This window comes from Bos javanicus, chromosome 15, assembly GCF_032452875.1.
Source record: "Bos javanicus breed banteng chromosome 15, ARS-OSU_banteng_1.0, whole genome shotgun sequence".
NCBI classification, from domain to species: domain Eukaryota; kingdom Metazoa; phylum Chordata; class Mammalia; order Artiodactyla; family Bovidae; genus Bos; species Bos javanicus.
The window spans coordinates 78,348,448-78,420,536 of record NC_083882.1 but is presented as its reverse complement, the minus strand read 5'-3'; the positions used below and the strand labels follow the sequence as shown (position 1 = coordinate 78,420,536).

Below are 72,089 nucleotides of genomic sequence, written 5' to 3'. Positions count from 1 at the left end.
GTGGAATGGCCTTTTGAAAATAATTACATGACCAGATAGGTGACAGTTTATAGTAACACCTGGGACAAAGTGCTCCTGAAGGCTGACATGCTCTATATCATCAACAAATATATGCCAAGGTTTCTCCTATAGCAAAGACATACTTAATGGTGAAAGGCTGAAAGCTTACCTCATAAAATCAGAACATGTTCACTTTCATCACTTCTATTTCATATTTTCCTGAAGAGTAATGTCAGAAAATTTAGACTAGAAATAGAAATAAAAGGTATACAAATTGGAAAGGACGAAGTAAAATTATACTACCAAATGACATTATCTTATGTAGAAAAAATCTAAATAATCCACACACACAATAAAACTATTAGAATCAATACAAAACTAGCTATATTTCAATATAGTAGGAATTAACAATTAAAAATTAAAATTTTAATTAAAAAATTAAATTAAAAAATAATTATGTAGGCAGTACTATCAGAAAGAATAAAATACTTATGAATAAATTTTACCAAAGTGGTGGATAAATTGTACACTAAAAACAGAAACATCAGTAAAAGAAATTAAAGAAGACCCAGGTAAATAGAAGGGCTTCCCACATGGCTCAGTGGTAAATAACCTGATGGGTTCCATCCTTGAGTTGGGAAGATTCCCCAGAAGGAGGGCATGACAACCCACTCCAGTATTCTTGCCTGGGAAATCCCATGGACAGAGGAGACTGGAGGATACAGTCCATGGGGTCTCAGAAGAGTCAGACACGAATTAGGGACTAAACAGCAACAACACAAAAGCATACTTACTGAGATATGAAAACTCAGAGTTAAAAGTTTAAATAACAAAGATGTTTAAATCTGTTCTACAATACCACCTCCAAGTGATTGTTCATCTCTGCCTGTGCTCTTCAGTGAAGGATTAATGAGGTATCAGAGCATAAGTAATACTGAAATTATACGAAATTATCAAAATTCAGTTATACAGAATCTTTCAACAAATTAGATGCTTGCTTATTTTTTGGTTTTACAATAAAAAAAAAATATTGCAGTCACTTATTACCAACAAAAAAAGGGAAGTCTTACTTCAGGCTGTTTAATAAGCAAAAAGTATATAGGATAAAGTGGAGAAGGCAATGGCACCCCACTCCAGTACTCCTGCCTGGAAAATCCCATGGACGGAGGAGCCTGGTAGGCTGCAGTCCATGGGGTCGCTAAGAATGGACACAACTGAGTGACTTTACTTTCACTTTTCACTTTCATGCATTGGAGAAGGAAATGGCAACCCACTCCAGTGTTCTTGCCTGGAGAATCCCAGGGACGGGAGAGCCTGGTGGGCTGCTGTCTATGGGGTCACACAGAGTCGGACACGACTGAAGTGACTTAGCAGCAGCATGTAGGATAAAGAGTCATATCTCAGTATATATCTCAGTTCTGACTTTAACTTAAGACTCTGTCATATTACACTATATATTTGAGCCTCAATGTATAGAAAATGGGTTCAAAGAATTAAGGATAAAATTCTTATGCCAGTTATCAATTAATTGCCTCTCAGCTACAAATAAACGCATTATTGCCCACTCCATATTAATGAAAATGGATCCTGTAAGCATTTCTCCCTGTCCTTGACCTGACATGATGATAAGCTTGATCAGGAGAAGTGTTCAAAGACACATCTCTCTCTGGATTAAATATGTTCCTTTTTCATCTTGTTCTGGCTCTGTAGCTTTCAACACTGCGTGTGTTATAATCGCGGGAGGCGGGAGGGATGGCTTCCACTGGGCTCCCTTTTGCTTTTACTGACACTTCCTTCCGCTTTTACTGACACTTCCATGGACACTTTCCCATTGAGTTTCAGTGGCCCACCTACAGGAAGATTCCAACAAATTTCACAAGCACCCCAGTAATCAATTTTCCAACTCAGTCTAAATGTACCGTGTGTATGTGTGTTGGTCACTTAGTCATGTCCAGCTCTTTGTGACCCCATGGACTGTAGCCCGCCAGGCTCCTCTGTCCATAGAATTCTCCAGGTAATACTGGAGTGGGTTACCATTTCCTTCTCCAGGGGATCTTCCCCACCCAGGAATCAAACCTGGGTCTCCTGCATTATAGACAGATTCTTTACCATCTGTGCTATCAGAGGGGTGTTCTCTGCCAGCCTTTCTCCACCTGCACCCAAAATGGGTTTTTCCTGCTTGCCCCTCAAGGCCTTAATTCCTTGTTCATGACTTTCAGTCAACCACCGCTGCAGTGGAAGGCTCCTGTCTTGAAACTTCCAGAGACATTTCATGCCTGTCAACCTCTTCAGAGATCATGAAGTAGTTGTGGACCAAGGCAACTCAGTCAAACTTTTCCACCATTCAATGGACAGCAGCTACACCTTCTCCATAAGACTGGAATCCCAAGTTTGGGGAGATGCTCACATTCTAAATGTTCCTTCTTTGGATGCTCATCTCTCAGTGGAAGTCACTCTTTACAGAGCTCACTACCTCCCTCCTTTTTAAAAAAGATTTATTTACTTATTTGGGCTGTGCTGAGTCTTTGGTGCTGCACATGGGCTTTCTCTAGTTGCAGTCAGCTGGGGCTGCTCTCTGTTGCAGCACATGAGCTTCTCATTGCAGTGGCTTCTCTTGTTGTGGAGCAAGGCTCTAGGGCACACAGGCTTCAGTGGTTGCAGTGCGTGGGCTCAGTAGTCGTGGTTCCCAGGCTCAGGAGCACAGGTTCAGTAACTGTGGTACATGGGTTTAGTTGGTCTGAGGCATGTGGGATCTTCTTGCACCAGAGATCAATCAATGTCCCCTGCATTACAGATTTTTAACCATCAAACCACCAGGGAAGCCCTTATTATCCTTTTATAGATAATACCCATGATAATTAATAATTGCATATGAACTTTTTCTATCCAAATTGCACTGTGGACTGTCTCCTGGCTGGACCCTGACTGATACAGTATGTAAAATACCAAAGATTGCCAGCCTTAGGGGCAATGAGAAATAACATTACTTTTCATTGTACAACCAAGATGCAATAATCAGGAAAATTCCATAAAAGAATCTATATTGAGTCCAAAATAAATAAATACTAAACATGCTATTTTCAATAATAAGCAGTAACCAAGATCTCAGTGTTACATAATAAGACAATTTAATAGCAATTTTATATTCTAGATTCTTACCTTTTTGCTTCTGATGACATTTGAGATAAACAGATTATGTAGTTAGTTATAGTTCAGTCACTCAGTCATGTCCGACTCTTTGCGACCCCATGGACTGCAGCACACCAGGCTTCCCAGTCCATCACCAACTCCCCCAGTTTACTCAAACTCATGTCCATTGAGTCAGTGATGCCATCCAACATTCTCATCCTCTGTTGTCCCCTTCTCCTCCCACCTTCAATCTTTCCCAGCATCATGGTCTTTTCAAATGAATCAGTTCTTCACATCAGGTGGCCAAAGTTTGGAGTTTCAGCTTCAACATCAGTCCTTCCAATGAACACCCAGGACTAATCTCCTTTAGGATGGACTGGTTGGATCACCTTGCTGTCCAAGGGACTCTCAAGAGTCTTCTCCAACACCACAGTTCAAAAGCATCAATTCTTCGGTGCTCAGCTTTCTTTATAGTCCAACTCTCACATCCATACATGACTACTGGAAAAACCGTAGCTTTGACTAGACCGACCTTTGTTGGGAAAGTAATGTCTATGCTTCTTAATATGCTCTTTAGGTTGGTCACAACTTTCCTTCCAAGGAGCAAGCGTCTTTTAATTTCATGGCTGCAGTCACTATCTGCATTGACTTTGGAGCCCCCAAAAATAAAGTCTGTCACTGTTTCTTTATCTATTTGCCATGAAGTGATGGGACCAGATACCATGATCTTAGTTTTCTGAATGTTGAGCTTTAAGCGAGCTTTTTCATTCTCCTCTTTCACTTTCCTCAAGAGGCTCTTTAGTTCTTCTTCACTTTCTGCCATAAGGGTGGTGTCATCTGCATATCTGAGGTTATTGATATTTCTCCCAGCAATCTTGATTCCAGCTTGTGCTTCATCCAGTCCAGGTTTTTGCATGATGTACTCTGCATATATGTTAAATAAGCAGGGTGACAATATGCAGCCTTGATGTACTCCTTTTCCTATTTGGAACCAGTCTGTTGTTTCATGTCCAGTTCTAACTGTTGCTTCTTGACCTGCATACAGATTTCTCAGGAAACTGGTCAGGTGGTCTGGTATTCTTGTCTTTTTAAGAATTTTCCACAATTTGTTGTGATCCACACAGTCAAAGGCTTTGGCATAGTCAGTAAACATCAGAAGCAGATGTTTTTCTGGAACTCTTGTGCTTTTTCAATGATCCAACAGATACTGGCATTTTCATCTCTGATACCTGTGCCTTTTCTAAATCCAGAAACCTTGAACATCTGGAAGTTCAAGGTTCATGTACAGTTGAAGCCTGGCTTGGAGAATTTTGAGCATCACTTTGCGAGCATGTGAGATGCGTGCAACTGTACGGTAGTCTGAGCATTCTTTGGCATTGCCTTTTTTGGGGATTGGCATGAAAACTGACCTTTTCCAGTCCTGAACATATCTAGAAGGTTTGACCCATAATTAAGACTCATACTTAATGGTGAAAAGCTGAAAGCTTACCTCATAAAATCAGAATATTCTCCCTTTCACCACTTCTATTTAATATTTTCCTGAAGGTTAATGTCAGAAAAAATAGACTAGAAATAGAAATAAAAGGCATACAAATTGGAAAGGAAGAAGTAAAATTATACTAACAAATGACATGCTCTTATGTAGAAAAAAAATCTAAGGAATCCTCACACACACGAAGAAACTATTAGCATTAATACAAAATAACCTATATTTTGATATACTAGGAATTAATAGTCTCCAAACAAAATTAAGAAAATAAGTATGTTGACAGTACCATCAGAAACAATAAAATACTTATGAATAAATTTACCAAAATGGTGGATGAATTGTACACTAAAAACTAAAAAAAAATCACTAAAAGAAATTAAAGAAGACATAGGGTGACTCAGTGGGTAAAGAATCGCCTACAATGCAGGAGACACAGGAGACACAGATTCGATACCTGGGTCAGGAAAATTCTCTGGAGAAGGAAATGGCAGCTCAGTCCATTATTCTTGCCTGGAGAATCCCTTGGACAAAGGAGCCTGGTGTGCTACAGTCTATGGGGTTGCATAGAGTCAGACATGAATGAAGCGACTGAGCACAGGTAAATATAAACGTATCCTGTATTCATAGCCTTGTAGACTTAATATAATTAAGATAACAATATCCCCTAGAGTGCATATTTAATACAATCTTTACCAAAAGCCATTTTATGCAAAAATGGAAATGCAAATACTAAAATTTGTGTGAAATTGTAGAGAAGTTTCATATGGAATTGTAAGAAATCCCAAATAATCAAAAAAAAAAAAAAATCTGAAAAGTGAAGAATAAAGTTTGAGGATTTATACTTTCAATCTCAAAACTTAATGCAAAGGTATAGTTATTATGAGAACTAAAAGGATTTGTAGAAATGTGTGCCTCCAAGTTAGGTTAATGAAAAAATAAATATTATACATGTATCCTCACATATAAAAAATTATTTTCATTTTAAAATGCTAGAAGAAAATTTTGATTAAATTGTTATATAATATAATGTTTATATTTAGAGTACCAGTGTTTGTGACTTTTATCTTCATAAATCCAAACTGTTCATAAAAATCATAAACATGAATGACATTATCTCTGTTGATGACAATGATTAGCAATATGACAAAGTACAAAAAACATGCAGAAATGAGTTGATGATGGAAACAGGATGGCCTAAGGAACGTGGATGCTTAGATGCTGAGAGAGATGAGATATATCTGATAAAATAACAGCTTTTTATATTTTTAATGACAATTAAAATTTCCCTGTGAAATAAGAAACTGAATTACAAGGGGAAAATATTTAACATAGGCAATGAAGTGTTATAAACCAAAGCAATGAAGTGTAATGTGATTGTTGTTATTGTTGTTGTTTGGCCACTAAGTTGTGTCCAACTCTCTGCCATCCCATGGCCTGCAGCACACCAGTCTCCTCGGTCCTCCACTACCTCCTGGAGTTTGCTCACAGTCGTGTCCATTTAGTCAACTGAGTAGAGACACCATTTATCAAGGCTGCTTAACTAATCTCTGGGACCATCTGATCATGCTCAGTGAGAATCTACATGAAGGTTTATAACCAATAACACCAGTTTCACTGACCTTGTCCCTGTACCAACTGGGCATTATTATTAATTCCTTACAATTATAGAATGAGTTGGAAAACACCACAGAGTTCTGCCCTATAAAATTCTCCAAGTTCTACTTTTTTCCTACTGCTCTGAAGTGTCTTGTGTGGCTTGGTGTCTGTTATCTATCTTGTTGACTTCTGTATGATTTTGCCTTTCTGCTGTGTTAAATTTCATTCACCTTTGGATATCATTTGTCCCTGGATGCTATTTATTTCAAATTTTTCCAAAGCTTCGCCTTCTCTAGATATCTTGTCCCCATCCTGGTGCCAAACTCTGACTCTATAAGTTCTTTGACAATAGAGAAAAGACTAGACCCTTCATTTATACTTTGAAGAGTGTTCCACTTCTTCCCAGGTGGCACTACCTTCCCAGGTAAAGAACCCACCTGCAATGCAGGAGATATGAGAGACATGGGTTTGATCCCTGGGTCAGGAAAATCCCCTGGGGAAGGAAATGGCAACTCCGTTCAGCTTTCTTGCCTAGAAAATTTGATGGACAGAAGAGCCTGATGGGCTACCGCCCATAGGGTAGCAAAGAGTCAGACATAACTGAAGCAACTTAGCACACACACATATTTACTGATCCATGATAATTCAGAGTTAAAAGTTTTTTGTGCCTGTATCAATTTTCATTTTATGTATACATTGAAGCAATGTATAATTAGTATAATATAATGTGAATCAGTTAATTCACATCCTCAACAACATCTGGTAGAGTTAGTCTTTACCTTTTTTTTTTATTATGAAAGTATGATAGCACATGCACAAGAGACTTAGAAAATACACAACAAAGTTACATATAGTTCCACTATATATTACAATTATTTTTAAACAGATATATTTAGATTTTTATTTGGAGTTTCAACATCAAACTCTCAAAGCATAATAAAATTAATAGGTAGAAAAGTAGAAGGACAAAGTATACCTGAAAAACACTATTAACCACTTCAGTATAATAAAGATTTATACAATTTTCACACAACAATGAAATACAAATTCTATTCAAGTTCCCATAGACTATAAACCAGAAGACATTGGAACATATCCAGGGGCATAAAACAAGGTTCAAAAATTTCATACTACACAAGAATTGAAATCATACAGTCTGTTCTCTTATCAGTGTTGAATTATGCTGCTGCTACTGCTAAGTCATTTCAGTCGTGTCTGACTCTGTGCAACCCCATAGATGGCAGCCCACCAGGCTCCCCCATCCCTGGGATTCTCCAGGCAAGAACACTGGAGTGGGTTGCCATTTCCTTCTCCAATGCATGAAAGTGAAAAAATTAAGTGAAGTCGCTCAGTCATGTCTGACTCCTAGCAACCCCATGGACTGCAGCCCACCAGGCTCCTCCGTCCATGGGACTTTCCAGGCAAGAGTACTGGAGTGGGTTGCCATTGCCTTCTCTGTGAATTATGCTAGAAATCAATATTAAAAGGTATTTGACAATAACCCACATAATTTCAAGGGCAATGTGACATTCACCAAGAGATCTTTGACTTAACCACTGAAAGCCTCAGAAAAGTTAAAAAACTGAGAAAGCACAGAGGGTGATTGCAGAGAAGAAAGCATTTACATGAGAAATTAATATCAAAGATTATTTGAAACCCCATGTTTCTGGAAATTGAATGCTCACCTTTAAATGATGGGAGGATCGAAGGAGTCGTTGATGATATTTAGTCTCTAAGCCATGTCCGAGTCTTTTGTGACCCCATGGACTATAGCCCACCAGGCTTTTCTGTTCATGGGATTTCCTAGGCAAGAATACTGAAGTGAGTTGCCATTTACTTCTCCAGGACATCTTCCTGACCCAAGGATCGACCCAGGGATCGAACCTGGATCTCCTGCATTGCAGATGGATGATTTACTGATGAGCCATCTGGGAAGCCCATCTAAGAATCCATAACAAGGAAAATTAGAAAATATTTCCAACAGAATAATTCACTTAAAATTTTGATAATAGTTCCATTTATTCTGCCATCTAGTATTACTACTAAAAGTCTAGAAATTGCATTATCTTCAGTTCAGTTGAGTCGCTCGGTCGTGTCTGACTCTTTGCGACCCCATGAATCGCAGCACGCCAGGCCTCCCTGTCCATCACCAACTCCCAGAGTTCACTCAGACTCACGTCCATCGAGTCAGTGATGCCATCCAGCCATCTCATCCTCTGTCGTCCCCTTCTCCTCCTGCCCACAATCCCTCCCAGCATCAGAGTCTTTTCCAATGAGTCAACTCTTTGCATCAGGTAGCCAAAGTACTGGAGTTTCAGCTTTAGCATCATTCCTTCCAAAGAAATCCCAGGTCTGATCTCCTTCAGAATGGACTGGTTCGATCTCCTTGTGGTCCAAGGGACTCTCAAGAGTCTTCTCCAACACCACACTTCAAAAGCATCAACTCTTCGGCCCTCAGCCTTCTTCACAGTCCAACTCTCAATTCCATACATGACCACAGGAAAAACCATAGCCTTGACTAGATGGAACTTTGTTGGCAAAGTAATGTCTCTGCTTTTGAATATGCTATCTAGGTTGGTCATAACTTTCCTTCCAAGGAGTAAGCGTCTTTTAATTTCATGGCTGCAGTCACCATCTGTAGTGATTTTGGAGCCCAAAAAAATAAAGTCTGACACTGTTTCCTCTGTTTCCCCATCTATTTCCCATGAAGTGATGGGACCAGATGCCATGATCTTTGTCTTCTGAATGTTGAGCTTTAAGCCAACTTTTTCAGTCTCCTCTTTCACTTTCATCAAGAGGCTTTTGAGTTCCTCTTCACTTTCTGCCATAAGGGTGGTGTCATCTGCATATCTGAGGTTATTGATATTTCTCCCGGCAATCTTGATTCCAGCTTGTGTTTCTTCCAGCCCAGCATTTATCATGATGTACCCTGCATATAAGTTCAATAAGCAGGGTGACAATATACAGCCTTGACGTACTCCTTTTCCTATTTGGAACCAGTCTATTGTTCCATGTCCAGTTCTAACTGTTGCTTCCTGACCTGCATACAGATTTCTCAAGAGGCAGGTCAGGTGGTCTAGTATTCCCATCTCTTTCAGAATTTTCCACAGTTTATTGTATCCACACAGTCAAAGGCTTTGGCATAGTCAATAAAGCAGAAATAGATGTTTTTCTGGAACTCTCTTGCTTTTTCGATGATCAAGCTGATGTTGGCAATTTGGGCTCTGGTTCCTCTGCCTTTTCTAAAACCAGCTTGAACATCTGGAAGTTCACAGTTCATGTATTGCTGAAGCCTGTCTTGGAGAATTTTGAGCATTACTTTACTAGCATGTAAGATGAGTGCAATTGTGCGGTAGTTTGACCATTCTTTGGCATTGCTTTTCTTTGAGATTGGAATGAAAACTGACCTTTTCCAGTCCTGTGGCCACTGCGGAGTTTTCCAAATTTGCTGGCATATTGAGTGCAGCACTTTCATAGCATCATCTTTCAGGATTTGAAATAGCTCAACTGGAATTCCATCACCTCCACTAGCTTTGTTCATAGTGATGCTTTCTAAGGCCCACTTGACTTCACATACCAGGATGTCTGGCTCTAGGTCAGTGATCACACCATCTGGTGTGACCCAGTGATTATCTAGGTAGTGAAGATCTTTTTTGTACAGTTCTTCTGTATATTCTTGCCACCTCTTCTTAATATCTTCTGCTTCTGTTAGGTCCATAACATTTCTGTCCTTTATCGAGCCCATCTTTGCATGAAATGTTCCCTTGATATCTCTAATTTTCTTGAAGAGATCTCTAGTCTTTCCCATTCTGTTGTTTTCCTCTATTTCTTTACATTGATCACTGAGGAAGGCTTTCTTATCTCTTCTTGCTATTCTTTGAAACTCTGCATTCAGATGCTTATATCTTTCCTTTTCTCCCTTGCTTTTCACTTCTCTTCTGTTCACAGCCATTTGTAAGGCCTTCTCAGACAGCCATTTTGCTTTTTTGCATTTATTTTCCATGGGGATGGTCTTGATCCCTGTCTCCTGTACAATGTCACGAGCCTCCATCCATAGTTCATCAGGTACTATATCTATCAGATCTAGGCCCTTAAATCTATTTCTCACTTCCACTGTATAATCATAAGGGATTTGATTAAGGTCATACCTGAATGGTCTAGTGGTTTTCCCTACTTTCTTCAATTTCAGTCTGAATTTGGCAATAAGGAGTTCATGGTCTGAGCCACAGTCAGCTCCTGGTCTTGTTTTTGCTGACTGTATAGAGCTTCTCCATCTTTGGCTGCAAAGAATATAATCAATCTTCTTTCGGTGTTGACCATCTGGTGATGTCCATGTGTAGAGTCTTCTCTTGTGTTGTTGGAAGAGGGTGTTTGTTATGACCAGTGCATTTTCTTGGCAAAACTCTATTTGTCTTTGCCCTGCTTCATTCCATATTCGAAGGCCAAATTTGCCTGTTACTCCAGGTGTTTCTTGACTTCCTACTTTTGCATTCCAGTCCCCTATAATGAAAAGGACATGTTTTTTGGGTGTTAGTTCTAAAAGGTCTTGTAGGTCTTCATAGAACCATTCAACTTCAGCTTCTTCAGCATTACTGGTTGAGGCATAGACTTGGATTACTGTGATATTGAATGGTTTGCCTTAGAAACAAACAGAGATCATTCTGTCATTTTTGAGATCGCATCCAAGTACTGCATTTCTGAATCTTTTGTTGACCATGATGACTACTCCATTTCTTCTGAGGGATTCCTGCCTGCAGTAGTAGATATAACAGTCTGAGTTAAATTCACCCATTCCAGTCCATTTTAGTTTGCTGATTCTTAGAATGTCGACATTCACTCTTGCCATCTCTTGTTTGACCACTTCCAATTTGCCTTGATTCATGGACCTGACATTCCAGGTTCCTATGAAATATTGCTCTTTACAGCATCAGACCTTGCTTCTATCACCAGTCACATCCACAGCTGGGTATTCCTTTTGCTTTGGCTCCATCCCTTCATTCTTTCTGGAGTTATTTCTCCACTGATCTCCAGTAGCCTATCGGGCACCTACTGACCTGGGGAGTTTCTCTTTCAGTAGTCTATCATTTTGCCTTCTCATACTGTTCATGGGGTTCTCAAGGCAAGAATACTGACGTGGTTTGCCATTCCCTTCTCCAGTGGGCCACATTCTGTCAGATCTCTCCACCATGACCCGCCCATCTTGGGTTGCCCCACTGGCATGGCTTAGTTTCATTGAGTTAGACAAGGCTGTGGTCCTAGTGTGATTAGATTGACTAGTTTTCTGTGAGTATGGTTTCAGTGTGTCTGCCCTCTGATGCCCTCTTGCAACATCTACCATCTTACTTGGGTTTTTTCTTACCTTGGGCGTGGGGTATCTCTTCACAGCTGCTCCAGCAAAGCGCAGCCATTGGTCCTTATCTTGGACGAGGGGTATTTCCTCACCACCGCCCTTCCTGACCTTCAATGTGGGATAGCTCCTCTAGGCCCTCCTGTGCCCACGCAGCCACCTCTAAACAGCCACCACTAATAAGTATTATCTTAGTGGTTTAAAAAAAAATTTTTGATGAGGCTTGAAACTTTTGACCCAATTCTGAGAAATACTATGTTGTAAAGAAAAAAAACACAAAACCCACAGGAAATTAACATGTGATACAGTATTATTAATTAAAGTACAGATTTTGTTCAAGTTCCCAAAATTTTATGCTAGCACCCATTAGTTGTTTTCATACCTTTTAAAAATTTCACATTCTATTTAGTTGCATTGAGAAGCTTCAGCTGCATGCAACAGATTCTAATAAATTCTCTTTTCGTTTTTTTTATTCCATTACAGAGCTAAAAGTTTAAATAACAAAGATGCTTAAATCTGTTCTACAATAACCACCTGCAAGTGATTGTTCATCTCTGTTTGTTCATCTTTACTGAAAAGATTAATGAGATCAGTGATCACTCAGTTAGTTGGTCAGTGTTATCTGACTTTTTTGCAACCCCATGGGCTGTAGCCCACAAACTCCTCTCTCTATGGAATTTTCCAGGCAAGAATACTGGAGTGGGTTGTGTTTTCTGCCAACCTTGCTCCACCTACACCCAAAATAGTTTTTTCTGCTTGCCACTCAAGGTCATATTTCCTTGCTCATGAGCCTCAGCCAACCAGCACTGCAGTGAAAGGCTCCATCTCGCCAGTCCCAGAAACATTTCATGCCTGCCAGCCTCTGTTCAGCCATCGTGAATTATTTCTTGCTCAAGGCAATCCAGTTAAAATTTCCCACCATTCAATGGGCAACAACTACACCTTCTCCATAAGACTAGAATCCCAACATTCTAAATATGTTACTTCCTTGTAAATTCATCTCTCAGCCCCAGGTCCTTCTTTAGAGAGCTCATTCAGTTCAATTTAGTTCAGTCGCTCAGTCGTGTCCGACTCTTTGTGACCCCATGAGTTGCAGCACGCCAGGCCTCCCCGTCCATCACCAACTCCCGGAGTTCACCCAAACCCACGTCCATCAAGTCGGTGATGCCGTGTAGCCATCTCATCCTCTGTCACCCCCTTTTCCTCCTGCCCCCAATCTATCCCAGCATCAGAGTCTTTTCCAATGAGTCAACTCTTCTCATGAGGTGGCCAAAGTACTGGAGTTTCAGCTTTAGCATCATTCCTTCCAAAGAAATGGTGGACTACAATCCATGGAGTTGCAAGAGAGTCAGACACGACTTGGTGACTAAATGAAAACAGCTATTAATTGGTCACCAAGTCGTGTCTGACTCTCTTGCAACTCCATGGATTGTAATCCACCAGGCTGCTCTGTCAATGGGGTTTCCCATCAAGTGCACTGGAGTGGGTTGTCATTTCCTTCTCCAGGGGATCTTCCCAACCCAGGGGTCAAATCCATGTCTCTTGCATTGGGAAGAGAATTTTTACCACCCAGCCACCAGGGAAGCCCTTTGTAGTTAATACCCTGATACAATTATTTATTGTATGTGAACTCTTTCTATTCAAACTGCACTGTGGTCTGTCTCCTGGCTGGACCTCAACTGATACCATATGTAAAATAACAAACACAATGCCAGCCTTATAAGCATTTGAGAAACACTATTTCTTTTCACTGTACAACAAAGATTCAATGAACAAGAAAATTCCACAAAAGAATTTATATTGAGTTCAAAAAAAATGAATATTTTTAACATTTTATTTTCAATAATCAGTAGTAACCAACAACTCCATGTTACATAATAAGACAATTTGAATACCAATCCAATATTCTAGGTTCTTAGCTTGTAGCTTCTGAAGACATTTGAGATCATCAGATAATAGATAAATATTGAATAAAAAGCATTAAGTTGTGATGAGGAGAGTGTGGGATGGGAGAAAGTAAACCTGGATTCCAGTCTAAACTTAAGGTCTGTGCTTAAGTTGTTGTTCAGTCCCTAAGTCCAATACTTTGCAACCTCATGGACTGCAGCATGCCAGGCACTTCTGTCATTCAGTGGATATCTGCAGTTATTATTCAGTCCCTTTTAGAGTCAACGTATTCATCTATAGATCAAGAGGATTGGAGGAAATTATCTGTTTTACTTCTACCTATAAAGTTCAGTGAATCTCTTTAATCACTATCTGCAGTCACTTTCTTTCTCCAGTGCTTCTTCATAGCAGTTTTTACCTCAGCATTTCTGAGGGTATAGATTAAAGGATTTAACATAGGGGCCACCATAGTGTAAAAGACAGCAACAGCTTTATCAATGGGCAGAGTGGTGACTGGGCGAAGATACACAAAGATACAGGGCACGAAAGACAAAACAACTACTGTGATGTGAGAGATACACGTAGAGAGGGCTCTGTGCCTCCCCTCCAAACTGTATGCCCTTAGGGAATGCAAGATGACTACATAGGAGACCAACAGGAGAAGGAAGTTTAACAGGCAGATGAACCCACTGTTGGCAGCAACAAAGAGACCAAGGATGTGGGTGTCCACACAGACAAGTTTCAACAAAGGGTACAAGTCACACATGAAGTGGTCTATGACATTGGGGCCACAGAAGGGCAGCCGGACTGTAAAGAGGACCTGAATGGTTGCATGGAGAAATCCTCCAGTCCAGGCCACCCCCAGCAGGAGGACGCACAGCCTGTGGCTCATGATGGCCGTGTAGTGCAGAGGTTTGCAGATGGCCACGTAGCGGTCATAGGCCATCTCTGTGAGCAGGATGATCTCAGTAGCACCAAAAATGTGTTCTGCATAGACTTGAGCCATACACCCATTAAACGAGATTGTCTTGATCTCCTGAAGGGAGTCCACAATCAACTTAGGAGCTGAAGAAGAAGAGTAAATTGTGTCTATCAAGGAAAGATGGGTCAGGAAGAAGTACATGGGGGAGTTCAGAGCCTGGCTGGTGGTAATGGTAACCACAATGAGCAGGTTGCCTGAGAGGGTTACCATGTATAAGACCAAAAACACCACAAACACTATTTTTTGCATTTGGGGGTTCTGTGTAAGACCTACTAGAATGAACACAGTCACATTCCTTTCATTCACCATCTATATGGTGTGGGTAATAAAAACTCTGGCAAGGAACACTTTACCTTTAAAAAAGAAAGAAAGAAAAAGGGAATATAAAAGAATGAATTACTACAAAACACTACCTTTTAACAGTACTCTGACAATATCACAATGATTCCTTCTTTTCCCCAAACTGCCTAGGAACACATGGACCAAAATTTCTCTTAGTTGACTCTCTTAGATTTTTTTTTTACATTTTTTTAATAGTTTTCAAAATTCTGGAGCTTGCCTTACTAATTTTAATCAGAAAATACATGTTTTTTTCTTGGAGCCTTAGGTTGAAACAGTGGATTCTTTAATTGAATGGTATATGTATGGGAAAAGAAACATAGGAAGCTGTGTACTGGCACATTGTGGGACCCCAAAATATATTATCTGAATATAGTAATATTTGAAGAAATCACTTTAATGTACTCATAAAGTTATTGTTATAAGTTCACTAAATGAACATAGAATGAGGGTCTCGCTGGACTCTAACAGCTTTTAGAGGATCAGGGAAGGGGGTAAGTCTGCCCTAGTTGCCCCATGGACCACTTTTAATCATCCTAGATACTGTCTTTAGTCTACCATCTAAAAATTATTGATCACTAGTTTTAACATATGCCATTAATACTAACAGGTAATAAGCCAAGTCTCAGTAATCAACCAGATCACTTTAATGCAAAGTCTATTTCCATTTACTTGATGAGGAATATATATATTAGTCAAGCCCACTTTAAGGTAATATATACAGCTAAGTGGGTTTCCCAGATGGCACTAGTGGTAAAGAACCTGTGTGCCAATGCAGAAGACATAAAAGACATCAAGACCCAGGTTTGATCCCTAGCTTGGGAAGATCCCCTGGAGAAGGGCGTGCCAGTCCACTCCAGAATGCTTGTCTGGAGAATCCCATGGACATAAGAGCCTGGTTGGCAACAGTCCATAGGTTCGCAAAGAGTTGGACATGCCTGAAGTAACTTAGCAATATACATACAACTAAGTATTGTCATTATTAATCTTTGCATTTTACAATAACTAAGATTTCATTATTCTCTTTATATTTATGTATTTTTAAAGAAAAAAGGCAATGAAAGGTAAAATGAATTGTCTATGTTACAACTGGGCAAGGTACATAATGAGGTAACTCTTCCAACGAAGTTACTCAGTCTTGTCCGACTCCTTGTGATCCAATGGACTGTAGCCTACCAGGCACCTCTGTCCATGGGATTTTCCAGGCAAGAGTACTGGAGTGGGTTGCCATTTCCTTCTCCAGGGGATCTTCCAGGCCCAGGGATCGAACCCAGGACTCCCACATCGCAGGCAAATGCTTTGCCATCTGAGCCACCAGGGAAGCCCCAGATTCTCTGCACCAGGGAACTCTTCCAGATGATCCCACAAACTCTTCATTGAGAGGATAGCTTTAGAGTCCCAAGCCCCAGGATAGTGGGCTCTCTTCTGGATAGCCCAGGGCATCAGAGAATCCTTCCAGGGACAAGGACACTTGAGAAGAAAGTCTGCGTACACTTCTAATTGCCAACTCTTCTCTAGACAAGATGACACCTGGGAGAACCAAGAACCAACTGATATATTTTTATGCTTTCCCAATGGTCTGTACCAAAGGTTGGATTTCATGATCAAAATCAGACAGAAAATCCCAAACTTAACTCATTCATTCTCATTATTTCACTTTTTACCTCAGCTTCTTGCAAACTTTGAAGAAGTTGGCTTTAAAATAGTTCTCTTTTACCAATTTATGTCAGCTCCCTTCATCCCACACAACACAATAGCCAACTCACAAACAAAACAACCTGGCCTATGTCAAACTCAGTGGACATTTTTGATGTCCTCTGTTAATTGACAGACACAAACACAGGATAATTTTCGGTTTTGTTCATTTTTTGTCTTAATCCAAAGACCAATTCTGTTCCTATTTCCATTCATATTCTCTAATATTCATAATTTTGGAAAAATAAGAAATGGACAAAAGTTACAGACAGCAAAATAATCTTGACCTTCCATAAAATGGCAAGCAGACTGCAACTGAGAGGTAAGAACTTCAGCAAACAAACTACTTAAGCAGGGAAATCTTTGTTTACTTGCTTAAATTCAATATACTCAAACATTGGTTACTGCACTTTTACTATGTCTGCTTTTTCTCAATCTTTATAGAATGCAGAGATTTATTTTTACACCATGGCATTCCTATAACTGTTAGCTTTGTTGAGTTTCACAATGTACTAGGCATTACACTAAATATTTACATGTACGTGGTCTTCAAAATGATCCTTGTGAGGTTGATGTACTGTTGACTGACTTTAAAGAAAAAGAAACTGTGGTTACGAGAAGATAAATGACTTACCCAAAGCAATAATGATGAAAACCCTAATAGAGAAGACTGGATTCAAATTCAGGTTGCCTGCATCCAGCTCTCTACCACTCAGTGCCTCTCCAGGAGGAACCCAGTTTACTTCTGGGAATCAGCAATGCCAGAGTTTAGACATGGCCACCGGTGACCACATGAAATCCATGGCAGTTCTTTTGCTAACCTGTGAAATATAGTGAAAGATGTTAATGGGATCCAGGGTCGATTGGACAAGACCTAGAATTCTGTAAACAAAAAATCTCCCAGTACTTTGCATTTCATCATCTCATCAGTTTGGTTAAGTTCAGACACTCAGTCGTGTCCGACTCTTTGAGACCCCATGGACTGCATGTAGCATGCCAGGCCTCCCTGTCCATCACCAACTCCGCAGCTTGCTCAAATTCATGTTCATCGAGTCAGTGATTCCATCCAACCATCTCATCCTCTGTCGTCCCCTTCTCCTCCTGCCTTCAATCTTTCCCAGCATCAGGGTCTTTTCAAATGAGTCAGTTCTTTGTATCAGGTGGCCAAACTATTGGAGTTTAAGCTTCAGCATCAAATCTTCCAATGAATATTCAGGACTGATTTCCTTTAGGATTGACCGGTTTGATCTCCTTGCAGTCCAAGGGACTCTCAAGAGTCTTCTGCAATACCACAGTTTAAAAGCATCAATCTTTGGCACTCAGCTTTCTTTATGTCCCAACTCTCTCTTTTTTTTTTTTTTTTGGACTTTATGCATATTTTTTTTCAGGCAATAATTAAAATTTTATTGGACCACAGCTATGCTTATACAGTTACATATTGTCTCTGGCTGTTTCTTTTTCTTTTTTTTTTTTTTTTTAATTTTAATTGGAGGCTAATCACTTTACAATATTGTGGTGGTTTTTGCCATACATTCACATGAATCAGCCATGGGTGTACATCCTGAACCCCCTCCCACCTCCCTCCCCATCCCATCCCTCAGGGTCATCCCAGTGCACCAGCCCTGAGCACCCTGTTTCATGCATCGAACCTGGACTGGTGATCTAGTTCACATATGATAATATATATGTTTCAATGCTATTCTCTCAAATCATCCCACCCTTGCCTTCTCCCACAGAGTCCAAAAGTCTGGTCTTTACATCTGTGTCTCTTTTGCCGTCTCGCATATAGGGCCATCATTACCATCTTTCTAAATTCCATATATATGTGTTAGTATACTGTATTGGTGTTTGTTTTTTCTGTTTTACTTCCCTCTGTATAATAGGCTCCAGTTTCATCCACCTCATTAGAATTGATTCGAATGTATTCTTTTTAATGGCTGAGTAATATTCCACTGTGTATATGTACCACAGCTTTCTTATCCATTCATCTGCCAATGGACATCTAGGTTGCTTCCATGTCCTGTCTATTGTAAACAGTGCTGCAATATGTTCCAACTCTCACATCCATACATGACCACTGTAAAAATCATAGCTTGACTAGACAGACCTATGTTTGCAAAGTAGTGTCTCTGCTTTTTAATATGCTCTCTAGGTTGGTCATAGCTTTTCTTCCAAGGAGGAAGCATCTTTTAATTTCATGGATATAGTCACCATCTTCAGTGATTTGGAACCCAAAAAAATTAAATCTGTCACTATTTCCATTGCTTCCCCATCTATTTGCCATGAAGTGATGGGACCAAATGTCATGATCCTCTTTAAAGATGAGGAAACTGAGACCCAGAGAAAAACACAGCTAACTGATCAGTAGTACACAAGAATCCAAGTCTTCTAAAGCCCAAAACAGTATTTTTTTTTCCACAGCACCACTTCTGTTAAGACACCTTAATGTGACTGCATACAAGGGGGGAAAAATCACCATAGGGTGACAAAGAGAATTAGCTTTCATCTCTCATATTTAGCAAGACCTGTTTTGACTCTCTAAGAAAAAGATGTAAGTCTAAGGTCGTGTGTGTGTGTGTGTGTGTGTGTGTGTGTTCAGCTATGTCCAGGTCTTTGTGACCCCATGGACTCCAGTCCGCCAGGCTCCTCTGTCCATTGAATTTTCCAGGCAAGAACACTGGAGTGGGTTGCCATTTCCTACTCCAGAGGATCTTCCCAACCCAGGGATCAAACCTGCATCTCTTGCATATCTTGTATTGGCAAGTGGATTCTTTACCACTGAGCCACCAGGGAAGTCCAGTTCAGGGATACAGAAATTCAATCATGCTACTGGGACCACATCTGCTGAAACAAAAATAAGATCTAACAAGAGCCACCAAAGTTTGAATAGAATTAGAATAAAATAGCCTTTGAGCTTGGAGTTTAATAAAGACTCCCAATCACAGCAGAGAGCACATTTTTAATGCCATATTTTAATTCATTTTCTCTTAGGATCTCGGTTTTGAAACTGGGCTTTTTCTTAAAAAAAAAAAAAAAAGAATCCAAATGCTGTCCTTCTCTCTCCCATGATGCTCCATGGGAATCCATAAATCATAAACCTATCCCTTAATAATTATAGTTAAACCCATAAACAGTGAGCAAAATGAATATTTCTGCAAAATATCCTTAAACATCTAAAACCATCAGTATTAGAAAGGAAAACTTTAATGATTTTAACTCTAAACCTCTTAGAATAAAATGAAAATGTAAAAACAAGATTAAAGATCAACAGTGCTAGTTAACTTACTGTGGTGGGCTCTGTCCTTAAGAAGAATGATCAATGTACTCAGGAATAAGAAATAATCATTATTTGTAGCTGCTCAAACACCATATCATGTAATGGAAGTTTCTCAAGTGTTCCCACTGACTGGACAATTCTACAGGAACCAGAGAATGTCAAGATGGCACAGATTTATTCAAACAGATTCAGCACACATTTGCAAAGCTCCAGTGCCTTGGAGATTCACATCAAAGGAAAATAAAATGCTATGATAAATTTGAAACCCAAACTTCTTAGATACTAAAGAGAATCCTCTGATCTTTAGAACTTTGAGTCATGATTCCACAACAAGAAATACAAATATTTCATTACTTAATAAACTCCTCTTATTCTGCTCTTAAAATAAGAAAACAGCTTCTTCTTGAATCTTAGTATTTAGAGAGGATACTGAGAATGTTAAAGGACTGATTTTTCTATTAATATCTAAGGCTTTGTCCCCCTAGGAATTAATTAACTCTGTTTTTTTCCCCTAACTTTTGCCTTAGAAACAGATATTGAGGAGAATTTGTCCACAAACAATACATCTTCACCTGATTGGTTCTTTTCCGTGAACTGCAAACTAATATAGCAACAGTTTTCATTCCTGATTGGAAATTTGGGTGAGAAAGCAACTCTCATATAAGCCCTTGGGTATCATGAACTGAGACATAGAAGATAGTAAACGCTATGTGAACAACTCCATGGGGTTTCATTGAGGTTGCATACCTCTGAAAACATTTCCTCACTAACTGAGGTCACCAAAAGTGGGTAAGATTCTGAATCAATGTCTCACTTGTACTATAAACACATCAGGACAAGTGCTATATATAGGAACCTTGTGAGTAGACATATTTTCTGGCAGTGTGACATCTAGAGTTGGAGAACAAATGGAGGTTAAAATTCTACCAACACTTCTGGTGTAGAAATACAGAAAGATATCATCTTATGCCATCTTGCTGACTATTTTAGACTTTTGGGAATTCTATTGGTCATTCAATAAAAGAAATCTACCTAGGCAAACAGATTTTTTCAAATTTTGTTCACATGTATTATCCTCAGGAGTGCTACACATATTTTTAGCAAATACTCTGAAGCCTAGAGGAGAGGGTTTAAGTCATGTTATATGACTTGATACAGCTATTATATTTAAGTGTATGGCTAGGCAGTGGATGGAGAACTGAGGAAAATAGTAATAATAGTATAATCATGTCAATAAATTTTTCTGGCCACAGGATTATGAAGCTAGAAATCAACTATAGGGGGGGAAAAAAAGCCTGAAAAAGCAAGTGGAGGCTAAACAAGACAATACCAAACAACCAATGAATCACTGAAAGAAGAAGTTTTAAAATGCCTGAAGACAAATTAAGACAAAAGTGAAATGACCTAGAATCTATGCATGCATGCTAAGTCACTTCAGTCATGTCTGACTCTGTGTGACCCTATGGACCATAGCCACCATCCTCTGTTCATGGGGGTTCTCCAGGCAAGAATACTGGAGCAGGTTGCCATGCCCTCTTCCAGGTATCTACAGAATGTAGAAGTAGATCTAAGAGGGAAGTTTAGAGCAATAGAAGCCTACTTCAGGAAAGAGGAGAAATTTCAAATAACAATCTAACTATTCACCTAAATGAAATAGAAAAAGAAAATAGACAAATTCTGAAGTTAGTAGAAGGAAAGAAGTCATAAAGATCAGAGTAGAAATATATGGGAAAAGAGACTAAAAATTAAAAAATAATAATAATGAAACGAAGACCTGGTTCTTTGAAAAAATAAGCAAAATTGGCAAAACTTTAGCCAGACTCATCAAGGTCCAAATCAATAAAAACAAAAAATTTAAAATGAGAAGTTACAAATAACCCCACAGAAACCAAAAAAGATGATAAGAGGTTACTACAAACAATTATACGCCAATAAAATAAACAACTTAGAAGAAATGGATAAATTTCTAGACATGCATAATCCTACAAGACTGAACCAGTAAAAAACAGGAAATATGATCATATAAATTAAAAGTAATTAAATTAAATCCATAATTTAAAAAAAATTAAAGCTATGGTGACTCAGATGGTAAAGAATCTGCCTGCAGTACAGGACACTGGGGTTCAATTACTGGGTTGGAAAGATCACCTGGAGGAGAAAATGGCAACCCACTCCAGTATTCTTGCCTGGAGAATTCCACGGACAGAGGAGCCTGGCAGTCTACAGTTCATAGGGTCACAAAGAGTCAGGCATGACTGAGCAACTAACACACACTTTCAATTTTGAAAAAAATAAAAGTCCAGGACCAGATTTCTTCACAGGTAAGTTCTACCAAACATTTAGTGAAGAGTTAACACCTGTCTTTCTGAAACTATTTCAAAAAATTTACAGAGAAAGGGATGGTTCTGAACTCATTCTCTGAGGCCTGCATCACCCAAAATCAGGCAAAGATATCACAAAAGAAGAGAAAATTATAGGCCAATATACTGATGAACCTAGATGCAAAATTCTTCAACAAAATATTAGCAACTAAATTCAATATAAGTTGAAAGGATCATATACCATGATCAAATATCATTTATCCCAGAGATACAAGGATACTTCAATATCAATAAAGCAATCAATGTGATATACCATGTTAACAAACAGGAATAAAAATTATTTAATCATCTTAGTATAGGCAAAGAAAGCTTTTGACAAAACTTTCACCCATTTGTGACAAAAACTCTTCAGAAGGTAGGCAGAGAGGAAACATATCTCAATGTAATAAAGGCCGTTCATGATAATACCACAGCTAACATTATACTTAGTGTATAATGCTATACACTGTGTATACTCAGAAAGTATTTCCTCTAAGATACGGAAAAGAGACAAGGATGTTCACTCTTGCCACATTTATTATTTGTTGGAAGTTCTAGCCATAGAAATAGGAGAAAAGAAATAAAAGAAATCCAATTTAGAAAGTAAGAAGTAAAACTCTCACTGAAGTTGAAAATACAAAATATATAAGAAATCTTTGAAAAGCTACTAGAGCTCATCATTGAATTTGTAAAGTTTCAGAATACAAAATTAATATACAGAAATCTGTTGCATTTCTTCAACACACTAGCAACAAACCATCAGAAACAGAAATTAAGAGAACAATCCAATTTATAATCACATGATAAAGAATAAAATACTGAGGAATAAATCTATCTAAGGAGGTAAAATATCTGGACTTGGTAAGCTATAATAAACTGATGAAAGAAATTGACTCTACAAACACATGGAAATATATATCATGTTCATGAATTGGAAGAATTAATATTATTAAAATCACAATATTATTCAAGGCTCGATGAAATCTCGGCCAAAATACCAATGCTATTTTTAACAGAACTAGAACAAATAGTCCTAAAATTTATATAAAATTTATATGACAACACCCTGAATAGTCAGAGCAGTCTTGAGAAAGAACCAAGTGGAAGTAGCACACTCCTGATTTCAAACTATACTACAAAGCTATAGCAATCAAGCAGTATGACACAAACATAAAAACAAATAGCATGATATTAGAAGATACAAACTACTATATATAAAATAGATGAAAACAAGGTCCTACTGTATTGCACAGGAAAATATATTTAAAATCCCAAAGAAAGGCAATGCCAAAGAATGCTCAAACTACCGCACAATTGCACTCATCTCACACGCTAGTAAAGTAATGCTCAAAATTCTCCAAGCCAGGCTTCAGCAATATATGAACCGTGAACTTCCAGATATTCAAGCTGGATTTAGAAAAGGCAGAGGAACCAGAGATCAAATTGCCAACACCCACTGCATCATGGAAAAAGGAAGAGAGTTCCAGAAAAACATCTATTTCTGCTTTATTGACTATGCCAAAGTCTTTGACTATGTGGATCACAATAAACTGTGGAAAGTACTGAAAGAGATGGGAATACCAGACCACCTGACTTGCCTCTTGAGAAACCTATATGCAGGTCAGGAAGCAACAGTTAGAACTGAACATGGAACAACAGACTGGTTCCAAATAGGAAAAGGAGTATGCCAAGGCTGTACATTGTCACCCTGTTTATTGAACTTATATGCAGAGTACATCATGAGAAGCGCTGGGCTGGAAGAAGTACAAGCTGGAATCAAGATTGCCGGGAGAAATATCAATAACCTCAGATATGCAGATGACACCACCCTTATGGCAGAAAGTGAAGAGGGACTAAAAAACCTCTTGATAAAAGTGAAAGAGGAGAGTGAAAAAGTTGGCTTCAAGCTCAACATTCAGAAAACGAAGATCATGGCATCTGGTCCCATCACTTCATGGGAAATAGATGGGGAAACAGTGGAACCATGTCAGACTTTATTTTGGGGGGCTCCAAAATCACTGCAGATGGTGACTGCAGCCAGGAAATTAAAAGACACTCCTTGGAAGAAAAGTTATGACCAACCTAGATAGCATATTCAAAAGCAGAGACATTACTTTGCCAACAAAGGTCCATTTAGTCAAGGCTATGGTTTTTCCAGTGGTCACGTATGGATGTGAGAGTTGGACTGTGAAGAAAGCTGAGTGCCAACGAATTGATGCTTTTGAACTGTGGTGTTGGAGAAGACTCTTGCGAGTCCCTTGGACTGCAAGGAGATCCAACAAGTCCATTCTAAAGGAGATCAGCCCTAGGATTTCTTTGGAAGGAATGATGCTAAAGCTGAAACTCCAGTACTTTGGCCACTTCATGCGAAGAGTTGACTCATTGGAAAAGACTCTGATGCTGGGAGGGATTGGGGGCAGGAGGAGAAGGGAACAACAGAGGATGAGATGGCTGGATGGCATCACTGACTCGATGGACGTGAGTCTGAGTGAACTCCGGGAGTTGGTGATGGACAGTGAGGCCTGGCGTGCCGCGATTCATGGGGTTGCAAAGAGTCGGACATCACTGAGCGACTGAACTGAACTGAACTGAATAAGTCATAATGGAAAATAATACGATATAACTGAATCACTTTGCTGTACATCAGAAATTAACAGGACATCATAAATCAACTATACATCTACTTTAAAACAGAAAAATGTTGTGTATATATATATATGTGTGTGTATGTGTGTGTGTGAATTAGTCACTCAGTTGTATCTGACTCTGTGACCCCATGAACTATAGCCCACTGGGCTTCTCTGTCCATGGAATTCTCCAGGCAAGAATACTGGAGTGGGTAGCCATTTCCTTCTCCAGGGCATCTTCCCAACCTCGGAATCACACCCAGGTCTTCTGCATTGGCAGGCAGATCCTTTTACCATCTGAGTTAATATATAGTGAGGAGAACAAATATTTCTGTAAAATATCCTAAACCATGTAAAAAGTAATCTCCCATAAATTGTCAGAAAATAAAGCTTTACTGATTTTAATTGCAAACTCTTGAAGAACATGGAAATGTGAAAACTGGTTTATAAATCAATGTCTAGTTCACCTTCTGTGGTTGCTTCCATAGTTAAGGAGAATACCCAAGGTATTCAGGAATAAGAAATAACCAATGCATGTAATGTCATATCATGTATATTTCTCAAGTTCCCACTGATTGGACAATTCTACAGGATGCAGAGAATGTCAAGATGACACAAATTTATTCAAATAGATTCAGTAAGCATTTCAAAACTCCAATGCCTTGGAAAGTCAAGTCAAAGGAAAAGAAAATACTATGTTGAATTTGAAGCCCAAAGTCTTATGATCTAAGAGAAATCTGATATTGAGCTCCTAGTCTATGGCTACAGAACAAGAAACACAAATATTTCTGATACTTAATAAGCTCCTCTTATTGTGTTCTTAAAATGAGAAAACAGCTTCTTCCTCAGTTTTAATATTTAGAGAGGGTTCCCTGGTGGCTCAGACGGTAAAGCGTCTGCCTACAATGCAGGAGATCTGGGTTCAATCCCTGGGTCAGGAAGATCTCCTGGAGAAGGAATGGCAACCCACTCCAGTATTCTTGCCTGGAAAATCCCATGGATGGAGAAGCCTGGTAGGCTACAGTCCATGGGGTTGCAAAGAGTCAGACACGACTGAGCTACTTCACTTTCTTCATGAGAATATCAAAGGACATATCTTTCCATTTAAGGTTTTATCCTCCCAGGAATTAATTATCTTAATTATTTTTAAAACATTTTATCCTAGAAGCAAATACTTGGAAGAAGCCATCCATGAATAACATATCTTCACCCAATTGTTTCTTTCTCTTGCACTTTAAAATGTTAGCAGACTACATCCCTGATGAGAAAATAGGAACTCTTTCATGACTTGATTCCATGGTGAAACCACATCACAGGTCCACATACTGGAATTATGCCACCTTACAAGTCACATGATATTCAGTTTTCTTAACAATCCAGGTTCATGTAAAGAGGCCTCCCACATGCTAAGTTTCCAAGTGCAAATAATTTAATTGCCCACTCAAGAATGGATGATTCGTAAACATGTTTCTCCAGAATGTCTGCTTCTAGGACAAAGTCTTTCCATTAAACAGGGATAATGAACTCCTGGGAGAGAAACAGCAGCTGCAAGACAAGGTCCCTGGACTCGATGGAAACCTCTTAAATAGTAATAAAGAACAAGGTGGAAATGGTCGGTCTTGTAATTCACTTCTCCAAAGCAAGATTCATCATGAGCAGAGTGAACCACTGGAATACACTTCCTCCACACTCTCTGCCTCTTGTTCTGTGGAATCAGGGACATTTATTTAAGATAATTTCTCTTTTGTGCTGCAAGTGAACCCACTCTAAATTCAAACAAGAATAGAGGTTACAAACAGGTTTTCTGTGAAGAATTTTGAGACTTCATATTAGGTGGAAAGATTTTGATTTCTAAGAAGGCTTTCTTTATTAACAGGTTTTTTGAGATGTAGTCAATTTACCCAAACAAGTGCACGTGTTCGATGTAAAAATTTCGTTAACAACTCTTCATTTGACAACTAGCTATATGAATAGGCTCTAACCAAGTGTGAAATTTTTCATACTGAAAGTTGCTTATAATAAGAATTAGTCATTTTGAATACGAGATTGTGTTTTGAACATGTTTGGAGAGATGTTTCTCCCCAAACATCACTAAGATCATTTAACAGAGCTAAGGTACATTTAACAATAGTGCTGATGCTTATTATAGATTCTCACTTTCCATATATAGTACTCATATTTTCAACACTTTTCAGATATAATATTAATAATAAAATATCTCATCTTCATTCTAATTTTCCAAAAAATAATATGATCCACTCAACTTGAAAGTTGACAATTTTGAGGCTTAAGGAGTTTAAGCAAACTTTAAGAGCTCACTTCTCTGATACTAATAACAATGCTTTGCCATAGACACCTCCTTTAGTAATCAAAACTATCAATGACAATTAAAGCAAAATTTAAATATACTTCCAATACACAAAATGGGAAATTACAAACATTAATGACATAAATCATCAGTCTTTCCATCAAGCACAAACATGAGGACCCTATCTGGGAAAAACTGCTATGGATAAAATGGGTCTCTCTTGCTTCTTTGAGAGTAAAATTAGTGATGATTCTTCTGGAGCTTATTGCATGATTAAATAGTTCTCTGTATTACTGCTCCAACTGTTAATTCTTCCTATCCCACAGTGTATACAGTCACAAAAACAATTGGAAGTTATTTTTGTGTAGTACATATTTCCTCTATCAATTATCAATTATCATAGTGATCTATGAAGTGGATATTATTATTATTATTATTTTATAACTGAGAAAAAAAAAAGGATATAAGATGCCAAACAAGGATATAAGTTGCCAGAAAATTTGGAAAACTCAGCAGTGGCCACAGGACTGGAATAGGTCAGTTTTCATTCCAATCCCAACAAAAGGCAATGCCAAAGAATGTTCAAGCTACCACACAATTGCACTCATCTCACATGCTAGCACAGTAATGCTCAAAATTCTCCAAGCTAGGTTTCAACAGCATGTGAACTTCCAGATGTTCAAGCTGGATTTAGAAAAGGCAGAGGAACCAGAGATCAAATTGCCAACATCTGCCAGATCATCAAAAAAGCAAGAGAGTTCCAAAAAAAAATCTGCTTCTTTGACTATGCTAAAACTTTTCACTTTGTGGATCACAACAAACTGGAAAATTCTTCAAATGATGGGAATACCAGAGCACCTTACCTGCCTCTTGAGAAATCTGTATGCAGATCATGAAGCAACAGTTAGAACTGGACATAGAACAATGGACTGGTTCCAAATTGGGAAAGGAGTATGTCAAGGTTGTATATTGTCACCCTGCTTACTTAAATTATATATAGAGTACATCACATCATGCAAAATGCCGGACTGGATGAAGCACGAGCTGGAATCAAGATTGCCAGGAGAAATATCAATAACCTCAGATATGCAGATGACACCACCCTTATGGCAGAAAGTGAAGAACTAAAGAGCCTCTTGATGAAAGTGAAAGAGGACAGTCAAAAAGCTGGCTTAAGACTCAACATTCGAAAAACGAAGATCGTGGCATCTGGTCCCATCACTTCATTACAAAAAGATTGAGAACCAATGGAAACAGTGACAGACTTTATTTTGGGGGGCTCCAAAATCACTGTAGATGTTGACTGCAGCCATGAAATTAAAAGATGCTTACTCCTTGGAAGAAAAGTTATGACCAACCTAGACAGCATATTAAAAAACAGAGACATTACTTGGCCAACAAAGGTCCATCTAGTCAAGGCTATGGTTTTTCCAGTAGTTCATGTATGGATGTGAGAGTTGGACTATAAAGAAAGCTGAACACAGAAGAATTGATGCTTTCGAACTGTGGTGTTGGAGAAGACTTTTGAGAGTCCTTTGGGCTGCAAGGAGATCAAACCAGTCCACACTAAAGGAAATCAGTCCTGAATATTCACTGAAAGGACTGATGTTGAAGCCTAAACTCCTAATACTTTGGTCATCTGATGCAAAGAACTTACTTGTTTGAAAAGACCCTGACAGTGGGAAAGATTGAAGGTGGGAGGAGAAGGGGATGACAGAGGATGAGATAGTTGGATGGCATCACCTACTCGATGCACATGAGTTTGAGTAAACTCTGGGAGTTGGTGATGGACAGGGAGGACTAGCATGCTGCAATCCGTGGGGTCACAAAAAGTTGGACACCGCTGAGCAACTGAACTGAGCTGAACTGAATTTATAACTATGATGGCTAATGGGCTCATGACAGCCATTAAGGCCAGCCCATCTGGGGTCCCCAATGTACTTTTTCCTGGCCCATCTCTCCTTTGCTGATGCCTGCTACTCTTCTGTAGGTACCCCCCAAATTGATTGTAGACTCACTGTATGAAAAGAAGATTATCCTATTCAATGGATGTATGACTCAAATTTCTTCAGAGGTGCTGAGATAATCCTGCTCATTGTGATGGCTTTCAACCGCTATGTGGCCATCTGCAAGCCCTTGCACTATACAACCATCATGAACTGGTGGCTGTGTTGACTGCTAGTGGGATTGTCATGGGTGGGAGGCTTTCTTCATGGATTCATACAGATCCTTTTGATCTTCTGATTACCCTCTTGTGGCTCTAACATCATAGATCACTTTATGTGTGACCTGAACCCTTTGCTCAATCTTGTCTGCCCTGAGAACTGAGTCAGTAGATTGAGTAAAGCAGGTTATCCTTCCTATCTAATGTGGATGGATCTCATGAAGTGCCTAAATAAAACAAGAAGACCAATAAAGATCGAATTCTCTGTTTGTCTGATTTCCTTTGAATTGAGACATTGAGATTTTTCCCTGCCTTTAGATTTGAACTGAAATGTTAGCTCTTCTTGAGTCTCACCCTGCCAGTATTCATATGAGAATTGTACCATCAGGTCTCCTGGGTCTCTAGTTTGCCAGTTGCCGGTCTTGCAATGTGTTAGATTTCATAATCACATGAGCCATTTTCTTATACTAAACTGCACGTGTGCACGCGTGTGTGTGTGTGTGTGTGCATGAGTGTATTCTACTGGTTCTGTTTCTCTGAAGACCACTGACTAACACAGGACCTTAAGAACATGGCAGATTTTCTTTCTTTAAGGTAGAAAAGCAAATCCAGTTATCAAGATAGCAGTTGATTAAATGTTCCCTGCATGAGAAACCTTCCAAAGCCAATTCTTCCAAGCTTTTATTCAGAGCATCTATGCTCAGAGCAGAGCTGTATGTTTTGGTCTGTGGGACTTCTCTTGCTCTCCACTCATTTCACTAGAACCCCAAGTCTAGCCACAGAGGGTGCTAAGGAGAAGTCCTGCCTTTGCAATTTGCTCCACCAAAAAATCCTCACAGTCTTGCCTTCTCAGCTCCTTTAGTTCACACAACATAGATGAGTTTTTTCCAAGTGCATTAACCAGCACTGTTTATTTCCTCAAGGGAAAAGTTATCTTAGTAGCCCTTCCCAAAATGGCAATTAAATGTTTCTACCTTTTTTCTACTATCCCTGTGATCAGAGAATGGGAAGGATTAGAATTCATGTATGTGACATGGATAATCTTGAAGCTATAGTCAGAACCTCTATTCTTTTTTAACAATGTTCATTGAAGGCCTAAAAGTACCAGGCCACTTGGAAACTCAGTGTTATTTTGTGTGTGTGTGTGTATGTAACTGTGTGTGTGTGTGAGCTGATGAAATTTTTTCAATAAAGCTTGTCTCTGAAGTGGTATTAAGTAGAATTATTATGATCATTTCAAAAGGAGCTTACTAGGTCAACATTATTTATCATAACATAACAATGTTGGGTATAGGTTAAGAATTTGGAGGGAAAGTATTTAAATAAGAATAACCTGAGACCTAACTGGAGAAGGCAATGGCAACCCACTCCAGTACTCTTGCCTGGAGAATCCCATGGATGCAGGAGCCTGGTAGGGTGCAGTCCGTGGGGTTGCTAAGAGTTGGACAAGATTGAGCGACTGCACTTTCACTTTTCACTTTCATGCACTGGAGAAGGAAATGGCAACCCACTCCAGTGTTCTTGCCTGGAGAATCCCAGGGATGGCGGAGCTTGGTGGGCTGCCGTCTGTGGGGTCGCACAGAGTCGGACACAACTGAAGCGACTTAGCAGAAGCAGGAGCAGAGACCTAACTTGGCCTTGCTCTTTATTAGCTGCTCAGTCTTGGACAGAATTCTGAACTTCTCCATGTTTCTGTTTCCTAATGTATAAAATAAGTATGAAAATAATAGCAGCAGCCATTTAGTAGATTTGCTGAGGATTAAATACCAACTGTCTGCACAAACACTAAACACATTACGTGTTCAGTTTTAGCTAATATTATCATTGTTATTATAACTATTACCTGTTTCCTGAAGATGTGAGGCAACAGCAACTCATATACTGCTAATGGAAATGTAACAACCACTTTGGAAGACAGTTTGCTAACTTATGCCTTTATTATATCATCTATAATACAATATCCAAACTGTTTTTAAAAATGAAATATGAGGATTAACTTGTGAAATATTCAACACCTGTTTATGAAGGCCAAAAAAAACATTGTTGAGAGAAATTAAATGCACAAATCATTGAGATAAATCATGGATTAGAAACTCATTATTTTTACCATACCAATGCTAAAAATTTCATGAAATTCCAATCTAAATTTCAACAGAACTTTTGGAGAAACTGACAAGCTTATTGTAAAATATGTATAAAGATATAGAAATTTAAAAGAATCTAGTAAAACAAATCACTTGCAAAAAATGAGTTGAAGTAATTACTTAATATCAAAACTTATATAAAGCTCCAGAAATCAAGAGTGTGTTGCACAAGCACAAGAATAAACATGCAAACCTGTAAAATAAGAGAATGTACAGATATAGGACCAAATATATACATTTTTACAAAGATATCAAAGTAATTCAATAGGGAAAACAAGGACTTTTCAACAAACTATGTTGAACATAATTTCAACAAATTATGTTGAATCATTTGGACATTTATAAGGAATAAAATAAACCTCACCATTACTTCACATCATACACAAAAATTAACACATAATGAATGAGAGGTCAATGCATCAAAGGTAATGAAAATAATAAAAATTTTAATTTGACCTTGGGGTAAACTAACATTTCTTAGGTATGACACAATAAGCCTGAACCATAAGACAAATGAAAAGTTAAACTTTGTCAAAATTTTAAATTTTTGACTCATCAGATGACACCATTCTTAAAAGTGAAAATGCAAATCACGGATTTGGAGAAAATTTTGTTACATATATAATTATGTAATTTATATATATATATGATCACATATATATGACATATATATGTGATTAAGGATCTGTGTCTACAATATATAAAGAACAATTACAATTCAGCAATAAAAAAACCCAGAGCTCCTATTTGTAGAATTTACAAAGACCTTGGAAAGAAACTTCACAAAATAAGATATATTAATACAAAAGGCCAATAAAAAAGTGAAAAAGGGTTCAACATCATAAATGATCCTGGAGATAATAATTAAAACTATATTAATTGGTGTCTACATATCCTCAAATAAGGGCTAAAAGGAAAGCAACACTACCAAATAATGTGGATACAGAAACACTGGTCATGTCTCATTTTCTGAGAGATGGGAGGGACAGGGAGGGCTGGCATGCTGCAGTCCAGGGGGTCGCAGGGAGTCAGACATGACTTGGTGGCTGAATAACAACAAATAGTTGCTTTACAATGTTGTGCTGTTTTTTTTTTTTAATTAATTTTATTTTATTTTTAAACTTTACATAATTGTATTAGTTTTGCCAAATATCAAAATGAATCCACCACAGGTATACATGTGTTCCCCATCCTGAACCCTCCTCCCTCCTCCCTCCCCATATCAGCTGTACGTATACATATATCCCCTCCTTTTTAGATTTCTTCCCTATTTGGGTCATCACAGAGCACTGAGTAGAGCTCCCTCGGCTATATAGTCGGTTTTCATGCTAGTTATGTGGGGCTAGTGGTAAAGAACCTGCCTGTCAGTGCAGGAGATGCAAAACACAGATTTGATCCTTGGGTTGGGAAGATCCCCTGGAGTAGGAAATGGAAACCCACACCATTATTCTTGCCTGGAAAATTCCATGGACAGAGGAGACTGGCAGGCTGCAGTTTATGATGTTGCAAAGAGTCAGATATAACTGGGTGCATACACACACAAGCACACGCACACACACACACATGCACACGCACACACACATGCACACATTCCCCAGTAGAGTATATGTCAATCCCAACCTCCCAATTCATCCCACTCCCCATTCCCTTGTTTGGCAATTTCTTCTTATGTTTCACATATTTCACCACATTTGTAACGCTGCCTAGTGTTTCATAATGACCACAAATGAATCCCAGAGGTAATTGTGATCTGAGTTTCTGACCCAGAAATAGATAAATGTCCGCCATTAATTTTATGCCCTGCTGATCTACCTTTCAAGCATTCAATAGTGGTTTTCCAGAAAAGTTTTAATATTGATAGGAAAATAGAAGCTCTTTTTGTGATACAAGTCAGTGAGGAAACTACATCACACTTCCATATACTGGAGATTTGCCACCTTGATATTCACATCACATTCAATTTTCTTAACAGTCCAGATAGAGAAAGGGGATTCCCACATGTTTAGGTTCCAAGTGTAGGAAATAATTTCCCCATTCAAGAATGGGTAATTCTCAAACATATCTCACCAGAAAACCTGCTTGGAAGACAAAGCCTTTTCCTCAAGAGAGATAATTAATTCCTGGGAGAGAAAACAGCAGCTATGAGACAAGGTCCCCGAACCTTATGAAAACCTCTTTAAATACATGTAGCAAGGAGAAGGCAAAAATTATTTCTGTCATCATTCACCTCTCTAGGGCAAGCTTCGTCATGGACAGAGTGCCATTTGACCTCTGCACTCTGCCTCTTGCCCTGCAGAACCAGAGTCCTTTGTTTAAGGTCACTCCTCCATAGCATTTCAAGAGAACCCACTCTAAAGTCAAAACCAGAAAACATAGTTTAACAGGATTTATGTGAAGAAATTTTGAAGTTTAAGGATAGATATAAAGATTTTGTCTTACAAGATCATTTCCTTTTTTAACAAATTTATTGATGTATACTGGACATACCCAAAAAATTGAACATGTTGAATGTATACAGTTGTTCATTTGATAGTGAATTACCTGAATAAGATCTCCCTAAATATGACATCCCAGATGTTACATATATTTTATACTGAGAATTACTTATTACAAGAAGCAGTCAGTCTGGAAATACGATTGTTTCTGAACACCCCAAAACGTCCTTAAGACCATCTAAGACAACTAAGGTAAGTTTCTAAACGGTGCTACTGCTCATTAAAGATTGTTACTTACCATGTATTGTACTCATTACTTCTCAGCACCTTTCAGATACAGTAATAAAGTATTTCATCCTTATCCCAATTATTGAAGAGATCGTTTATAGTTATCCTTAACCTAACTTCATGGTTGAAAAATTTGAGACTCATAGAAATCAAGCAAATTGTAGGACCCAGCTCTCTGATACTAGGCACCAAGCTTTTGGCATTAGATATCTCCTTTAATAAGGAAGACTAATCATAAATGAAAACAAAATTAGACTACATTTCACACACACGAAAGACATTTCATGAATATTAAATGACATAAATCATCAGCTGTTAGTTCCAGCACAAGCATAGAGAACCTTTCCAGGGATCAACTATTATGAATAATACAAGTTTGGGGGGATTCCTTGAGGGTAAAATTGGTAACGATTCTTCCTGAGATCACTGCATAGTTAAGTCATATTATTACTCAAACTGTCAGTTCCATCTCCTAGTTGTACACACAATGATTAAATTAATAGAAGTGCTATGTGTATTCCAAACGCCATAATGAGTGTGTCATATATGTCACCTCAAGTAATTCTTATAACAGCCTGTGAGGTGGATATCATTCTCAGGTCACATAAAAAGAAACAGAATATAATGTATTAAAATCATGTACCCAAATTAGGAAAGTGAAGATAGAAGGATCAGGAACTAATCTGATTTTTCTAATTCTCAAACAAAAACACTTAACCCCTGGGATAATCACTATAGATATTTTTCAGAAGAGTCTGTGAGCCCATATTTTGTAAGGAGATAAAGGAGGAAATATTTGGGGATAAGAGAGGCCAAGGTAAAAGGGCTGTTCAATAAAAGCAGCACCACATTTTTCTTAACATTTGGGAGTTCCAGTATGTTATTATGCTGTGTGTGTGTGTGTGTATGAACTGATTAAACTGCTCCATATAAACTTGCCACTGAAATATTAGAGTAGTATTAATGTGATTATAATTATTACAATCATCTCAGAAAAAAAGACTACTAGTTCAACATTGTTTATTATAACACAGTGAAACAGAGCATGGGTTAAGAATTTGGAGAGAAAAAAAATTAACAAATATAATCTGATCTAACCTTGGTCCTCCCCTTTATTAACACTTGGTCCTAAGCAGAATCCTTAACTTTTTATGCTTTTATTTCCTAATGTATAAAAATAGGTATAAAATGATAGCAGTAACCATCTTTAAGTTTGCACTAAGGCTTAAAATATCAAACGTTTGCAAAATCATTTAGCACACACCAAGTGTTCAGTAGGTCTTAGTTAACATTATCCTTGTTATTATAACTACTAACACTAGTCTCTGAGACTGCATCCTCAGCTGCAAAGTGGATGATATTTTACCAACCACACAGGTTGTTATCATATGAAAAGGGATATGTACAAAATAATTGCTACTATATTGGGCATGCAGCAATCAATTATTTTAAAGTATGCATTATTAGCTGTTGTAAAGTTACTGGACTTAGGAAGCATGCATTACATGCATGCTTCTGAGTACCTCTTGAATCCATTCCTTAAATTCCCATCACCATTGTTCTGTCGCTCCTTATGCAATCATTATCAGCGATCTATTAAAACAACTTGGGTTCTTGTGTCTGCCTTCCACCCCCTTACTTAACTGTGGGCCATTTCATCCAAGACAAACAAAGATCTTTACTAGAATAACATCCAAGATTCCCCTTCATATTCCTGTTCACCAATTCACACATAGTCTCAGTTTTCATGATTCCCCATTTCCAAAAGACTAAAATGAAAATCTTATAGCTTTTCACTTATAGACTTTACACCAAACTTCCACGTCCTTTTCAGGATTTATTGCTACTGTGTATGTAATGTACTGTGTCAAACTCTTAGTCATCTGGAATGAGAAAGTGTACACAGCAGCTCTCCTGCCTGTATGTTTACAAAAGGTATTCATTTCTATAATCTTAACAAAGACTTCACCTGGGAGGCAATGAGATTATTCATGAAGATCTCACAATCTTTTCAATACAAGCACACACATACAAATCAAAAGAATCAATACTTGATAGAATAATTATTATATATTAGAATGAGAAGTTTAATAAACCCAAGGGTGCATTAAGAAAATATGTTTTCTTTTCAGGTAATGCAATTTCCCATCACATGAAACCCATGAATAGGAACAACGTGACAGAGTTTTTTCTACTGGGACTCACACAGAATCCAAAGATGCAGAACATCATCTTTGCTGTGTTTTGGCCGTCTATATCATCACGTGGTAGGAAGCACGCTCATCGTGGTCACTGCTGCTACCAGTTCCTTACTGGAATCCCCCATGTACTTTTTCCTGGCTTATCTCTCCTTTATTGATGCCTCTTATTCCTCTGTCAACACGCCCAAATTGATCGTAGATTCACTCCATGAAAGTAAAACTATCCTATTCAACGGATGCATGACCCAAATCTTTGGGGAACATTTCTTTGGAGGAGCTGAGGGCATCCTTCTTACTGTGATGGCCTATGACCGCTATGTGGCCATCTGCAAGCCCTTGCACTATACAAGCATCATGAATCGGCGGGTGTGTGGGCTGCTAGTGGGAGTGTCATGGGTGGGAGGCTTTCTTCACGCAACCATACAGATCCTCTTCATCTTCCACTTACCCTTCTGTGGCCCTAACGTCATAGATCACTTTATGTGTGACCTGAACCCTTTGCTCAGTCTCGCCTGCACTGATACCCACACTCTAGGGCTCTTTGTCGCTGCCAACAGTGGGTTCATCTGCCTGTTAAACTTCCTCCTTTTGATGGTCTCCTATGTGGTCATCTTGCGTTCCCTGAGGACCCACAGCTTAGAGGCAAGGCGCAAGGCTCTCTCCACCTGTATCTCCCACATCACCGTGGTTGTCTTATTCTTCGTGCCCTGTGTATTTGTGTACATGCGACCTGCAGCTACTTTATCAATTGATAAAGCAGTTGCTTTATTCTACACTATCATCACTCCCATGTTAAATCCCTTAATCTATACTTTGAGAAATGCCCAGATGAAAAACGCCATTAGGAAATTGTGTAGTAGGAAAGATATTTTAGGTGATACATAAATGTGCTTGGAACACAACATTGATTCAGTAGACGCAATGGTCAAAAGGACATTGTGGATGATCTCAGCAAGGAATACTTATGGGATAAAGAAAAAAAATTTAACTGCTACAAATCACAGATTCTGCATTGAGTAGATCAGAAATGAGTGCAAGAAAAGAGAGAAAAATGACCCTTAACTGGTCTTTCCGTATGCATGAAATTCTGCCAGAGTCGGGTTTAGTTTTACTAGCTTCAACCAGTTACATGAATTCACAGGTTTTTCTTCTAATGACAAATTAAAGAAATAATGGAATTTATTGCCATCGAGTAATAATCTCTATAATTCATCACAACCTCAGATATGCAGATGATACCACTCTAGTGATAGAAAGCGAAGAAAAGCTAAATAGCTTCTTGATGAGGAAGAGATAAATAGCCTCTTGATGAAGGAAGAGAGTGAAAGAGCCAGCTTAAAACTAAATATTAAAAAAACTAAGATGATGACATCCGGCCCCATTACTGCATGGCAAATAGAAGGAGAAAAGGTGGAAGTAGTAACAGATTTCCTCTTTGTGGGCTCCAAAATCACTGCAGACGGTGACTGCAGCCATGAAATCATGCTTCTTGGCAGGAAAGCAATGACAAACCTTGCCAGTGTGCTGAAAAGCAGAGGCATTACTTGGCCAACAATGGTCCGGATAGTCAAGTCTATGGTCTTCCCAGTGGTCATATGCCATTGTGAGAGCTGGACTGTAAAGAAGGCAGAACGCCAAAGAATTAATGCCTTCAAACTGTGGTGCTGGAGAAGACTCCAGACTCCCCAAAGTCCCTTGGACAACAGGGAGATCAAACTGGTCAATCTTAAAGGAGATCAACCCTGACTGTTCACTGGAAGGACTGATGCTGAAGCTGAAGTTCCAGACAACTCATTGGAAAAGTCCCTGATGCTGGGAAAGATTGAGGACAGAAGGAGAAGAGGGCATCAGAGGATGAGATGGCTGGATGGCATCACTGATGCAATGAACCTGAACTTGGGCAAACTCTGGGAGATGATGAGGGACAGGGAGGCCTGGCGTGCTGCAGTCCATGGCATCACAAAGAGTTGGACACAACTGGGCAACTGAACAATAACAAATAATCTCTATAATAAACCAAGGAGGCATGCATAAAGATATGTGTGCATACATGCATGCTCAACAGTGCCTGACTCTTTGTGACCCCATAGACTGTAGGCTCCCCTCTGTCCATGTGATTCCCAGGCAAGAATAGTAGAGTGGGTTGCCATTCCTACTCCAGGGGAATCTTCCCAACCCGGGGATTGAAATTGTGTCTCTTGAATCTCCTACATTGGCAGGTGGATTCTTTACCGCTGACACCACCTGGGAAGCAGAAAAAGGAAAGTATCAAAGTAGATGTATTGGAAAGCCAGTAATCAAAATTGACTATTTTCCCAGGTCATGCCCTAAACTTCAATGAACTTCCAGGCAATGATGACAGAATGTTTAGATAATTGTACTACTAACCATGTACTGAGCCAGGACCTGTGCTTAACAGTGTATATATTGAATCACAATCACTAAAAGCCTAATAATTTTTCATTAATATCTGTGCTTGTTTTTATATATCACAATTGATATCATATGGTACCTGCAATATTATAGTATGTAACTATTTAATGCTATAAACACACTGGCCCTGTCTACCTCTGAGGGGTAGATAATGAATATTACACCATTTCCAAATTTCCCTGTAGCCTTCAGCACCATTTAGTATTGCTCATATAGCCCATGCTCTGCTGGTAACACATCAGAAAGAGTAATGACTCGAATAAAAGGACATTTTGATGTCAGAAAAGAATTTCTATTTTTGACATATACAATCACAATCTGTAAAGTACTATAAAGTACATGCCTACTATATAGCAATAGTTTCTACGTGATAGCACAATATCATATGCATGATAAATATTGAATGTGTGGGTGAATATATAAAGGAAAATAATTAAATTCACTAAAATGAAGTCCAAAAAGTAGTACTAGAGGCTAGGGAATTCATTTCTACTTTAAGTTGATTCAACTTCAAGGAAAAGTCTGGCTTGACCTCAGAGGGAACTATAATTTGCTTTTCTTCCTGTTTAAACTGAGGGTGAGAAAGAAATTTAAACTACACTTCTCAGCATATGAGCAAATGCTTTACCTTAATATTCTCCCTGCTCTCAGCAAGATTTTTTACCTTATTAATATACGCTCTTTAAGCTATATTCTTTGGTTAACCTATTTAATTTTCAGTAACAGTTCATCATTAAAAGCTGTTTTTAAAAATGTGTGGCTCTGTCTACATACAAAGCAATTTCAAGATAAATGCACTCCTTTTATTCTTTTTTGTCTTAATTCATTAAATAACAAACATTTTGAGCACACAGTATGTATCAGACGCTGATAGTTGCTGGGGTTGCAATGGTAAAAAAAAAAAAAAGAGAGAGAGAGAGAGACCTGGATTCGGCCTTCAAAAAGCTTAAGATCCACCGAAAAACTCCCAAGAGGGAGTAAAAACTTACAACGAGGTGTTATAAATTATAAACTAGTGGAAGGACAAGGTACCATGAAATGCGTAAGGAATAGAAATTTGTACAGCCACTGCGAAAATCAGTATCAGATCAGATCAGATCAGTCGCTCAGTCGTGTCCGACTCTTTGCGACCCCATCAATCAAAGCACACCAGGCCTCCCTGTCCATCACCAACTCCCGGAGTTCACCCAGACTCACGTCCATCGAGTCAGTGATGCCATCCAGCCACCTCATCCTCTGTCGTCCCCTTCTCCTCCTGCCCCCAATCCCTCCCAGCATCAGAGTCTTTTCCAATGAATCAACTCTTTGCATGAGGTGGCCAAAGTACTGGAGTTTCAGCTTTAGCATCATTCCTTCCAAAGAAATCCCAGGGCTGATCTCCTTCAGAATGGACTGGTTGCATCTCCTTGAAGTCCTAGGGACTCTAAAGAGTCTTCTCCAACACCACAGTTCAAAAGCATCAATTCTTCGGCGCTCAGCCTTCTTCACAGTCCAACTCTCACATCCATACATGACCACAGGAAAAACCATAGCCTTGACTAGACAGAACTTTGTTGGCAAACTAATGTCTCTGCTTTTGAATATGCTATCTAGGTTGGTCATAACTTTCCTTCCAAGGAGTAAGCGTCTTTTAATTTCATGGCTGCAGTCACCATCTGCAGTGATTTTGGAGCCCAGAAAAATAAAGTCTGACACTGTTTCCACTGTTTCCCCATCTATTTCCCATGAAGTGATGGGACCAGATGCCATGATCTTCGTTTTCTGAATGTTGAGCTTTAAGCCAACTTTTTCACTCTCCACTTTCACTTTCATCAAGAGGCTTTTGAGTTCCTCTTCACTTTCTGCCATAAGGGTGGTGTCATCTGCATATCTGAGGTTATTGATATTTCTCCCAGCAATCTTGATTCCAGCTTCTGCTTCTTCCAGCCCAGCGTTTCTAATGATGTACTCTGCATATAAGTTCAATAAACAGGGTGACAATATACAGCCTTGATGAACTCCTTTTCCTATTTGGAACCAGTCTGTTGTTCCATGTCCAGTTCTAACTGTTGCTTCCTGACCTGCATACAGATTTCTCAAGAGGCAGATCAGGTGGTCAGGTATTCCCATCTCTTGAAGAATTTTCCACAGTTGATTGTGATCCACACAGTCAAAGGCTTTGCCATAGTCAATCAAGCAGAAATAGATGTTTTTCTGGAACTCTCTTGCTTTTTCGATGATCCAGTGCATGTTGGCAATTTGATCTCTGGTTCCTCTGCCTTTTCTAAAACCAGCTTGAACATCTGGAAGTTCACAGTTCACATATTGCTGAAGCCTGGCTTGGAGAATTTTGAGCATTACTTTACTAGCATGTGAGAGGAGTGCAATTGTGAGGTAGTTTGAGCATTCTTTGGCATTGCCTTTCTTTGGGATTGGAATGAAAACTGACCTTTTCCAGTCCTGTGGCCACTGCTGAGTTTTCCAAATTTGCTGGCATATTGAGTGCAGCACTTTCATAGCATCATCTTTCAGGATTTGGAATAGCTCAACTGGAATTCCATCACCTCCACTAGCTTTGTTCGTAGTGATGCTTTCTAAGGCCCACTTGACTTCACATACCAGGATGTCTGGCTCTAGGTCAGTGATCACCCCATCATGTTTATCTGGGTCGTGAAGATCTTTTTGTACAGTTCTTCTGTGTATTCTTGCCATCTCTTCTTAATATCTTCTGCTTCTGTTAAAACTACCATATGATTCAGTGATCCAACTCCTAGGAATATACCCAGAGAAAACCACAATTTGAAGGGATGCATGCACCCCAATGTTCATTACAGCAGTATTTACAGTAGCCAGGACATAGAGGCAACCTAAACATCCATCAACAGAGGAATGGATAAAGAATATGTGATACATACATACAATGGAATATTATAAAAAATGAAATAGTGCTATTCACAAAGATGTGGATGGACCTAGAGACTCTCATATAGAGTGAGGTAAGTCAGAAAGAGTAAAACAAACATTGAATAATATCACTTACATGTTTAATCTAACAAATGGTACTGCTGCTGCTGCTAAGTCGCTTTAGTCATCTCCGACTCTGTGCGACCCCATAGACGGCAGCCCACCAGGCTCTCCCATCCCTGGGATTCTCCAGGCAAGAACACTGGAGTTGGTTGCCATTTCCTTCTCCAATGCATGAAAGTGAAAAGTGAAAGTGAAGTGGCTCAGTCGTGTCCGACTCTTCGTGACCCCATGGACTACAGCCTACCAGGCTCCTCCGTCCATGGGATCTTCCAGGCAAGAGTACTGGAGTGGGGTGCCATCGCCTTCTCCAAAAAAAATGGTGCGGATGAACTTATTTGCAAAGCAAAAAGAGTCACACATATAGAGAACAAACTTATGGTCACCAAGTGGGGAAGGGAGAGTGGAAAGAATTGGGGGATTGGGACTGACATATACACTACTATGTATAAAACAAATAAATAGGAAGAACCCACCATATAGCACAGAGAACTCTATTCAGTGGTGACCTAAATGGAAAGGAAGTCCAAAAAGGAGGGGATATATGTACATGCATGACTGATTCACTTTGCTGTACAGCCAGAAACTAATGCAACATTGTAAAGCAACTATACTCTGATTAAAATTAATTTTAAAAAAGAACTATGAGGATCTGTAGAAATCTGTGTGCCAAGTTTAATTTTTAAATATTAATAAAATAAAGTGTTCTGTAGGTTTCCTCACATATGAAAAAGCTTTTAAGAATCAGAAGCCAAATTATATGATGTAATTATTATATAATGTGTTGTTGGTACCTTAACATAAAGATACCAATATTTTCAACAATTATTTTCATAAATCATGTGTATACCCATGGCGGATGCATGTTGATGTATGGCAAAACCAATACAATATTGTAAAAGAAAATAATAAAAAAATAATTTAAAGAAATATAAATGTGAGTGTAGTTTGGCATACCCGCAACTGTTGACAGCAGTGAATAGCAACAAAACAAAGCACAAAAACATATGGAATGAGTTTGTGATGGCAGCAGGCTGGTCTGAGGAACATGGGTACATGGATGCAAAGGAAGAGTGAAATAGAACTGATAGAAGAACAGTATTTTAACTGTTTTAGGGATAATTAAAATTGTCTTGTGATATAAGTACCAGAACGTCAAGAGAAAAACGTTAAAGTACCATAAGCAATAAGTGCAATGTGAGTAGAGATCACTGTTACAGCTGATGAACCAATGATCATCTCTGGATCCTCTGATCATGCTCAGTGGGAAAGTATGTGAAGTGTTTTTTTAATAAATATCACCAGTTCCATTACCTCATTTCTGTCCAAATTGTCTGGAAAGGACACTAGAGTTGCATGTAATGAGTAAACAGTATGTGGACAAAGAGTCACATCTCAGTATGGGTCTCAGCCCTACCACTAGCCTGAAGTTGGGTCAAGCATGCCATCGCTTCACGCATGGGCAAAATCTACACTTTCTCCAAAGAGTGAAATCCTGGCCTGGGAAGTAAGTCCACATTCTAAATGAATTCCTTCCTTGGATACTCATTTCTCAGTCAAAGGGCTTTTATAGAGAGAGCTCATTACCCTTTTTATAGTTAGTGCCTGACATAATTAATGATTGCCTGTGAACTTTTTTGGTTCAAATCACTCTGTTCTGTTCTCTGACTGGACCCCACCTAACACAATATGGAAAATACATAACACAATGCTAGTCTTCTAAGCATGCCATAAATAGTATTTCTTTTACTGTACAAACAAGATTTAATGAACAAGAAAATTCACACACAAAAAATCTATATTGAGGCCAGAGTCCAAAGTAAAGGAATATCATTAGGCACTCTTTTTAATAATCAGTAGTAACCAACACATCTCCACGTTACATAATAAGACTGATTCAAAACTCTAGATTTGTACTTTTTAGCTTCTGAAGATATTTCCAGATTTCCCTTTAATACATAAGTATTTATTGATTAAGAAGGATTAAGTTGTGATAAGGAGAGTGAGAGATGGGAGACAGTAAGTCTGGATTCCAACCCAGGCTTTAGTTCTTGTGCTTAAGTGGCTATCAGCAAGTATTATTCATTCTGTTTTTAGATTCGACATATTCATCAAGAGGCTTGGACTGCTGCTACTGCTACTGCTAAGTCGCTTCAGTCGTGTCCGACTCTGTGCGACATAGAGGGCAGCCCACCAGGCTCCCCCATCCCTGGGATTCTCCAGGCAAGAACACTGGAGTGGGTTGCCATTTCCTTCTCCAATGCATGAAAGTGAAAGGTGAAAGTGAAGTCACTCAGTCGAGTCTGACTCTTAGCGACCCCATGGACTGCAGCCCACCAGGCTCCTCCATCCATGGGATTTTCCAAGTAAGAGTACTGGAGTGGGGTGCCATTGCCTTCTCGAGGCTTGGACTAGAGTACCTCTATTACTTCTATCTGTAATGTTTAATGATTCTGTTTAACTATTATCTGAACGCACTTTTTTCTTCCAGAGTTTCTTCATAGCACGTTTTACCTCGGTATTTCTGAGGGTATATATTAAAGGATTTAACATAGGGGCCACCATAGTGTAAAAGACAGCAACAGCTTTATCAATGGGCAGAGTGGTGACTGGGCGAAGATACACAAAGATACAGGGCACAAAGAATAAGACAACTACTGTGATGTGAGAGACACACGTAGAGAGGGCTCTGCGTCTCCCCTCCAGGCTATAGCTCTTTAGGGAGCTCAAGATGACCACATAGGAGACCAACAGGAGAAGGAAGTTTAACAGGCAGATGAACCCACTGTTGGCAGCAACAAAGAGACCAAGGATGTGGGTGTCCACACAGACAAGTTTCAACAAAGGGTACAAGTCACACATGAAGTGGTCTATGACATTGGGGCCACAGAAGGGCAGCCAGACTGTAAAGAGGACCTGAATGGTTGCGTGGACAAATCCTCCAGTCCAGGCCACCCCCAGCAGGAGGACGCACAGCCTGTGGCTCATGATGGCCGTGTAGTGCAGAGGTTTGCAGATGGCCACGTAGCGGTCATAGGCCATCTCTGTGAGCAGGATGATCTCAGTAGCACCAAAAATGTGTTCTGCATAGACTTGAGCCATACACCCATTAAACGAGATTGTCTTGATCTCCTGAAGGGAGTCCACAATCAACTTAGGAGCTGAAGAAGAAGAGTAAATTGTGTCTATCAAGGAAAGGTGGGTCAGGAAGAAGTACATGGGGGAGTTCAGAGCCTGGCTGGTGGTAATGGTAACCACAATGAGCAGGTTGCCTGAGAGGGTTACCATGTACAAGACCAAAAACACCACAAACACTATTTTTTGCATTTGGGGGTTCTGTGTAAGACCTACTAGAATGAACACAGTCACATTCCTTTCATTCTCCATCATTGTGGTGTGGGTAATAAAAATTCCGGGAAAGAATGCTTTGCCTTAAAAAGAAAAGAAAAAAGAACCGTAAAAAAGTAAAATACACTGAAACTCTGCCTTTTAACAGTACTCTGATAATGTCACAGATGAGTCTTGCTTTTCCCAAAACTCTGTAGGAATAGTATCTTAAAAGTTATTTTAGTTGACCTAGTCTTTTTTTATTCTGGTCTCAAACTATTTTTATAAGACATAGAGTAACCAGAAGAAAGAAATTCAGTTTCCTTGGCCATAGTGTCTGAAATACTTTAATGGAACATCAATTTATTGGAATAATTTGGACATTAGAAGTAACAATTTTGGAGGCTAATTTAAAAGTTTGTGCACAAAATAATGTGAATTTAAAAATCACAAAATAGTCCATTTTACAAATTATGTAAAAATGGGGAAAAATTTAGTGAATATACTTATTGAATTAGCATTTAAAGATTACAGATTTTATATACATCTTTTAAAAATAAAGTTCAAATTTAAAATTTTCACTTATAAAATTTTATATACTTCTCTAATGTATGTTAAAACATATGTATAGAAGATTGGTAAGAAAAATAATTTAATACATTGAGGACATTTGCTCCTGAATGTGAGATTATGGTTGATATTTTATTTCCCATGTTCTTCAGTATTTTCCAAATTTCTACAGCTTACATAACTAATTCTATGATTAGAAATTAAATATAATCTTCATGTTTTGTCTTAGAGTTCTAAAGCTGAAACTATGTGGTTTTAAACTGATTGGAATATGCATGAGAAAACAGACATAGGGAATTGGATTTTGACACATCATGGGACCCCAAGAAATATCTAAATATAAGTAAAGTAACTGCTCTAATGTACTCAAAATTGTTATCAATTCACCAGCTAGATATAGAGTAGGGGCAGGTCTGGGTACTCACTGCTTTGAGAAAATTACTGTGAGCAGTGAGGCTGCCCTGACTGCCCCATGGGTCTCATAATTACCCTAAATCCCATCTTTATTCTACCAAGCAAAGATTATTGACCTCTGCATTTAACTTACACCATTTATACTTGTAGCCAATAAGTCCTCTGAATAATCAAACCGATCAGTTTACTCCAAAGTCTATTTCAACTTCCTTGATAAGGAATATACATATTAGTCAATTAAACTTTAAGGTAGAATATAAAACTAAGTTTTATTAATGTTCACTTTTTCCATTATTCTCTTTATATACTCTTAAAGCAAAAAAAAAAAAAAAAAAGCAGTGAAGAGTAAAATGAGTTCTCCCAGTTACACATGGTCAAGTTGAATAACGAGGTATGTGGAAAGGAAACCTCTTGCAGATGATCCCATCAACTCTTCATTGAGAAGCTAGCTTTAGAATTTCAAGCTCCATGATAGTGGTCTCCCTTCTGGATAGGTCAGTGCATCAGAGAATCCTTCCAGGGAAAAGAATACCTGAGCAACAAGTTAAATGTACTTCTAATTGCCAGTTCTTCCCTAGAGAAGATGGCCCTTGGGGGAACCAGGAACCTAATAATACATTTTTATAATTTCCTGAAGGCCTGTACCAAAGGTTGGATTTCATGATCAAGATAACATAGAAAACCTCAAATATGACTCATTCATTTTTATTATTTCACTTATTGTTTCAGCTTCTTGGAAACCTTGAAGTAATCAGGACATAATTTAAAAATAGTTCTATCTTATCAATGTCTTTGATATTCTCTATTAACAGATAGACTCAAACACAAGATCATTTTCTTTCTCGGTACTAGATTTAGCTGTGCCTATTAACATTCAAATCCTCTACAATACATATTTTTGGAGAAATGAGAAATAAAGTATTAATCTCACTTTATTATTATTCCAAATAGGAAAAGGAGTACATCAAGGCTGTATATTGTCACCCTGCTTATTTAACTTCTATGCAGAGTACATCATTAGAAACGCTGGACTACAAGAAACACAAGCTGGAATCAAGATTGCCGGGAGAAATATCAATAACCTCAGATATGCAGATGACACCACCCTTATGGTAGAAAGTGAAGAGGAACTCAAAAGCCTCTTGATGAAAGTGAAAGTGGAGAGTAAAAAAGTTGGCTTAAAGCTCAACATTCAGAAAACTAAGATCATGGCATCTGGTCCCATCACTTCATGGGAAATAGATGGGGAAACAGTGGAAACAGTGACAGACTTTATTTTTTGGGGCTCCAAAATCACTGCAGATGGTGATTGCAGCCATGAAATTAAAAGCTGCTAACTCCTTGGAAGGAAAGTTATGACCAACCTAGATAGCATATTCAAAAGTAGAGACGTTACTTTGCCAACAAAGGTTGGTCTAGTCAAGGCTATGGTTTTTCCTGTGGTCATGTATGGATGTGAGAGTTGGACTGTGAAGAAGGCTGAGTGCCAAAGAATTGATGCTTTTGAACTGTGTTGTTGGAGAAGACTCTTGAGAGTCCTTTGGACCACAAGGAGATCCAACCAGTCCATTCTGAAGGAGATCAGTCCTGGGATTTCTTTGGAAGGACTGATGCTAAAGCTGAAACTCCAGTACTTTGGCCACCTGATGTGAAGAGTTGACTCATTGGAAAAGACTCTGATGCTGGGAGGGATTGGGGGCAGAAGGAAAAGGCTGGATGGCATTACTGACTCGATGGACATGAGTCTGAGTGAACTCTGAGAGTTGGCGATGGACAGGGAGGCCTGGTGTGCTGCGATTCATGGGGTTACAAAGAGTCAGACATGACTGAGCAACTGAACTGGACTGAACATTATTATATACATTATTATAACATTTATTAACACTAATGAGAGTAATTCTTTTCTCTCATAAGGGCATTCATACTGCAGTTGATAGGCAAGAACTTAAACAGACAAACTTCCTTCTAAGCAGAGAAACCTCTATCACTTGTTTAAATTCCATGTACTCACACATTCGGAGAAGGCAATGGCACCCCACTCCAGTACTCTTGCCTGGAAAATCCCATGGACGGAGGAGCCTGGTGGGCTGCAGTCCATGGGGTCACTAAGAGTCGGACACGACTAAGCGACTTCACTTTCACTTTTCACTTTCATGCATTGGAGAAGGAAATGGCAACCCACTCCAGTGTTCTTGCCTGGAGATCCCAGGGATGGGGGAGCCTGGTGGGCTGCCACCTATGGGGTCCCACAGAGTCACACATGACTGAAGCGACTTAGCAGCAGCAGCAACTCATACATTATGAAATATAAACTTTTACTACAAATCTACTGTTTTCTCATTCTTAATAGAATGCAGAGATTAATTTTCACCATATGATTCTAATAATAATTAATTAAATGTTGTGGGTTTTTGATGTGTTCACACTATACTAACAGTTTTACATTCACTATTCCATTTACAAGACCTTCACAACAATCCTACAAGGTTGGTAAACTATTATCTACTTTAAAGATAAGGAAATGTGGTTAGAAGGTAAACAATTTGCCCAAGTCATAATCAGATCAGATCAGTCGCTCAGTCGTGTCCGACTCTTTGCGACCCCATGAATCACAGCACACCAGGCCTCCCTGTCCATCGCCAACTCTCAGAGTTCACTCAGACTCACATCCATTGAGTCAGTGATGCCATCCAGCCATCTCATCCTCTGTCGTCCCCTTCTCCTCCTGCCCCCAATCCCTCCCAGCATCAGACTCTTTTCCAATGAGTCAACTCTTCACATGAGGTGGCCAAAGTACTGGAGTTTCAGCTTTAGCATCATTCCTTCCAAAGAAATCCCAGGGCTGATCTCCTTCAGAATGGACTGGTTGGATCTCCTTGTGGTCCAAGGGACTCTCCAGAGTCTTCTCCAACAACACAGTTCAAAAGCATCAATTCTTCGGCACTCAGCTTTCTTCACAGTCCAACTCTCACATCCATACATGACCACAGGAAAAACCATAGCCTTGACTAGATGGACCTTTGTTGGCAAAGTAATGTCTCTGCTTTTGAATATGCTATCTAGGTTGGTCATAACTTTCCTTCCAAGGAGTTAGCATCTTTTAATTTCATGGCTGCAGTCACCATCTGCAGTGATTTTGGAGCCCAGAAACATAAAGTCTGACACTGTTTCCACTGTTTCCCCATCTATTTCCCATGAAGTGGTGGGACCAGATGACATGATCTTCGTTTTCTAAATGTTGAGCTTTAAGCCAACTTTTTCAGTCTCCTCTTTCACTTTCATCAAGAGGCTTTTGAGTTCCTCTTCACTTTCTGCCATAAGGGTGGTGTCATCTGCATATCTGAGCTTATTGATATTTCTCCCGGCAATCTTGATTCCAGCTTGTGTTTCTTGCAGTCCAGCGTTTCTAATGATGTACTCTGCATAGAAGTTAAATAAGCAGGGTGACAATATACAGCCTTGATGTACTCCTTTTCCTATTTGGAACCAGTCTGTTGTTCCATGTCCAGTTCTAACTGTTGCTTCCTGACCTGCATACAGGTTTCTCAAGAGGCAGATCAGGTGGTCTGGTATTCCCATCTCTTTCAGGATTTTCCACAGTTGATTGTGATCCACACAGTCAAAGGCTTTGGCATAGTCAATAAAGCAGAAATAGATGGTTTTCTGGAACTCTCTTGCTTTTTCGATGATCCAGTGGATGTTGGCTATTTGATTTCTGGTTCCTCTGCCCTTTCTAAAACCAGCTTGAACATCAGGAAGTTCACAGTTCACATATTGCTGAAGCCTGGCTTGGAGAATTTTGAGCATTACTTTACTAGCGTGTGAGATGAGTGCAATTGTGTGGTAGTTTGAGCATTCTTTAGCATTGCCTTTCTTTGGGATTGGAATGAAAACTGACCTTTTACAGTCCTGTGGCTACTGCTGAGTTTTCCAAATTTGCTGGCATATTGAGTGCAGCACTTTCACAGCATCATCTTTCAGGATTTGGAATAGCTCAACTGGAATTCCATCACCTCCACTAGCTTTGTTCATAGTGATGCTTTCTAAGGCCTATTTGACTTCACATTCCAGGATGTCTGGCTCTAGGTCAGTGTTCACACCATCTGGTGTGACCCAGTGATTATCTGGGTCGTGAAGATCTTTTTGTACAGTTCTTCTGTGTATTCTTGCCACCTCTTCTTAATATCTTCTGCTTCTCTTATGTCCATCCCATTTCTGTCCTTTATCGAGCCCATCTTTGCATGAAATATTCTTTTGGTATCTCTGATTTTCTTGAAGAGATCTCTAGTGTTCCCCATTCCGTTGTTTTCCTCGATTTCTTTGCATTGATCACTGAAGAAGGCTTTCTTATCTCTTCTTGCTATTCTTTGGAACTCTGCATTCAGATGTTTATATCTTTCCTTTTCTCCTTTGCTTTTCACTTCTCTTCTTTTCACAGCTATTTGTAAGTCCTCCCCAGACAGCCATTTTGCTTTTTTGCATTTCTTTTCTATGGGGATGGTCTTCATCCCCGTCTCCTGTACAATGTCATGAACCTCATTCCATAGTTAATCAAGCACTCTTTCTATCAGATCTAGTCCCTTAAATCTCTTTCTCACTTCCAGTGTATTATCATAAGGGATTTGATTTAGGTCATACCTGAATGGTCTAGTGGTTTTCCCTACTTTCTTCAATTTCAGTCTGAATTTGGCAATAAGGAGTTCATGGTCTGAGCCACAGTCAGCTCCTGGTCTTGTTTTTGCTGACTGTATAGAGCTTCTCCATCTTTGGCTGCAAAGAATACAATCAATCTGATTTCGGTGTTGACCATCTGGTGATGTCCATGTATAGAGTCTTCTCTTGTGTTGTTGGAAGAGGGTGTTTGTTATGCCCAGTGCATTTTCTTGGCCAAACTCTGTTAGTCTTTGCCCTCCTTCATTCCGTATTCCAAGGCCAAATTTGCCTGTTACTCCAGGTGTTTCTTGACTTCCTACTTTTGCATTCCAGTCCCCTATAATGAAAAGGACATCTTTTTTGGGTGTTAGTTCTAAAAGGTCTTGTAGGTCTTCATAGAACCGTTCAACTTCAGCTTCTTCAGTGTTACTGGTTGGGGCGCAGACTTGGATTACTGTGATATTGAATGGTTTGCCTTGGAAATGAACAGAGATCTTTCTGTCGTTTTTGAGATTGCATCCAAGTACTGCATTTCGGACTCTTTTGTCATGATACCAAAATAAAATAGAGCAGTCTGTATTAAAAAATTGGGATGTCTACCTCTAGCTCTTTGGAATTTAGGTCTCCAGTATAGGTCTAGTTTACCTCTTGGAATCAGCCATGTCAGAGTTTGGACAAAGCCACCACCTATGATCATGTGTAATCCATGGCAGTTATTTGGCTAAACTGTGTGATGCACAGTCAGATGTTAATGAGTTCAGAAGCTATTTAACAAGTTCAGAATTTTTGTGCCCTAAGACTCTTTCAGTACCAAGGGATAGTTAGGAAGTTTGGGGTGGATGTGTACACACTGCTGGGTTTAAAATGGATCAACACATGGAACTGTACAGCACAGGGAACTCTGCTCAGTGTTGTGTGGCACCCAGGAGGGGAGGGGAGTCGAGGAGAAAGGGCACGTGTATATGTGTGGCTGAGTCACCTGAAGCTATCACAACAGTGTTAATTGGTTATACCCCAATACAAATAAAAAGTTTAAAAGAAAATTCTTCCAGGACCTTGCATTTTATCAACTCATATGCTCGAAGATTTGGGAGAATGGCATTGAAACATGTGAAATGTCATGTATGAAACGAGATGCCAGTCCAGGTTCAGTGCACGATGCTGGATGCTTGGGGCTGGTGCGCTGGGACGGCCCAGGGGGATGGTATGGGGAGGGGGAGGGAGGAGGGTTCAGGATGGGGAGCACATGTATACCTGAAATTTAAAAATTTTAAAAAATAAAAAAAATAAAGATAAGGAAGCTGAGGCCCAGAGAGGAAACACAGCTGATTAGTGGTAAATAACAATCCAAGTCTTTTAATGCCCAACACAGTGATTTTTTTATCACACCACACCTTACCTCCCACAAGATGACTTAAGTCCAGTGTATACAAGGGGGAAAGAAAAATCACCTTAAGCTGACCGAGAAAAATCTTTCATCTCTTATCTTCAGCAATATGTGTCTTGACTCTCTAAGAGAAAGGTCTAAGTCTTAGGTCAGGGATGCAAAAGTTCAGTTATATTGCAGGGACCACATCCACTTCCGCAGAAATAAGATCTTGCCTGGTTAGAAGACCCAAGAAAGTTTGAAACTAATCAGAATAAAAAGTGCCTCAGAACTTGGGGTTTAATGTGTATTCCCAACCACAGCAAAGGGTACGTTTTCCCTTGTAAATGCTATAAATTTATATATTCTCCATTTGGAATTCAATATGAGCTGACAAATTCCTTCAAAAAACAACCTAAATGCTGACCTTCCCCTCAGTCCCGTGCAGACTTAAAAATTGTCTTCAGAATTCACAGACTGTAATCCTATTCTGGATAAATTATAAATAAATCCATATATAGGAAGGATAACAAATATTTCTGCTAAAGATCCCAGGGTATCTAAAAGTACTCTCCCATAAAATATCAGAGAATAAATCTTTAATGATTTTCACTGTAAAAATTCCTTGAAAAAAAAGCAGAACTATAAAAACTCAATAAAAAAAAAAAATCAGTTCTAGTTCACTTACTGTGGTTTCCCCTGTAGTTAAGAAGAATGCCCAAGGTATTTAGAAATACGAAATAACCATTACTTGTAATGTCAAATCATGCATATTTCTCAAGTCCCCACTGCCTGGACAATTCTACAGGAAGCGTTTCTGTCAAGATGATACACATTTATTTAAATAGATTCAGCATGCTCCAATGCCTTGGAAAATCAAGTCAAAAGAAAAGAAAATGCTATGTTGAATTTGAAACCCAAAGTCTTAGGTGCTAAGAGGAATCTTCTGATCTTCAGAACCTAGTCTATGTATATAAAAGAAGAGACACAAATATTTCTGTTACCTAATAAGCTCTTCTTAGGCTTCTCTTAAAATGAGGAAACATCTTCTCCATGAATCTTAGTGTTTAAAGACAATACCGAGAACATCAAAGAACCAACCTTTCTATCTAAGGCGTTATCCTCCCAGGAATTAATTATCTCTGTTTTTTTAAGATCTTGCCTATAAGCAGATACTTGGGAGGACTCACCCATGAACAACACATTTTCACCTGATTGGTTCTTTCCCTGCACTTTAACAGCCTGCATTCTTGGTCTGGAAAACTATGTGATAAAGTACTCTTCATGCAAGCCCTTGGGTATCAAGAGCTGAGGCGTGAAAGACTCTAAATGATGCAACCATGGGGTTTCATCCAGGTGGAGTATCCCTAAGGAAATTTACTCACCGACTGAGGTCACCAGAGGAGGTTGAGATACATATAGGTTCATGACTATTATATCTTGAGTAACTGACTGCTTAATCATTATAAAATGTCTTTCTTGGTCTATCGCAACAATTTATGGCCTACAGTTTATTTTGTCCTATATGTGTATTGCCTGTTCTTTTACCTCTCTTTTTGTTACTTTTTCCATAATATATATTTCTTGCCACTTTCACTTTCCACTTATCTGTGTCTTTGAATCATGAAGCTTGTAGAGAAAATATATATGAATCACGATTTTGTCCATTCTGCCAATCTCTGCCTATTAGTTGGAGTGCTAAACCATGTGTATCTTATATAATTACTGGTAAGACAGGATTTACATCTTGCATCCACTCCCGCTAGTCCTTTCCCCTGTGCCAGGTCTATAAAATTCTGGGAAACTTTTGTTCAGGGCTCCCTCAACAATGAGATGACTCCCATATCTGTGCTAATCCACCTGACCCCTGAGTACACAATGTTTCACAGGGGATAATGGAACAGGGGGAAGTTGATACTTACTCTGGTTTTAACCTGTCACTTATACTATGTCAGCAAATGATTAAGGCTGCTGCTTTCATTTGTGGCTTATTAATTTATTCACTCCTCTGTCATCTGACAACTCCGTTCTCTCTTCCACTCAGCTGAGCCCTTGAGTCTATATATAAAATTATGATATCTGTGAATAACGATGGTCTTATATTTTATTTTCCCATCTTTATACCTTTCATTTTAGATTCCTGTCGTATTGTACCAGATGGGCTTCCCAGATGGTGCTAGTGATAAAGAACCCACCTTCCAATGCAGGAGATCTAAGAGATGCAGGTTTGATCCCTGGGTCAAGAAGATCTCCTGGAGGAGGGCATGGCAAGCCACTCCAGCATTCCTGCCTGGAGAATCCCATGGAAAGAGGAACCTGGTGGGCTATAGTCCAGAGGGTTGCAAAGAGTAGGAAATGACTGAAGCGACTTAGCACATTATATTGGATAAGACCACCAATACTATATTAAATATAGTATTTAATATATCCAATGCTGTTTTAAATTTCTGAGACTTTTCAGAAAACCATGCTCCAGAAATCCATAGATTCTACCCCCTGACTCCTGCTCAAGCCATTACATTAAAATCACTCATAATTATTTATCTCCTGCACATATCATTTACAGAACAGAAAAAAACAGATGGACACCTGCCAAACTGTTAATACATGGTGTCATCAAATGAGGTGTGGGCATTTTTAAAAGAGGCATTTCAGTTAACCAAATATTTCACCACACACTTGTTCATAAGGATGCATGAGTTTGGTAACTGTTTTATCTCCTGCCACCACTAAAATTTAAACTTTATGAAAGGTGTCAATATATTGATTATATAACAATTCTTTTTTTTTATTATATAACAATTCATAGATTGTTAATTAACTCTAGTTCCTCCTCTAACAAATCAGCTATCATCGAATGAATATCATGGGGAGATTTTAATTCAATTTTCTAACATGTTTGATCATCAGTATCAGTATTGTCACAGATTTCATTGAAATCAAATTAATCCTACCAGTTATACCTTTATTAATCCAAAAAACAGGTACATTATGATTTATTTATTGGCTCCCTTTTTAGTAACAATTATCTTTCTATTATTTGAATTAATTTTCACTCAGATCCCCCCATTTGATATAATCCAGGGTTCCCCTTATCTTCCAGTTATCTCAGGCCCATTTTGCAGACTCTATTACAAATCCATTGGATACTTAGTAAGAATCAGTACAGTCCATCTGATGCCACTACATTATAATCCACTTCTCATTCCACAAGGAACACCACTCTTCATTCTACTCATTGAATGGATTTAAATTTTCCTCTTCAGTGAATTTGTTTCTATACTGCTACTTACCAGATTGAGAGATGGCTTTTCACTCTTGAGCCACCATTTGCAAATAATACTGATTTTAGTCATCCTCCAATAACTGATCATAGGGAGGGACTCCTTCAGCCATGAGGTTTAGATATTCTGCTGCTGCTGCTGCTAAATCGCTTCAGCCATGTCCAACTCTGTGAAACCCCATAGATGGCAACCCACCAGGCTCCGCCATCCCTGGGATTCTCCAGGCAAGAATGCTGGAGTGGGCTGCCATTTCCTTCTCCAATGCATGAAAGTGAAAAGTGAAAGTGAAGTCGCTCAGTCGTGTCCGACTCTTCGCGACCTCATGGATTGCAGCCTACCAGCCTCCTCCATCCATGGGATTTTCCAGGCAAGAGTACTGGAGTGGGGTGCCATTCTTCAGGAGGCTCTAATAAAGGGCTTGAAGGCAAAGCAGCCATTGCTCATACATGCAATGACTGATTGTAATACTAAGAAAAGTAAGTCAGAAAGAGAAATATAAATACCATACGAATCACTTATATGTGGAATCTAAAAGATGACACCAAAAAACGCGTGGCTATATGTATATGTATAATTGCTTCACTTTGCTCTACACCTGAAACTAACACAACATTGTAAATCGGCTCTAAGCCAATAAAAATGTTAATAAAAAAATTAAACATGACACAAATGAACATATCTACAAGGCAGAAACAGACTCACAGACATGGAGAACAGAGTTGTGGTTGCCAAGGGGAAGGTGGATGGGGAGGGAAGGAACAGAATGGGAGTTTAGGATTAGCAGAGGCGAACTGTTACAAACAGGATGGATAAACAAGGTCATACTATTTAGCACCAGGAACTATATTCAATATCTTGTGACAAATCATAATGGAAAAGAATATATATGTATATATTCTGAGTCACTTTGCTGTACAGAAGAAATTAACACAGTATTGTAAATCAACTAAATTTCAATCAAAAATTTTTAAAAAGAATACCCATAGCTTTTTTTCTTAGCTATAATTGTGTCACATGCCTATCCCTAAGTTTATCACTAGAAAGGAGAAAAACAGACATAATTACTTAAATTAATTCAGAGTCACACTATGAACTGGGGTTGGACCACAGTTTCCCCCAAACACATGGCAAACTGGCACCAGAACAAAGGGAGCTTTGGTTGAAAAAAAAGATGAGAAATAACTACTCTGTGGACAACTAACACTGTCTGCCATACCTAATACGCCTCTATTAATTCTATTAATTACTCCCTTCTCACTCCTGATCTATAACTTTCTCTCTCCTTCCCTTCCCCCTCCCATTTCCCTTCCCTTCCTCCTTCCTCTTCTCTTCCTCTCTCCCAATTTCTCACCCTCCCTCATCTCCTCTCTTTTAGTGCTTCCCACTGGTATTTAAACATGACCAACTTTCTCCCATTTTGAAATACAATCATCTTCAATCCCATATCCCAAGATAGTACCTAAGTACCTAATTTGATTCTAATCAACCTATGAGGTACTGTTATCTCTCTTTATAAGATAGGGAAACTGAGGCACAGAGAAGTTTAATAACTTAGCCAAGATTACACAGCTTAACCAGGATTTAATAAATGATGATCAATAGTATTATAGTAGTGGAGAAATGCAAAATTTTCTCTCAACTTATTTCAGGAAATATTTTTTATGCATAAAGCACTAATGGATAATTTTATATGCTATTTTTTGGTGTTACTCCCAATAACCCCTATTTATTTAAGCTGTACTTAAGCTGTTTTCCAGGTTCTGGTAAGTTCCATGACAAGCATAAAATCTTACAGTAAATAGAATTGATTTTCAATACCCAGGTTCATGTCTTTGGTATATTATTTCTCTAGGACTCCACCATGTCCCATTGATATAGAGTATATCCCTGGTCCTAGGTATGAATATCTGCTCAGTCTTCCCTTCTACTCTGAAAGCATCAGGAAATTTCCAGAATGAAAACTCCCAACAGAGTGCTTAGGAAGACATCCCAGATGGGGGCCAAATGTGGAAAGGAAGATGAAAAATATTCTCTTTACTCAATGGTCCTTTCTGGTCAGTGCTACACAGGGGGGTCTGTCTGAGGAATATGTCCTTCCTGCCACTGGTACTAAAAGCAACGCCTCTAAATAATGCACAGCTGGTCTGAATCACCACCTCCTCCCCACCCAATCCCAGTGCACGAAACTCATCACGGAATCAATGTCCAGTGCCCTACAACAACATAATTGTTAGAGCTCAAGCTTAGAAATTAGACCAGCTTGTGTTTCAATTCAACGTCTACTTATTAGCTTGTAGGTCTTGGTCAAAAGATACTCAAAGTAAGCATCAATTTTCATTTACATAAAGTAGGATTAATATATCCCACATGGAGATTATGTGAGAATTAGATGAAACACCACATGTAGCACTGTGATGTAAATACAGAGCTCATTATCTGTTGGTTCTCACCGCATCCACATTTCCTGAATCTCCTACAGCCTTTCTAGGACTCAACTACACTGGCAGATTTTTTAGTGAGAGATGGCTGAACATCCATAGATTTCTGAAGTACAATGACTTATGAATCAGTATTCAATACTTTAAAACTTAACCTTCCTTCTCTCTTAATTTTTGTATTAAGAAATTCTACCAACCAGATTCTACCAACCGTAAGAATAAGGAAGCCATGTATGTGAGTTGAGACAATTCTTTGCAGAAACTTGAATCAGTCAAGCCATGTGCTCTATACAGAAAGTGACAACAGACACCAGTGAGCTTTTGCTTTACACCAAGCACCGCTGGAAGCACTTTACATGTGCTCACTCATAGAAACCCCACAATATCCTGTGGCACATACTCCTATCGCCCTCTTCTTACAAGTGTGAGAACTCAGGTATAAAGAAAGAGGCTGAGGAACTTGCCCAAGATCATATAGTTAGCAAACAGAAGAGGCAGCAAAACTCTTACAGTTAATCATGATTCACTATTCTATTACTAAAAGCAGTTTCTCTAGCCTGGCAGTTGCTCAGTCGTGCCTGACTCTTTGCAATCCCAAGGACTGTAGCCCCCTAGGCTCCTCTGTCCATGGAATTCTCCAGGATTGGGTTGCCATTCCCTTCTCCGGGACACCTTCTCAACCCAAGGACTGAACCCAGATCCCCTGCATTGCAGCAAATCCTTTATAGTCTGAGCCACTCTAGCCTGCATGCCTTTATCTACAGGGCATTAGCAGTAGAATAGCAGTTTTGCAGGGACTTAGGTATTTCCACATGTTATCTTCCTCAATCCTTCCTACAACTCTGTGAGACAGGTATGAATAAGGCTCTTTTGGTGATGGACAGGGAGGCCTGGAATGCTGCGGTTCATGGGGTTGCAGAGTCAGACACGACTGAGCGACTAAACTGAACTGAACTGATGAACACTAGGGAGCTCATGCATCCATTATCCCATGACAGGACCTTCTGTGCCTTGGGTCCCGGAGTCCAAGATCATTTTCTAAACACACTCATAGAAGGGCTGCAAACCCAGCCCAGATGCCTCTCCCTCGTCTCCTTAATCACAAATGCCGTGGCCACAAGAGAGAATGGATTAACTGGTTTGGCTGCCATCTTGGTTGAAGTTGCTAGTTTTAATCCTCTGGGAGTTGAGAGATCAGAGACTCTCTAACTCCTTGCACTTGAGTAATACTTTTTGAGATATTTCCCTGTAACCACACTTGAAAGTGTTGGTAAAGATGAACCCAGGAAGACCATATAAGCGTAACCATCCCCGGATCACAGAAGCTGTGTGGTGTGTTTTTGTTTTGTTTTGTTTTGTTTTCTTGACACCACGCACTCAAACTCTTAAAGATCAGCCTTCACTTGTATTCCAGTTAAAAGTAGGGTAAACTGGGCCTGTCATTCATGGCTGACTTCCAGGAGGAAGAGAGTTTTGAGCCAGTCTACTGCTGCTAAGTCGCTTCAGTCGTGTCCAACTCTGTGTGATCCCATAGATGGCAGCCCACCAGGCTCCCGCATCCCTGGGATTCTCCCAGTCTGAAGAGTAGTAAAATGCAGAAGCCAAAGTAGGCTGGCTGCCAGGTGTGGGACAGCCATGCACAACGCACAGATATCACTGCCCTCATGGTGCTGACTTCAGTGTTTTGTTTTGGGCACTTTGTTTTGTCTTTTCATTTTTTATGGGCTTCCCAGGTTGCTCAGTGGTTAAGAATCTGCCTGCCAATGTGGGAGATGCGGGTTCGATCCCTGGCTGAGGAAGATACCCTGAAGGAGGAAACGGCAACCCATTCTAGTATTCCTGCCAGGAAAATCCCATGGACAGAGAACCTGGCCTGCTACAGTCCATGGGGCCGCAAAGAGTCAGAGACGACTGAGTGCCTGATCACCCAAAATATATTTAACATAATCAGATCAGATCAGATCAGTCGCTCAGTCATGTCCGACTCTTTGCGACCCCATCAACTGAAGCACGCCAGGCCTCCCTGTCCATCACCAACTCCCGGAGTTCACTCAGACTCACGTCCATCGAGTCAGTGATGCCATCCAGCCATCTCATCCTCTGTCATCCCCTTCTCCTCCTGCCCCCAATCCCCCCCAGAATCAGAGTCTTTTCCAATGAGTCAACTCTTCACATGAGGTGGCCAAAGTACTGGAGTTTCAGCTTTAGCATCAGTCCTTCCAAAGAAATCCCAGGGCTGATCTCCTTCAGAATGGACTGGTTGGATCTCCTTGCAGTCCAAGGGACTCTCAAGAGTCTTCTCCAACACCACAGTTCAAAAGCATCAATTCTTCGGCGCTCAGCCTTCTTCACAGTCCAACTCTCACATCCATACATGACCACAGGAAAAACCATAGCCTTGACTAGACGAACTTTTGTTGGCAAAGTATTGTCTCTGCTTTTGAATATGCTATCTAGGTTGGTCATAACTTTCCTTCCAAGGAGTAAGCGTCTTTTAATTTCATGGCTACAGTCACCATCTGTAGTGATTTTGGAGCCCAGAAAAATAAAGTCTGACACTGTTTCCACTGTTTCCCCATCTATTTCCCATGAAGTGATGGGACCGGATGCCATGATCTTCATTTTCTGAATGTTGAGTTTTAAGCCAACTTTTTCACTCCCCACTTTCACTTTCATCAAGAGGCTTTTGAGTTCCTCTTCACTTTCTGCCATAAGGGTGGTGTCATCTGCATATCTGAGGTTATTGATATTTCTTCTGGCCATCTTGATTCCAGCTTCTGCTTCTTCCAGCCCAGCGTTTCTCATGATGTACTCTGCATATAAGTTCAATAAACAGGGTGACAATATACAGCCTTGATGTACTCCTTTTCCTATTTGGAACCAGTCTGTTGTTCCATGTCCAGTTCTAACTGTTGCTTCCTGACCTGCATACAAATTTCTCAAGAGGCAGATGAGGTGGTCTGCTATTCCCATCTCTTTCAGAATTTTCCACAGTTTATTGTGATCCACACAGTCAACGGCTTTGGCATAGTCAAAAAAGCAGAAATAGATGGTTTTCTGGAACTCACTTGCTTTTTCTATGATCCAGCGGATGTTGGCAATTCGATCTCTGGTTCCTCTGCCTTTTCTAAAACCAGCTTGAACATCAGGAAGTTCATGGTTCACATATTGCTAAAGCCTGGCTTGGAGAATTTTGAGCATTACTTTACTAGTATGTGAGATGAGTACAATTGTGTGGTAGTTTGAGCATTCTTTGGCATTGCCTTTCTTTGGGATTGGAATGAAAACTGACCTTTTCCAGTCCTGTGGCCACTGCTGAGGTTTCCAAATTTGCTGGCATATTGAGTGCAGCACCTTCACAGCATCATCTTTCGGGATTTGGAATAGCTCACCTGGAAATCCATCACCTCCACTAGCTTTGTTTGTAGTGATGCTTTCTAAGGCCCACTTGACTTCACATTCCAGGATGTCTGGATCTAGGTCAGTGATCACACCATCGTGATTATCTGGGTCGTGAAGATCTTTTTGTACAGTTCTGTGTATTCTTGCCATCTCTTCTTAATATCTTCTGCTTCTGTTAGGTCCATACCATTTCTGTCCTTTATCAAGCTCATCTTTGCATGTAATGTTTCTTTGGTATCTCTGATTTTCTTAAAGAGATCCCTAGTATTTCCCATTCTGTTGTTTTCCTCTATTTCTTTGCATTGATCACTGAAGGCTTTTTTTTTTTTTTTAAACTTTACAATATTGTATTAGTTTTGCCAAATATTGAAATGAATCTGCCACAGGTATACCCGCGTTCCCCATCCTGAACCCTCCTCCCTCCCCTACCCTCCCTCTGGGTCGTCCCAGTGCACCAGCCCCAAGCATCCAGTACCGTGCATCGAACCTGGACTGGCGACTCGTTTCATACATGATATTATACATGTTTCAATGCTATTCTCCCAAATCTCCCCACCCTCTCCCTCTCCCACAGAGTCCATAAGACTGATCTATACATTGGTGTCTCTTTTGCTGTCTCGTACACAGGGTTATTGTTACCATCTTTCTAAATTCCATATATATGCGTTAGTATACTGTATTGGTGTTTTTCTTTCTGGCTTACTTCACCCTGTATAATAGGTTCCAGTTTCATCCATCTCATTAGAACTGATTCAAATGTATTCTTTTTCATGGCTGAGTCATACTCCATTGTGTATATGTACCACAGCTTTCTTATCCATTCATCTGCTGATGGACATCTAGGTTGCTTCCATGTCCTGGCTATTATAAATAGTGCTGCGATGAACATTGGGGTACATGTGTCTCTTTCCCTTCTGGTTTCCTCAGTGTGTATGCCCAGCAGTGGGATTGCTGGATCATAAGGCAGTTCTATTTCCAGTTTTTTAAGGAATCTCCATACTGCTCTCCATAATGGCTGTACTAGTTTGCATTCCCACCAAGAGTGTAAGAGAGTTCCCTTTTCTCCACCCCCTCTCCAGCATTTATTGCTTGTAGACTTATGGATTGCAGCCATTCTGACTGGTGTGAAATGGTACCTCATAGTGGTTTTGCTTGTGGTTTTGAGTGTCCAAAACATTTGGATCCAGACTCCTAGGAACCAAAGAAGATATCTGTAGGCTGAGCACAAGCTTATTAAGAAAAAAATTTGAAAGAGCTAACCTCAGGGAATTGCTACTTCAAATCAACTTTTATTTATTGCTGATTTTATGGTGTTTGCAATTCCTAATTTTTCTACTTTAACAGTGTGATATTTCCAGGACTTTAAGTCAGGATAGATCTCAGGTCAAGTGGCTCTTTTTAATACACTTCATCTGGGCACAAGAAGGACTGACAAATCTATAGTAAGATGACATAAATGTAAATTTCCTCCAATGGTTAGGCTTTTTTCCCATCACTTTCTTTTGAAGCCTAACACTTCGGAAGGTGTCAGACTAAAGAAATTTGTTATCTGAACTGAGATGTGTGTGCCTCACTCACATAATGATATGAGCCAATAAAGCAAACCTAAAACCCAGTCCATGAACTCAGCATTATTTAGGAATTCTCTGTCAGCAGTCATTTTCAAACCATTAAGTAAGGGAAAGGAAATTTCCATTTAAGATAAAAAGTGAATAAACCTTTAAAGCAGCAATTCTTGATGGGTCAACGATCGCTACCCCCAGGCAAATTATGCTCTACAAGTAACACCTTGTTATGAAATGATCATGTCACTTATTTCCCAAATGCATCTGGAGAGGTAAGCACAACCTGTGGTTTCTTTATCACACTTTCTCAAGATGATACTTTGTTGTTGCTGTTCAGTCACCATGTCCAACTCTTTGCGACCCCATGGACTGCAGCACACCAGTCTTCTCCGTCCTTCAACATCTCCCAGAAAGTGCCCAAGTTCATGTCCATTGAATCCGGTGATGCCAACCATCTCATACTAGGGTATTCAAATTACAGGTGAGTTAGGTTTAAACACTTCAGTATTCATGCCTGGAGAATCCTGTGGACGGAGGAGTCTGGTGGGCTGCTGTCCATGGGGTCGCACAGAGTCAGACACGACTGAAGCGATTTAGCATGCATGCATGCATTGGAGAAGGAAATGGCAGCCCACTCCAGTGCTCTTGCCTGGAAAATCCCGGGGACAGAGGAGCCTGGTGGGCTGCCATCTATGGGGTCACACAGAGTTAGACACGACTGAAGCGACTTAGCAGCAGCAGCAGTAAGTTTAAACATCCATTTCTATTGTCACAGATTTTTATAAATAGTGACCAACATACTGAGAAAAGGAGTCACACAGAATATTATCTCTTTTATTAAATTATTTTTCTTATTATAAAGGTAATATATTCTCTTTGTAGGAAATTCAGGTCAGAAAAATTTAACAAAGAATACAAAATTTATCTTAAATCCATAATCCAAATAAGCATTATTAGTCTTTAGAGCATTTCTTTTAGGTACTTTTCTATGTTTATATGTCATTTTGGACCATTTAGATCATAATAAAGAAGTTGTCTAGTATCTTGTGTTTTCTACTTAATATTATGTTGGAAGAATTTTTTCACACCATGAATTTTTCTTGTAAATAACCTCTATGTTCACTTGATATTTCATAACTATAATTTGCTTAATTTTTCCTCTTTATGTAGATATTTGAATTGTTTTCACTTTTTCATTATCTTACAAAATATGAAATATAGCCTGTATGCACAGTTTTTGTCCATAATCTTTATACAGAATAGATTCTGAAGAATAAGGAGTACTGGATCAAGGGGATGACCAATTATAAAGCTCTTATTATACAAAGTCAAACTTCTTTCCAGAGTATTTTACATCAAAACAGTACTAATATAATTATCATAAAGTTCTGCTCATTTTCCAATTTAAAGTATTTCACTGTTTTTAAATTGCTTTTCCTTGATGGCTTATGAAATAGGGATTTTTTTAAGGGATCTAATGTTTTTTCTAAGAATTTTCTTTTTATTAAAAAGTTTTGTTAATTTTTATAATTGTGTAGGTAGAACATTTTTTTGTAAAAACTACATCTATGATAATAGTTATCTATCATACTTGTTGCAAAGAGTTTTCCAATGTGTTCTATACCTTTATGTAGTTAAATCTGTTCGCTTTGTCCTAGTTTTTATACCACGGACTTTTGCTTAAAATGCTCTTCCCCACCTAGATATAGATATATAGATATATAGATATAGATATATATATAGATATATATATATATCAAATTCTTTTGATTTTCTGTTTTTGAAGAAATCTGCTTTATTGAAAGTCTTTAATGCATGCTACCCTTTTTTCTCTATCTCATTTTCTTTTTATTTGGTGATGGCATAAAAGATAAGCTTTATTTGAAAAATATCTATTCAGTTGTTAAAAAATCTTTTATGAACTACGCATAATATTTCTTCAAATTTTCTTTAAAAATAATGCCCTTTTACAGTTTGACCATATTTGCCTCTTGCTGAGCTTGTCTGCTCATTTATTTCATTCATTTTTTAATATAAAGTTATTTATTTTAATTTGAGGCTAATTACTTTACAATATTGTAGTGGTTTTTGCCATACATTGACATGAATCTGCCACAGGTGTACACATGTTCCCCATCCTGAACCCCCTCCCACCACCCACCCCATCCCATCCCTCTGGGTCATCCCAGTGCACCAGCCCTGAGCACCCTGTCTCATGCATCGAACCTGGACTGGCAATCCGTTTCACATACAACAGTATACATGTTTCAATGCCATTCTCCCAAATCATCCCACCCTCTAAAAAAAATTTGAATTCATTTATAGTCTACTAGTTTTCTATTATTTAATATATTGATTTCTGCAGTCAACTCTTTCTGAATACAATTAGTTGCTTTTCTAACCTCTTGAGTTGATTACTTAATTCACTTATTTTCTCTCTTTATTTGTGTTCTTTCTAAATACTAACTATAATAATCAAGTATTTCAAGGATAAGAATAATGATATGTCTGTTTCTTCACTTTTATACTCATCAAAAATATGGAATATGTGGAAAGTTATGCATTTTACTTTTAGCATAGCATGTTGACCTATATAATAATAATATTCTTCAATTCCTCCATACCATCTGTTATTTTTCTTAATTTGTATATGAGAAAGTTTAGATGTAGTAAGACTAAGGTCGGTACACAACATCACATAGCTGCTAATCAGTGGAAGCAGAATTTAGGAATACCTGACTGCACAGAAGCACATGCTGCTAAACCAATTGTAATGCTTGTTTCCTTGCCTTAAAAGTACCTGTGTTCTAAAGAGGTCTAGAGAATTTTTCATAGTCTTCCCTAAACAGCTTGAGTTGCAAAATTCTTCTGAAACCTAAACATGATAAAAATTCTCCAACTATAAAGAAAGCTAAGCGCCGAAGAATTGATGCTTTTGAACTGTGGTGTTGGAGAAGACTCTTGAGAGTCCCCTGGATTGCAAGGAGATCCAACCAGTCCATCCTAAAGGAGATCAGTGCTGGGTGTTCATTGGAAGGACTGATGTTGAAGCTGAAACTCCAATACTTTGGCCACCTCATGTGAAGAGATGACTCACTGGAAAAGACCCTGATGCTGGGAAAGATTGAGGGCAGGAGGAGAAGGGGACGATAGAAGATGAGATGGTTGCATGGCATCACTGACTCAGTGGACATGGGTTTGGGTAGACTCTGGGTGTTGGTGATGGACAGGGAGGCCTGCGTGCTGCGGTTCATGGGGTCACAAAGAGTTGGACACGACTGAGTGATTGAACTGAACTGAGTGAATCATAATGTTTCAAATAAAGCTGGGGGATATTGCATTGCATCGTGCTATTTTATCCTCTTCAGAATAATCTTTTTTCTTCTTGTGTGATGGTATCTTAGAAAGTTTTATTTGAATGTAATATAAACTCACAAATCTAACCACTAGTTATACCTCAAAAGTGAAAGTGAAGTTGCTCAGTCATGTCCGACTCTTTGTGACCCCATGGACTGTAGCCCACCAGGTTCCTCTGTCCATTGGATTCTCCAGATAGGAATACTGGAGTGTGTTGTCATTTCTTTCTCCAGGGGATCTTCCCTAGCCAGGGATTGAACCAGGGTCTCCTGCATTGCAGGTGGATTCTTTACCACCTGAGCCACCAGGGAAACCCTCAGTTATACCTTGTTAAGAAGTATACCTTAGGTAAAGAAGCTATACCTTACTGGAGCCTTAAGGATTCAATCAGTTCAGCTTTTTCTGAGGTGCAACTACATTACCCCTAATTTTGAGTTGAATTTACCCGATGTTTTATATTCACCCTGAAAAAGTTAAAAGTAAGAATAATAAATTCTGCAGCTTAACCTCATCAGCACAAGTGACTAGAGAAGGGAAACAAGGGAGTAAATTCTCATGAACTCAAGCCTCTGCTCCTTTGTATGGGTTCTCTTTTTATTCCTCTTTTCCTACAGGAGAAAATACATGAGCATTTTGGGGGGAATACCCATCAATGTACAATTATAGAAAGATGACTGAATGTCAACAGTGATAAAACTGTGGTTGTGTATATGAATGTGTATGTGCATGTGTGGGTGAGTGGGAGTGTGTGTGTGTGAGAGAGAAAAGACAGTTATGTGTTCATTTTGTGGCTAATAATATGGCCCAACTTTAAGTCTTGGGCTTATCTACTTGATGTTTTTATCAGTCTTACAAAAAATGATTCTGAGAAAACTTACTCAGATTGGTCTAAATTGATCCTCACAATTGTGATCCCTGTGCTATTCTCAGAGAAATCAGTTATCTGAACACCAGACTGGATTCAAGGAGCAAATGAAGAATGTGACGGAATTCCTCCTGTTTGGCCTGACACAGAACGCAGATGTACAGAAACTCTTGTTCGCTCTGTTTACCCTCCTCTACTTTCTCACTGTGGCAGGCAACCTACTCATCATTGTGACAGTCACCACTAGCAGAGCCTTAGGTTCCCCCATGTATTTATTCCTGTCTTTCTCATCCTTCATAGACCGCTGCTGCTCTTCTACCATGGCACCCCAAATGATATTTGACTTACGTGCTCAAAAGAAACCATCTCCTTCGGTGGGTGTATGACTCAGCTCTTTGCAGAGCATTTCTTCAGAGGAGTTGAGATCATCTTGCTCACGGTGATGGCCTATGACCGCTTTGTGGCTATCTGCAAGCCCCTGCATACACCATCACAATGAACAGGCAAGTGTGTGGCCTCCTGGTGGCCATGGCCTGGGCTGGAGGATTTCTTCATGCTCTGATTCAAATTCTTTTTATAGTCTGGTTGCCCTACTGTGGCCTCAGCATCATTGACCATTTCATCTGTGACCTTTTCCTTCTGCTGAAATTCTCCTGCATGGACACTCACATCTTTGGTCTTTTTGTTGCTGCCAACAGTGGGCTGATGTGTATGCTCATCTTTTCCATTGTTATCACCTCCTACGTGCTCATCCTTTGCTCTCTAAGAACACGCGGCAGCACTGCAGAACAGCAGAGAGCGCTCTCCACTTGCGCCTCCCATGTTACTGCAGTGATCCTGTTCTTTGTACCCTGTACATTTGCGTACCTTCGGCCCACGATCACCTTCCCTATTGATAAAGCAGTGGCTGTGTTTTATACCATGGTAACACCCATATTAAACCCTTTCATCTACACCCTCAGAAACTCAGAGGTGAAAAATGCCATGAAGAAGCTCTGGAGCCAAAGAGTAACCTTGGGTAACAATTTTTGTGAGTAGACAAGATAAAACAAAATCTATTCATATCTTAAGAACAAGTGTGACTAATAGAAAGGATAATGATTTTGAAGTTAAAAGGTATGACTTTAAGGATATTATTCACCCCTTGCTTTCTGGACTCTTTAATGATTCATCTTTCATAAAATGTCACAATTTGATCAAATGATGACTAAAGTTCTTCAATTAGAAATTTCTTTGCTTCTACAAATTACTACTAATCAAGGGGACATTGTTTTAAAAAAATTATTACTTTTTAATTTTATTTTTTCAGGGTTTTTTTTGTGTGGTTTTTTTTTTTTTTTTTTTTTTTTTTTTGCTACACTGAGTCTTTGTTGATGCACACGGGCTTTCTCTGGTAGCAGTGAGTGAGGGCTTCTCTCTAGTTGAGGTGCTCGGGCTTCTCACTGCAGCTGCTTCTCTAATTTCAGAGCATGGGCTTTAGGTGTGAGGGCTTCAGCAGTCGTGGTGCCTGGGCTTTTATAGTTGTGGCACGCGGGTTTAGTTGCTTCTCAGCATGTGGGATCTTCCCGGATCAGAGATTGAACCCATATCCCCTGCGATGGCAGGTGGATTCTTAACTGCTGGACCACCAGGGAAGCCCCCAAAGGGGCATTGTTAATCAACTTAAAGAATCACAGAGGCTGGAAAAACTTTGAGTTACTGTATTCAGTAGAAGCATTCTCTGTAAAGCTTCAGATATAGAGTGTATAACCAATAGGCCAAATAATTAAAATATCTAAACAATAAGTCCTAACAACCAAGTATCTTTTTAATGAGGTTTTAATCCAAAGTACTGTAGGCAAGGTAGAGCTATTATTGTGAGAGATAATGACCAATGAGAAAAGAATGAGTTTTGAGAAATGAGAGTGACATAAAGACAGGACTCATTTCAAAATTAGTACCAAGTGCTGCACAATTCCAGGGGCACCCTGTACAGTATAATCTGGGCTCTTCTCAAAATGAATTATTTTCTATGTCTAAAGCTAAGAAAGGATATAAAATTCTTCCAGGCACAACTGTAGAGCCATCTTGCACACAATTTCCCAGGCAGTGTTTTGTGGAGAACTGTTTTTGTAAAATATATTCAAAATAGTTTTGGGGGGCGCCGATTTGTGCTTTAGCTAATGAATAGAGAAGTATCCGGTACAAACAAAAATTAACTTGGTGATAGGTGAGTAATCAAGTCAGAAAGTGTGCACATTCAAATTTGAATGGGAAATTTTAGACCAGTTGCAAACCAATGAGATGGAAAATCATGTGAGATATAGACAGAGTGCAAGTTTAAAGGAAGGAACCCTGATAAAGAAAGGGTTCCACATGCATATACTCATGGCAAATTCATGTTGATGTATGGCAAAACCAATACAATATTGTAAAGTAATTAGCCTCCAATTAAAATAAATTAATAAAAAAAAAAAAGAAAGTGTTCCAAATTGGGGCCAGGTCACAAGTCCTGCCAATCCTAGAAAGTCACTTCTACCTTCAGAAGGATTTGATTTAACCCAAATGACTCCATAGGCATGCCTGAGGTGTTCATTGCATATATATTAATATTCGATGGCTTAGCACGTAATTTATTCCAAATAGGAGATGGTGCTGTCACTCAGTTGTATCCAACTCTGTGACCCCCAAGGACTGTAGTCTGCCAGTCTCTTCTGTCCATGGATTTTCCAGTCTAGAATACTGGAGTGGATTGCCATTCCCTTCTCCATGGGATATTCCCGACCTAATGATTGAACCTGCATCTCTTGTGTCTCCTGTATTGTCAGGCGGACCCACTGCACCACCTGGGAACCCCTGAAATGGGAGATGATTGGTTTTTTCAAATGTTACCAATCCATTTGCTGATCACTAAGAATCCAAATGTTACTACCATATTTTCCAGCCCCTTTGTTTTTAAACAGGAATTGATGTGTGTCACAGTCAGGCTGAAACATTGAGAAGTCAGTATGCTCCTCGCCAGGACTTTTTCAGTTTCCTTTTTCCTGCTGTAGCAAGCCTGGAAGACACACACCAAGATGGTAGGGCCACCCAGTGAAGCAAGCTGCATTAACAAGTAGCTATCTGAAAGAGTGCTGTCCTAGAGGAGCAATGATCTCTCAGTGAATTAGGCCTGAACAGAACATAAAAGTGTAAGTGTTAAGCCACTGAGAGTTCAGGATTCATTTGTTGCACAGCAAAATGGTCCTATCCTGACTAGTTACACTGAACCATTTCATCTTTTAAAAGACTTATAAATATCAAGGAGAGAAAAGGTTTCCATCACTTTTGCAATTATCTTCATTCTCTAAGCACAGAATGAATAAATGTCCATCTTTACGGAACCAAGTCTAAATAGAGCATTTTCTTCAGTGTAATGCATTACATTAACTGAAGTTTCTAAACCAGAAATTCATACACCATCATGTCTTTCCCTCCACCAGAGATATAAGGCGATCTTGAAGAAAATTATTAACTAGCTATTGCTGCTCAGTCAGTCGGGTCTGACTATTTGTGAACCCAAGGGCTGACTGTAGCCCTCCAGGCTCCTCTGTCAGTGGGTTTTCCAGGTAAGAATACTTAAGTGGATGGCCATTTCTTCCTCCAGGGAATCTTCCCAACCCAGGGATCTAACCTGAGTCTCCTGCAGCTCCTGCATTGGCAGTCAGATTCATTACCACTGAGCCACCTGGGAAGCCCATTATTAACTAGGAAGGAGCGCCAACAAAAATTTCATCTCTAACGTGAACCACGTCTTCAAAACTTGTTAAGCAAATGTTCTGGCTGTTCCAAACAGTTCCTTCTTCCAACACATTCTTTTTAGTATATGTTCTAAATTTTCACTGATTTCCTATAAACTTTATCCCCACAAAATGTCCATGTATCTCAGGAGGATGCTATGCTCCCCACTTCTCAGGAAAAACCAGGACCAAAACAGAATCTTTCTCTTAATCTCAAGCCTCCTCATCAATAATTGTATCCATATCACCTTTTAGCCCTCTGTTGCAAGCTATTACTAGATATGCAAGGGTTCCTATTTAGTTTTAATGTAGCTATGTGTGTTCTGCATGCAACTGCCTTCTCTTTTCTTAGAAATCTTAGTTTGTTAACTATCAAAATTTTAACCTTTGGTCATTAATCTTTATGCTCTAACCAAACCGCCATTCACATGCAATCTGGGGTCAAAACAAGGAAACAGTACCTTTGGCTCCAATCTATGTGATCATTTAAACCCCTTCTCAGTTATTCCTAACCTCATCCCTACTCTTCCTTCTCCCACCAAATTCTCATTATTAGCTTATTTCCCTTTCTAATACATCCTTTCTTCTATAAATTAGGAGACAAGCTCTTCCTATTGAATTCTCAATCTCTTTGCATGATTTCACCATTCTATCAACTACCAGATTACACTCAAATTGTCCTTGTTGTTTTTCAGTCACCAAGTCATGCCCCCCTCTTTGAGGCCCTATGGACTGACCTGAAGTATGCCTGGCCTCCTTGTCCCTCACTATCTCTCAGAGTGTCTCTGGGTCTTGATAAATCTGAGGGATTGGGTCCCAGAAGAAAAAAAAAATAAGAATGATAACAAAAGCAGTTTCCTTCTGATCTTCTCAAAATCAATGATCAATCAGAATTATAGTTATTCTGTGTCGTTGCTAGGAAGTTCCCACTATGGGTCAGTCATCCTGTGTCTGCTGGCATCCTCCTCCCAGGACAAAACCCCAACCAACCAGTCAAGCTGATGGAATCCATGTTCTACATATGTGAATAAGTGTTTCTCTAAATTCCCAAGGACTCTGACATTTTCCCCAAAGACAGTCTTTCAATAGGGCATTGTTCTGTGGGTAGGGAGCATAACCATTCCTGCTCCTGATCAATTCCTTAGGTAGAGGAACAACCTGAACTCAAAATGCCCAGTTAATTACATCACTCCAGATAATTCCTGACAAGGTTGCAATCAATTCCACATCAGAGTCTGAAAAAGAGGAAACAGAAGCAAAGTTCTCCTACTTACAGTGCTTTTCTTCATTTTTGTACAGGGGTATTCTACAAAGAAGTTTGACTGAGTGTGATTTTCTCAGTCACTTCTGGACAGAAGCATAATCCTTTACTTTATGTCCTCAAGA

The 72,089-nt window shown here is 39.2% G+C and overlaps 3 protein-coding genes and 1 pseudogene across 3 annotated transcripts; 2 read left to right on the top strand and 2 right to left on the bottom strand.

Annotated features, from left to right (window-relative positions):
* Positions 1–13,571: 13,571 nt before the first annotated feature.
* On the bottom strand, positions 13,572–14,829 carry LOC133261412 (olfactory receptor 4C12-like). The gene has a single exon (XM_061439896.1). It carries the CDS (start codon positions 14,737–14,739, stop codon positions 13,810–13,812), a length of 930 nt encoding a protein of 309 aa, XP_061295880.1. The 5' UTR covers positions 14,740–14,829; the 3' UTR covers positions 13,572–13,809.
* Positions 14,830–36,222: 21,393 nt separating this feature from the next.
* LOC133261050 (olfactory receptor 4C46-like) lies at positions 36,223–37,153 on the top strand (annotated as a pseudogene).
* A 6,955-nt stretch (positions 37,154–44,108) lies between these two features.
* On the bottom strand, positions 44,109–45,094 carry LOC133261411 (olfactory receptor 4C12-like). Its single transcript, XM_061439895.1, has one exon. It carries the CDS (start codon positions 45,092–45,094, stop codon positions 44,162–44,164), a length of 933 nt encoding a protein of 310 aa, XP_061295879.1. The 3' UTR covers positions 44,109–44,161.
* A 21,948-nt stretch (positions 45,095–67,042) lies between these two features.
* LOC133227086 (olfactory receptor 4C5-like) lies at positions 67,043–67,994 on the top strand. Its single transcript, XM_061381504.1, is given in 3 exon segments — positions 67,043–67,299; positions 67,302–67,427; positions 67,430–67,994. Coding segments are annotated over 3 exon segments (927 nt in total). The 5' UTR covers positions 67,043–67,052; the 3' UTR covers positions 67,984–67,994.
* The last annotated feature ends 4,095 nt before the right edge of the window (positions 67,995–72,089 follow it).

What these genes read in the sequence shown, in the direction of transcription:
- LOC133261412 (XM_061439896.1), bottom strand. Translation starts at nt 14,739, where the DNA reads ATGGTGAATGAAAGGAATGTGACTGTGTTCATTCTAGTAGGTCTTACA.
- LOC133261411 (XM_061439895.1), bottom strand. Translation starts at nt 45,094, where the DNA reads ATGATGGAGAATGAAAGGAATGTGACTGTGTTCATTCTAGTAGGTCTT.